The sequence below is a fragment of the Heloderma suspectum genome, chromosome 1 (genome assembly GCF_057233095.1).
Source record: "Heloderma suspectum isolate Gila_16-S chromosome 1, 16-S_ref, whole genome shotgun sequence".
In the NCBI taxonomy this organism is placed as follows: domain Eukaryota; kingdom Metazoa; phylum Chordata; class Lepidosauria; order Squamata; family Helodermatidae; genus Heloderma; species Heloderma suspectum.
The window spans coordinates 130,199,967-130,272,055 of record NC_139458.1 but is presented as its reverse complement, the minus strand read 5'-3'; the positions used below and the strand labels follow the sequence as shown (position 1 = coordinate 130,272,055).

General features: G+C 43.2%; 1 protein-coding gene across 1 annotated transcript; it reads left to right on the top strand.

Annotated features, from left to right (window-relative positions):
* Nucleotides 1-17,923: 17,923 nt before the first annotated feature.
* On the top strand, nucleotides 17,924-52,934 carry CHKA (choline kinase alpha). Its single transcript, XM_084857370.1, has 12 exons — nucleotides 17,924-18,399; nucleotides 26,792-26,903; nucleotides 35,311-35,364; nucleotides 40,124-40,237; nucleotides 40,691-40,824; nucleotides 41,107-41,211; nucleotides 43,046-43,104; nucleotides 44,901-44,988; nucleotides 47,700-47,808; nucleotides 48,526-48,632; nucleotides 49,655-49,736; nucleotides 50,352-52,934. Exons 1-12 carry the CDS (start codon nucleotides 18,053-18,055, stop codon nucleotides 50,409-50,411), a joined length of 1,371 nt encoding a protein of 456 aa, XP_084713496.1. The 5' UTR covers nucleotides 17,924-18,052; the 3' UTR covers nucleotides 50,412-52,934.
* Nucleotides 52,935-72,089: the final 19,155 nt, after the last annotated feature.

Genomic DNA, 72,089 nt, shown 5'->3' with positions numbered 1-72,089 from the left:
GCCGAAGAATTGATGCTTTCCAACTGTGGTGCTGGAGAAGACTCTTAGGAGTCCCCTGGACTGCAAGGAGGTCAAATCAGTCCATCCTAAAGGAAATCAACCCTGAGCGCTCATTGGAAGGACAGATACTGAAGCTGAAGCTGAAATATTTTGGCCACCTAATGCGAAGAGAAAACTCCCTGGAAAAGAACCTGATGCTGGGAAAGACTGAAGGCAAAAGGAGAAGGGGACGGCAGAGGATGAGATGGCTAGATAGCATAACCGATGCAATGAATATGAACTTGAGCACACTCCGGGAGACAGCACAGGACAGGAAGGCCTGGCGTGCTATGGTCCATGGGGTCACGAAGAGTCGGACACGACTGAATGACTGAACAACAACAACAACTTTTAACCCTAGCCTAGTTTTGTTAACAAATAAAAGCAAAATCAAAAACCCAAAAAACTTTGTATACTGATCTTTAGGTCACTCTTTAGAAAGAAAGTTTTCAATTCAAAGTAGCAACACAACTTACAATCCAATCCTATACACGTCTACTCAAAAATATGTCCCATTGCGCTCCCATATAAGTAGGTATAAGACTGCAGATTTAGGACATAATCCTATGCATGTTTAGACAGAAAAATGTCTTACAGGTCCCAGCATGGCTGGCTGGGGCATGCTGGAGTTGTGGGGCATTTTTCTGTCTGTACATGCATAGGATTGTGCCCTTAGTCTTTTAATACCCACTTACAGAGGCTGGCTGAGCCATGCAGCATGGGGGAGACGCTCTGCAGTGCACATTAATGTTGTCCTCTCTCTTTTCCTTCCTCCAACAGGCTGTTGCTCTTTACAGTCTGCTACAGTGGCTTCTACCTTAAAGAGGAAATAGGCTTCAGGTCCAGTCCCTACCTGATGCTTCCCAGGCCCAGCCCATTTGAAGAGGCTGGAGTACAGAAGCCTGGACAAACCCAACATATATAAATCCCCCCAGACATTTTATTTTATGTACTCATTCTGATTGATTCCAGTTCTGGTGGAGCCAGGAGTCCTATTCATGCATTTAGCGTGAACTTGTGAGGGCATAAAGTGTGCAGGGGCCACATGCATTGGCCCTACCTTGATCTTCCTGTGTGCACTGGCTCCACCCCATTCACTTCGGACTGTAATGACCTTGCCTTAGACCTTTTCAGGGCATAGGGGAAGACTATGATAAAGATGAGGACCAGACTGCTCTTCCAGGGGAAGGATACTCAGTTCCATATCTTTTGACGGTGCTGGCCAAAAGATATGGGCTTGCCATCATCCTCTGAGTCACAGCATGAACTCCTAGCAGAACCTCCTTTGCTTGAGCCTCACAGCAGTCTGAGACTACAGTATTGGGTGAGAGCCTCTTAATAGTCCAGCTGTCTCCCCTAGACTGAGTGCAGTTGATCACACTGTAGACTGAGGCAACCTGCATAAAGCTTCAGTTGGCTTTAGCTTGTTGCTGAGACAACATCTTCCAGTAGTCCTAGTAGAGGAGAGGTCTAGCTGCCAAAGCTCACTCTGAGTGATCTATGGTCCAGCTTCAGCTGCCCTTTACACAGAAGGGCTTCTGCTTTTACTTAGTCTGCAGCGCCTGCTGTACTTACCTTGACTAGATTCTACTTGCCTGCCTAGACTTGACTGTTCTACCTAGACTGGACTCCTCTTGCTCAGATCTGGCCCTGTCAGATGCCAGTAGCTTCTCCTGTGCACAAAGGTTTGAAGAGATATTCTAAGTGTGCTTAAAAACCCCTTCAGACATTTGAGCTCAATGTGCAAAGGCTGGGAGTGAAAGGTGTGGCACTGGCCCATATGGGGACATTGGGGGTGGGCCATGTGTGTGTGTGGCCCCACCCCCCTACTCACTTTCTGCCCTCATGCATTTGGGCTGAATATGTGAACAGAGCTAGTGAGTGTATCACATCAGGGGTGTGTTTCCATGCTATCGCTTGCAACTTTGTTGTGGTGTTTTCCCAATCACATCTGGGTTGAACTTCATGCTGAATTTATCACCTGCATCTTGTTTTGAAAGTCTGTTCCTGTTCAGGTTCCTTCCAGTTTTTAGTTCAGGCTCAGGTTTGGTTTGATACCCTGAATAAGGGAGCACTTTCCTTATATTGCCTTCCACATCAGCTTCACTCCTCTTGTCAGGCCCTGCTTTGACTGCCAACTTTACACAAGGTGAGAACTGGATCAGATAAGAAGTTTGTGTGATTTACAGTTGTTTTATAGCCTAATCTATGATCCAATGTACAAGTCAAGGACTGGTTTTGCACATCACAATAAGCCATGGTGGTTTGTAAGCTACTCACAGTAGCTTATAAACCACCATGGCTTATCGTGTCATCTGCGTGCAGTTTTCCCCTGCCATGGTAGCTTATTAAGCCAAAATAAGTGACTCTGATAAGCCATAGTCTGCAGTGAGGTTTACTTAAATCATCATGGCTTATCGTGTCATCTGGCACTCCACAGTGGCTCAAAGATCACTACAGAATCATTTGGCAACAGCAGTCAAAACCACTGCCGCCACTGTCCTCCAGCCAGCAGATCTCCGTTTCTGAGATCTGCCTAGTAGCCATGTACAGATAGCCAAGGACAAAAGCTCTAAACCGCCCGAAACACCAAAACAGTGCTACTGCACTACCCCAACATAGTGCAAAGTAAAAAAATAAAGAGCGGTGTCATATAGCTCCAATCACTCTATATCCCAAGTGTGCAACTACAAAGTCATGAAAGGGTGAAACAGCACTACTGCGAAATAGCGCTGTTGCAACATAGTGCACAGTGGGAAAAGAAGCCTGTGTCAAAAGCATGCTACTGCCAGTAGGGGAAATGAAAGAAAAGCAGTGGGGTGGGGAAAGGGATGCAGATTTTTGATGGTACATTAGGTGCCTCCCTATTAGGGGAAGCTGTGTATGATGTTTATCCCGATCCTGTAAAGTTCCAAGGATTATTGCCACACACCCTGCCTTTTTGCTGCAAATGCGGTTTTTGCTCCTTTCGGTGGCTCGGAGAGAGGAACGTGTCATAGCAGCGGTGCGAGGGCTGGAAGTGGTATCCAGTGTAGAGGAAGTTGGGATACCATCCTGGCCAAGCAGGCAGACTGTAGAGGGAGGATGGGCGAGGGTGGGGAAAATAAGCCATGCACGGAGCTTATTTGTCTGATTGTGTGGGGGATACAGTAGCTTATAAGCTACTGTGAGAGTATCTTATAAACCACCATGGGTTAAAGTGACATGCAAACCTGCCCCAAAAGTAGGGACAGTAAGAGCCCTTGTGCCAGTGCAAGTTGCAGTACAGCACTGAAACATCAAAACACCTGGGATATTTCATTGGTGCAGCAACTCTGAACAGTGAATTCAGGTAAATATAGTTGGGGATGGGTCATGGCAAGGAAAACAAGGGATTGGTTCATTCAGTGCAAGTCCCATCTATACCAACAAGATCTGGGGGCCTCCTTCCATTGGATGCAATGTTGCAACTGCCAAACATGAGTATTTTCTTTCTTTCTTAACATATTTCAAACCCAGCTCATATCAATGAAACTTAGGGCAGAATCCACTCAACAAAACCAAATCAACAACAACCACCACCCAAGAATGGTGGTTATACTGGACACAATCCAGTAATTAAAATCAGCAATGGTAAATCAAAATTGACCAAGCTGTGGTCAATGAGACCCAAAAGGCTGGATAAATAGCCAGATCTTAACTTGGTGTCAAAATGAAGCCAACATCGGTGCCAGTGGGGCCTCCAGAGGGAGGGTATTCCATAATCAGAATGCCACAGCTGAGGAGACCCTCTCTTGCTCTCTACATAATGTACAGCTCCCAATGGCAGGACACGGTGGAAAGCCCCTACGTCGGCAGATCTTAATGCTTAGCAAAAAAAAACATGAGTAACAAATGCCAGGATCATACAGCAATTCCAGTGTCTTTGTGCTAGGCTTATCTATCAACAAGAAGAAGCAAGAGTCTGCCGCTTGCAGCTGCCAAGGAATAAAATACCTGCTGAGCTTGACATTTCTTTCTCATGTTTTGTTCAAGGTTCAAGAGTTCTCACTTTGGCAGAAAATAAAGAAAACACAGTGAACACGTCCTATCAAACCAACCAGACAGACGTTTTATTCACAAAGCATAATACTCCATTAAATTTCAGCTAGAAGTTGGAGAACTGTAATGTTACATTTTCGATGGGGCTGTCCATAAAGTGTATTACACTCTTTAAAACCTTTGAAACTGACCAGCCTTCCCCACTTGTCACAATAGTACTGACCCATCAAATAGTATGTCACAGTTATTACATTCTCACCAGCACACATTTTATACCTGCAGTGGAGGAATATTTTATTTCATCTTTTCTTAGACAAACATAGAAAGTGAGTAATGAGGAACACTTCTACATCTTCTAAACTACTCATAGAATCATAGAATCATAGAATAGTAGGGTTGGAAGGGGCCTACAAGGCCATCGAGTCCAACCCCCTGCTCAATGCAGGAATCCAAGTCAGAGCATCCCTGACAGATGGCTGTCCAGCCTCGTCTTGAAGGCCTCCAGTGTGGGAGAGCCCACCACCTCCCCAGGTAATTGGTTCCACTGTCGTATTGCTCTTACAGTCAGGACGTTTTTCCTGATGTTCAGCCAGAATCTGAATTCCTGTCACTTCAGCCCATTATTCCATGTCCTGCACTCTGGGATGATCAAGAAGAGATCCTGGCTTTCTTCTCTGTGACAACCTTTCAAGTACTTGAAGAGTGCTATCATATCTCCCCTCAGTCTTCTCTTCTCAAGGCTAAACATGTCCAGTTCTTTCAGTCTCTCTTCATAGGGCTTTGTTTCCAGTCCCCTGATCATCTTTGTTGCCCTCCTCTGAACCCCCTCCAGTTTGTCTGCATCCTTCTTAAAGTGTGGTGCCCAGAACTGGACACAGTACTCTAGATGAGGCCTAACCAGTGCTGAGTAGAGGGGAACTAGTACTTCCCGGGATTTGGAAGCGATGCTTCTATTAAGGCAGCCCAAAATAGCATTTGCCTTTTTTGCAGCCACATCACATTGTTGGCTCATATTCAGCTTGTGATCGACAACAATTCCAAGATCCTTCTCGCTTGTCGTGTGGTTGAGCCACGTATCCCCCATCTTGTAACTGTGCATTTGGTTTCTTTTTCCTAGGTGCAGAACTTGGCATTTGTCCCTATTAAATGTCATTCTGTTGCTTTCTGCCCAGCGCTCCAGTCTATCCAGATCACTTTGAATTTTGTTTCTGTCTTCCAAAGTATTAGCTATCCCGCCCAATTTGGTGTCATCTGCAAATTTGATCAGCATTCCCTGCACCTCCTCCTCCAAGTCATTCATAAAAATGTTGAAGAGCACTGGGCCCAGGACTGAGCCCTGCGGTACCCCACTCCTTACCTCTCCCCAGTTTGAGAAGGTCCCATTGATAAGCACTCTTTGAGTCCAATTCTGTAGCCAGCTGTGGATCCACTGGATCGTTGTTTCATCTAGCCCACTTTGAGCTAGTTTGCTCATCAGGATATCATGGGGCACCTTGTCGAACGCTTTGCTGAAGTCGAGGTATATGATGTCTACAGCATTCCCACGGTCTACAAGGGAGGTGACTTGATCAAAAAATGAGATCAGATTTGTCTGGCAGGACTTGTTTTTAACAAATCCATGTTGGCTTCAAGTAATCACGGCATTGTTGTCAAGGTGCTTCCAGATGGATTGCTTTATGATCTGCTCCAGAATTTTCCCAGGGATTGATGTCAGACTGACTAGTCTGTAGTTCCCAGGTTCCTCCTTTTTACTCTTTTTGAAGATAGGGACAACATTAGCCCTCCTCCAGTCATCTGGCACTTCCCCCGTCCTCCATGATTTCTCAAAGAGAATAGACAGCGGTTCTGAGAGTTCTTCTGCCAGTTCCTTTATGACTCTAGGATGCAGTTCATCTGGCCCTGGAGATTTGAACTCATTCAAAGTAATGAGGTGTTCCTTGACCATATGCCTGTCGATCTCAAGCTGCAATCCTGCCCCTTCAGCCTGTACTTCGCCTTTGCCAGGGGGGTCATAGACCCTCTTTTGGGAGAAGACTGAGCCAAAGTAGGAATTGAGCACCTCTGCCTTTTCTTTGTCATCTGTTATCGTTTTGCCATCCTTATTTAATAGCTGAACCACCATTTCTTTCCTCTGCCTTTTACTATGCACATAGCTGAAGAAAGCCTTCTTGTTGTTTTTAACATCCCTTGCTAACCTCAGCTCATTCTCAGCTTTAGCCTTCCTGACGCCATCCCTGCAATTCTGTGCTATCTGCCTGTACTCTTCCTTTGTTACTTGGCCTTCTTTCCACTTCCTATATGTGTCCTTTTTTGTTTTCAGGTCATCCCTAAGCTTTTTGTGAAGCCACATTGGCTTCTTCTGTTGTCTTCCACCTTTTCTTCTTGTTGGAATTGGTTGTGATTGTGCCTTGAGAATTTCCTTTTTTAAAAGCTCCCACCCATCTTGGACTCCTTTTCTCGCTAGCATCGCTTGCCATGGGACCTTACTGATCATTGTTCTGAGTTTATGAAAATCAGCTTTCCTAAAATCCAGGGTACTCGTTTGACTACACTCGACTTTTGCTTCCCTTAGAACCAAGAACTCAAGTACAACATGGTCGCTTTCCCCCAGAGTTCCTGTAACTGCTACTTTATCCACTAAGTCATCTCTGTTGGTTAGGATCAAGTCAAGGATAGCCGATCCTCTAGTTCCTTCCTCTACTTTCTGTAGGAGGAAGTTATCCGCCACACAAGTCAGGAATTTCCTGGAGGGGCCATGTTTTGCAGAATTTGTCTCCCAACAAATATTGGGGAAATGGAAGTCCCCCATTACTACTACATCATGCTTCCTTAAAACATTGGCTATTTGCTTTTCAAAAGTTTCATCCTTGTCTCCTCCTTGATTGGGTGGCCGGTAGTAGACTCTGACCACCAGGTTCCTTTTATTCTTTGCTCCATTTATTTCAACCCAGATGCTCTCGATGGGGCTACCAAGCTCCTCCTCCTGTATTTCTGTGCAGAGATATGTATTTTTCACATACAGTGCAACCCCACCTCCCTTTCTGTTCCTCCTGTTCTTTTTGAACAAGTTATATCCTTCAATTGCTGTATTCCAGTCATGAGAGTCATCCCACCAAGTCTCAGTTATACCTATCAGGTCATAATTTCCCTCTTGTATTAAGAGTTCAAGTTCATTCTGTTTGTTTCCCATACTCTGGGCATTAGTATATAGACATCGAAGACCATGTGCTTCATAGTCTGGCTTTCTTCCTACATGTGTCTGAAGACTATTATTGGGTGCTATCAGAGCTGTTCTCTCCATTGCAGTGCATGTGCCTATGTCCATTGTTACCCCCAACATTACATCTCCCTTCCCCGTAGGATTCAGTTTAAAGCCCTCCTGATGAAGTTCTTCATGCTGTGGCCAAACACATTCTTCCCAGCCTTTGTGAGGTGCAACCCATCCCTAGCCAACAGCCCATCTTCCAGGAAGTATAGCCCGTGGTCCCAGAATCCAAATCTCTCTCGTCGGCACCACCTTCGTAGCCAGTCATTCACCCGGAGTATTTTTCGTTCCCTTTCTATCCCTCTTCTAACTACTGGAAGGATGGATGAGAAAACTATCTGGGCCCCAAAGTTCTTTGAGTTTCCTTCCCAAAGCTTCAAAGTCTGACATGATCTCTTCATAGCTCCGCTTGGCGGTATCATTTGTTCCCACATGGATGAGAAGAAAGGGCTACCTGTCAGTGGGCTTTAAGAGTGCAGGCAACCTTTCAGTCACGTCTCTAATCTGTCCTCCTGGGAGACAACATACCTGGCGAGTCCATGGGTCTTCGCGACATACTTGGGTCTTGATCCCACGCAGCAAGGCGTCTCCCACTACTACCACTCTTCTCTTCTTCTTCTTGTAGGCCTGGGTTTCATCGCCACTGTTTGACTGACCTTTAGCCTCTTGCTCACTCTCATGCAGGTTCCCCTGTGATTCTTCCTCTGCAGGCTGCCCTCCAGTCTCATCCGCAAGTACCTGGAATCGGTTCCACAGCTCCACTGTTTCCACTGGTGCAGAGTGGCGTCTAGTTCTTCTTCTCCTAACTGTGACCCTTTTCCAAGGAGTATCCTCTATTCCATTTTTCTTCACCTCAGCATTTCCCACTGCCTCATCTTGCTGTTGCTCTTCAAGCTTCTGGTCTTCCCTTTGCTGCTGTTGTTCCCCCATTCTGTCCAAGAACTCTTCGTGTTCTCTTATTCCCCGGAGGGTCGACAGTCGCCGCTCCAGTCCACTTACTTTTTCCTCCAGCAGCGTGATCAACTTGCACTTGTTGCAGGTGTAGGCCATGTTGTTCTCAGGCAAGAAAACAAACATTGCACACACCTTGCAGGTCACCACCACTGGGGAGTCTTGTCCTTCCATAGCCTCTTTTCCCTTTTTGTGTCTAGCTTTGTGATTGTTCTAGACTAGCCTGTGCCTGCTCCGCTACTCAGTAGAGGTTAAAAGCAGAGTCCCACTGGTGTGAAAGTGTGTGTTACAAGACAAATAAATGGAAAAAAGTTAGTTAAAATAAAAAATAAAAATAATTAAAAAAAATGTTAATGGCCTCCCCCTTGACCTCCGCTGCCGAACTCCCCTGGCCAACTCCTGTTTGCTCCCCCGTTCACTCGCTCTGTTCGCTCGCTCTCTGGGAGCTTGCCTGCTTCTGTAGTCCCTGGACCAGCTGGAGCAGCTTGCTCTGCTCTGCTCTGCTCAGCTGGGAGGCAGGAAACATACTCCTCCCACAAGTTGTCTTTCTTTCTGTTTTGAGCACTCTCCTCAGGACAGAACTTGATCTTGTGGGTCAGTGGCAGTTATACTTCTCCCATATCTCCTTACGCCTCCCCAAAAATGTCCAATGAGAGAAGATGCATGATGTGACATCATGATTGCTGGCATTTCCCCACCCCCAAACCACTTCACTAACTGCTATTGGAGGGGGTCAGAGGGAACACTGAGCATTAGGACATTGCATCACACATTATCTTTCACAAGGTGTTATGAGGGAAATATGGGGGCAGCCCCATGTCCTCATACTGTCTAGTTTCAGACTCAAAATGGCCATGAAGGTATGTAGAGGTGTTTGTGTACATGCATACAGATCCTCACATTATACAGCTAAAGTAATGTGCTGCAGTAGGTGGCTGAGGGAGGCCTGGGAATTGAGTGAATCGAAGAAGCACAGACAACTACCAGGATTTGAGGGGAGCAGAGAGGGGAAAACGAATAGGTGTTGGGAGGTCGCGCCTGCTGCCTTCTGAGATCCTCAGGTAGCCAGAATCAACACGCAGACAATATGGCTCTTTTCCAAGGCTTTATACCCATTCAACCTAATGACGCTTACAGATGCTAATTGCTTGATCCTACGAGTGAGACTTAAGAGAGCTGCCTACTCGGGGGTTCTAACCTTAGGAATCAGTTGATCTCCATTTGGAGGGGAAGGCGGGAAACCTCTGAACTTATGGGCTAGGAGGAGAGAGTCTACCCCTTTCCCGTGGGGCATCGGGGCACCGCTGTTGCCGTTGCGCCAAGCGGGCTGAGTGCCTCCTCTCAGCACCCACCATCTCCTGCTTGACGCTGCACCGGCACCTAGCATCCAGAAACTGCTGGACCTCTCAGCACCTCCCTCTCCCTGCCAGGGTCACTATCACTCTCAGGAATGTGTAGTGGGAAGGGCTCTCTCCCTGGCTGCCCCTCTGAACAGCACACGGGTTCCTCTCCTGCAGTTTCTATCTCTTCCTCAGAATCAGAACCTCAGAATCGGAATCAGAACTTTGGGGCTCTCTGGGCTCCGATCCAACCCTGACATCAGGACTGTCCAATGGAAAATCATGTGAAATGGAAGGGCATGTAAAAAGAGGGAAAGTCAAGGGAAAGCAAGGGCATGTACTTGTTGGTACTGAAGGCCAAACTAGTCATGATGCAGGAGATCTGCAAACAGGCTTTCCTGTGGTTTAACGTGCTTTTAAAGTCATTGGGGTGTCCAAACTGTACTGTGAACAGAGTCTTGAGGAAGGAGTCTTACCCTCCCCCCTGCCCCCATGCCCATTTTCCCAAATAAAATTCCCCCCAAAGTTGATATTTGCCCCAGGTCAGTGGCAAAACATACAGGTACTCGATAACATTTATATCACCTTGAAAGGGGGATTTTAATTGGGAAAATGGCATGAGGGGAAAGGGTTAAACCCACTTCATGTGCAACCTGCCAAGGGAGAAGCTGTTGAACTGCTCTTGTGGAAGGCATACTGTTCACTGCATGCCTTCCTTATATTATTTATGTCATCTATTACTTATATTATTTATGTCATTTATTATTTATTTCATTTATATCCCACCTTTCTGCCAAAGAATGGTACTCAAAGTGGCTAACTGTGAAATCTGGATCAAAAACAAAATCTTAATTAAAATATTATTATAATATTATATATGATTACATTATAGTTTTATGGTGCATTTGTATTTGAATTGTTGTTGTAAGCTGTCTTGGCAAAAAGTTGTTTTAGGACAAAAGGTAGGACATATTTGTTTATTTATTTATTTATACCCCGCCTTTTTCCCAGTACTGGGACACAAGGCGGCTTACAAACATTAAAACATATGCCATTAAAACATATGAAAATATACAAAAGTTAAAATATAATTAAACAACAATACCATTAAAATTATATTAAAATATTAAAACAGCATTTTAAAACTGCATTTTAGCTGCTTACCCCCAGGTTCCAACTGTGTCCCAAAGGCCTGCTGGAACAAGAATGTTTTAGCCTGCCTCTGGAAACACATCAAGGAGGGAGCCATCCTAGCCTCCCTGGGATGGGTGTTCCACAGCTGTGGGGCAGCCACTGAGAAGGCCCTCTCCTGGGTTCCCACCAAACATGCCTGTGACAATGGTGGGACTGAGAGAAGGGCCTCCCTAGGAGATCTCAGGACAGGGGCAGGTTCATAAGGGAGGATACGGTCTTTCAGATAACCTGAACCGGAGCCATATAGGTCTTTATAGGTCATAGCCAGCACTTTGAATTGTGCCCAAAAACAGACTGGAAGCCAGTGAAGCTGTTTTAACAAGGGAGTTGTATGCTCTCTGTAGCCAGCCCCAGTCAACAGTCTGGCAGCAGCTCTTTGGACCAGCTGCAGTTTCCGAACACTCTTCATAGGCAGCCCCATGTAGAACGCGTTGCAGTAATCCAAATGGGATGTAACTATGGCATGTGTCACTGTGGCCAGATCAGACATCTCCAGGAACGGGCACAGTTGGCGCACTAGTTTTAACTGTGCAAAAGCACTCCTGGCCACCGCTGAAACCTGAGCATCTAGGCTTAGGGCTGAATCCAGGAGCACCCCCAAACTGAGAACCTGAGTCTTCAGAGGGAATGCAACCCCATCCAACACAGGCTGAATCCCTATTCCCTGATCTGCCTTTCGACTGACCAAGAGCACCTCTGTCTTGTCTGGATTAAGTTTCAATTTGTTCTCCCTCATCCAGTCCATTACTGATGCCAAACGCTGGTTAAAGACAGAAACAGCTTCCTTGGAATCTGGTGGAAAGGAGTAGTAGAGCTGGGTGTCATCAGCATATTGGTGGCACCAAATTCCAAAACTCCAGACAACCTCTCCCAGCAGTTTCATGTAGATATTAAATAGCATGGGGGACAGAACAGAACCCTGAGGGACCCCACAAGCTAATGGCCACGGAGTTGAACAGGTATCCCCCAATACCACCTTCTGAGTTCACCCTCCTAGGAACGAATGGAGCCACTGTAAAACATTACCTCCTAGTCCCATCCCAGTGAGGCATCCCAGAAAAATACCATGGTTGATGGTATCGAATGCTGCTGAGAGGTCCAGCAGAACTAACAGGGACACACACACCCTATCCAATTCCCAGCATAGGTCATCCACCAAGGCGACCAAAGCTGTCTCCATCCCACACCAAAGCCTGAAACCAGATTGAAATGGATCAAGATAATCCATTTCATCCAGGAACCCCTGGAGCTGGGAGGCCACCACACGCTCTAATACCTTGCCCCAAAATGGTACGTCAGAGACTGGATGATAGTTATCTAGTATGGTGGGATTCAGGAAAGGCTTCTTCAACAGAGGTCTCACAACTGCCTCTTTTAAGCATAATGGAACAATGCAATACAATACAATAAGTATTTTAAGCTAACAAACAAACACACAAACAAACCCAAATGCTTATCAGTGTAGCCAAATCCTGGAAATGCTGCTGAATATGAGAGGTAGGAAAAATAAAACAAAAACTATTCTACCCATGGAACCTTGCCACCTATCAGGAGCTCCATTGTGGTTTGAACATTTTTTTACTGTTTATCATGAAACGAAACCATGTTAGCAAATGTAGCAGTCACAGGAAGTGAATTTTTCATACTCCAGTTAGATGACAAAGAACATCAGAGGTCTGCAGAACATGTTTCGGCATAAGCCAGGAAAACCAAAAGGGTGACAGGAAGTTATATGCTTTCATGAAAACTGAGCTACTTCTTACATAACCAGAGGTTGAGCCATTGTGTCTCCAGGGAAGGCAGCTTTCTGGGATTCGTGCCATCTAAGCCTTTTATCTCATGACTTGCTGTACCTGGGATAGCTATAGCCCTTTGCTCCTTGCACTATTATCTGAAATCACCATTAAAGAGAGTAGGCATGCTGTATCTCTAGTAGAGAACAACATCATCTTTTCACAAAACCCCATTCTTTCATATATATTTGAACTCAGTGAGGGTATAAGAAGTTGAAGTAAGGCAGGAGATTGCAAGCACTCATTCAGCAAACCGTAGCTATGGGAAATAAAGACTCTTTGGGCCAGTGTTTAGAGTAGCCAGAAATGCCCCATGATCTCAACCTCATAAATGCTTGGAGTTCAACAGGGCTCACTTTTCTGGCTAGAAAGGGTGCCTCCACCCAACCCTCCAGCCTTCCAGTTGAGTGTGCTGCAGTGTTAGCTTCTTTCCTAGTATCAATGCCAGCTAGAGCAGCCTTCATTCCTTCTGGAGCTGAGCCCCAAGAGTGGATGAATGAATAGGACTACAGCTGGACAAGTGATTGGGAGTGAGGAGAAATGGGGGAGGACCTCTGCTAAAAGAATCTAATATCCTTTCGGCTTAGCCCCCTATTCTTGGGGTACTGTTCACATGGCTGTGCTGGTATGTGGTGCAGATATCAGCCAGGGGTCAAAGACACCTTCTGCTCACAGAATGATAGAGAAAAGTGATGAATAATTGACTTCACAGATTTCACAGAACTGTAAAAGGACACAGCTTCCTAGTTTCTTCTTTGCCACAGAGCTGACTAAAGCCTGAATAAGAAACTGAAATTTATATACCTCTGCACTCCAAAATAAACTTTGGGTTATCCCCTACCATACATCACCATGGCCAGGACATGGACCCCTTCAAGTTGCAGCAGCATGCTCTCTGAACATAAGAACAGTCATGCTAGATCAGGCCCAAGGGTCCATCTAGTCCAGCATTCTGTTCACACAGTGGCCAACCAGCAGCCCACAAGAAACCCACAAGCAGGACTTGAGTGCAACAGCACCCTCCCACCCATGTTCCACAGCTACTAGTGTACATAGGCCTATCATCCATGAATTTGACCAATCCCCTTTTAAAACCATTCAAGTTGGCGGCTATCACTACATCTTGTAGAAGTGAATTCCATAGTTTAACTATGGTCAAAAGCTTTGTTTTGTGAAATGTGTCTTAATACATGAGGCCCTCAAGCCACATTTATGAATAGGGAACTATGGATTTTACACTCCAAAAAAACTTTTGGGCCACCACAAACAATACACCCATACAAGCAGGAGATTGTCCCCTTTAAGACATCCTAGTATTGTGTCTGGACCAATGCTTCATTTTCATTCATGTCACTCTTGAGCAATAATTGCATAGAATAAGGAAAAGGTACAGTGGAAAGGGAGTTAAGAAGAATGGAGTGGGAAGCTATCCCAGATATTTCTTATTCTTCTATTTTATGAAAACAGGGTTTATATGTTTTCTCATGGGGTTGGCCTGAATGTATGATGCTACCCCAAATTTCTAGTGAAACTCAAAATCTTCTTCAGTAGTGCTCATATTTTATTTTATTTATTTACAATATTTATATACCACTCTTCATCAGATGATTTCAGAGCGGTGAACAACATGATAAAAGAATAAAACAATGGTTAAAAGAGATAAAAGAGTTTAAAAATTTTTTTTAAAAAGACACGGCTGGTCATGCAAGGGCTCTTGAAAGAACGTCTTCAGGAGGTGCCAGAAGGAACACAATGTTGGCGCCTGCCTGACTTCTAAAGGCAGGGAATTCCACAGGAAAGGGGCCACCACACTGAAGGCTCTTCTCCTGGTGGACTCCAACCGGGCCATAGGCCCATGTGGAACCACCAGGAACATGTCCTCTGATGACCTCAGTGACTGGGCAGGTTGGTAGGGAAGTAGGCGCTCTCTCAGGTATCCTGGTCCCAAGTTGTTTAGGGCTTTGTACACTAGTACTAATACCTTATATTAACCTGGCCTGGTAGCAAACAGGCAGCCAGTGCAGTTCCCTCAGCAAAGGAGTTACATGCTGAAAAGGGGCAGCTCCCGACAACAGCCGAGCTGCTGCATTCTGCACTAGCTCCAGCTTCCGGACCAGCCTTAAGGGCAGCCCCACATAGAGTGCATTGCAGTAATCCAGTCTGGAGGTTACTAATGCCTGTACCACCGTGGTCAAGCTATCCCTGTCCAGGAGAGGCCGTAGCTGACGAACCAGCCGAAGCTGGTAAAAGGCACTCCGAGCCGCCGTGAGCACTTGGGCCTCCAGCGACAATGATGGGTGTAGGAGTACCCCCAGACTATGGACCTGATCTTTCAGAGGGAGTGCAACCCCATCCAGAACAGGCAATGGGCCCATCTCCCGGACACAGGAACCACTCACCCACAGGGCTTCCATCTTGCCAGGATTCAGCTTCAGTTTATTGGCCCTCATCCAGCCCATCACTGAGTCTAGGCACTGATTCAGGACTTGCACAGCCTCTCCTGATTCAAATGTCACAGGGAGATAGAGCTGTGTGTCATCAGCAAACTGATGGCATCTAGCTCCAAATCCCCTAATGACCGCTCCCAGAGGCTTCATATAGATGTTAAACAACATTGGGGACAGGATGGTACCCTGCGGCACCCCATAGCTCAATTGCCAAGGGGCCGAGGAACCCAATGTTACTCTCTGAAATTGGCCCCGTAGGTAGGACCGGAACCACTGTAGCACAGTGCCTCCAATACCCATCCCACGGAGTTGATCCAGGAGGATACCATGGTCAATGATATCAAAAGCCCATGAGAGATCGAGCAGAATTAACAGGGTTGCACTCCTCCTGTCCCTCTCTCGATGAAGGTCATCCATCAGGGCGACCAAGGCTGATTCAGTCCCGTAACCAGAATGAAACCCAGACTGAAATGGGTCTAGATAATCAATATCCTCCAAGAGTGCCTGCAATTGGTTCGCCACAACCCTCTCAAGTACCTTCCCTAGAAAAGGAGTATTTGCGACTGGGCGGTAGTTGTTTAATACCGTTGGGTCCAGGGTGGGCTTCTTCAGGAGTGGCCGCACTACTGCCTCCTTAAGGACAGCAGGGACCACCCCTTCCCTTAAAGAAGCATTTATCACTCTCTGGACCCACCCAGTCATACCCCTTCAGCTAGCTTTTATTAGCCAGGAGGGACAGGGATCAATATGTCAGTCATGCCCCTTCAGTGCTATCAACAGACCTTGGTCCTGCACTAATTGCACAAAATCCATGCATAGATGTCCAGACAAGTAATTTATTATTTAAAACTACTTTTAATATGATTTTCCTAGAATCTAAAGACTTTCAGCATTACTCGCAAAGAACGAGCAGGGAATTTACACTGCATGTGGTCCTTCAGATGTTTTGACCTAAAATTCTCATCAGCCCTATCTAACACAGTTAATGGTGAGGGATGGTGGGAGTTCTGGTCTCTTACTAGCATTTCCCATCTAAAAAAGATATTCTCTGTAAAACAACTGTTTTCAGATTTTATCTCTCTCTCTGATCAAGTCTATTGCATGTGAGAGCAAAGTCTGACTTTTTCTTCTTCCTACACTTCTCTGTAAGAAACATGTCATGTGTGAAATGGCTCCTAAAGAAAGGGGTAGGAGAAATTAAATTGGATAGCCTTATAGCGCAATCCTATACAGGTCTACTTAGCAGTAAGTCCCATTGAGAACTGCAAGGCTATGTCGTAGAAAGCCATTTCATTACATGTGCAAGTAAAAAGAATTGCGAGTTGTAGCATTTTCTGGCTAGTCTCATGTTCATTTTAGGCTATTCCTGGGTGAAATCAAGAAAGCCCTGCCTTAGGCTGAATGCAGAAGCAACATAGATTCAAGATCTGGAGAGACCTTTGGGATCGGTCATTGGCGACTTTGAAAAAGTGGCTTACGCGTTTACGCCTTTATGACAAAAGAAGCGACCATGAAGCAACCCTTGCTCCCTCCCAACCTGCAAAATTGACACACGATTATGATGTAACCACTATAATGCCACCAAATTGCCAGGTCTGGGAGAAACAAGGTTGAAATCACAATCTGAAAGAATTTTATGTTTCTTACGCAGAACGGAGTGAAATTAATTAAACAAGTGGTAAGAAAGAAAGCAAAAGCGGGGCTACATTTTAAATTATCGATTTCTCTCTCTCTCCCCCCCCCCACCCCCTTCTTCTTTACTCCAAGCACCGATGTGACCGTACGTTCAATTCATTACGAGTCCCATGAGTCAGAGCTTGGGCTTTTCAGGGGACTTGAGCTGTAACTTTCCACACATACGTTTTAACTAAAAGTGGGTGGCAGGCGTCTTCCCGCCCACCCGCTCCTTCCTTTTTTTGGTGCATAGCAAAAATGCTCCAGTACCACGTCCTTACACTGCTGACTGCTTGGCATTGCCGTCGCCTTTTTGGCGCCGCTAACCCCATGATACAGAATGCCGCATCAATTCAATATTGAACGCGGCACCATTACGTATTCTGAGCTGCCTCTCGGAGAGGTCGCCATCCGGGCGGACAGCACCGAATGGGGAAGGGCTGGAGGCTATTCTTGCGACCTCCTCGCTCAGCCCGATTTTCTGGCGCCGTTTCGTTTCCGCACAGCACCAGCCCGTTCAAATGTGGTTCATTTTCATTCCCCGGGTCTCCGTTTCTGATTAGCTTGTTCTGCTTTCTCCCCCGCCCCGTCTGAGATTTGGATACTGGACGAAATCAGCCCTGGTCCGCGTGCCAGAAGCCGGGAGGTGAATTGAACGCGCCAAGAAAAGAAAATGGAGTCTACAATACAAACAAGGAGGAAGGAGCGAGCGAGAGGGGAGGGAGGGATACCAAGTTGGCGGCGGGGGAAGGTGTATGCGTGGAGGGCACCTCTGGAAGATGGAGGAACAGCTGGAGGCTACGCTCAAAAATGGGGGCGGGGTACGAAGGCCGAGCCAAGCAGCCTCTCCTCGCCGGGCGTACAGAAGAGGGGAACAATCACCTTACTCGCCGCCCCGCCCCCCTCTGTTCTCTATGAGTGTATCACTGGGATACGCGCCGGCCTAGCCGCACGGATAACTGGAGCAACGGGGAAGGCAGCCAATGGTCTTCCCGCGCCCCTTCTTCCCTTTGGACCAATCAGGGAGCGGCGCGGACGCACGTTGCGCGCGGCTCGGGCCCGCGGCCAATCAGTAGAGGCCAAAAAGACGAAGGGAGGAGGGGGAGGCTGGTCGGAGGGGCTGGTGAGCCTGCGGTGAACGCGTGCACGGAGGTCCGCGTGCAGAGAGGCTATAAGAACCGCGAGGCCGGCGCGCGCCGCAGACATTCTGCGGAGATTCAGGCAGGGGGCGCGCAGCAGCAGCAGCAGCATTTTGTGTGTGTCGCTGCCGTTGTTCATCTGCGTCCCGCGCGCTCGCCCGCTCGCTCGCCTCTCGCTCTTCCGCTCGCCATGAAGACCAAGTTCTGTAACGGCGGCGAGGCCGACCCATCCCCGCTGGGGCTCCTGCTGGGGTGTGCCCAGGGCCCGGTCTTGCCCGCTGTCACCCAGTCGCCCTCGTCTCCGCCGTCGCCGCCCTCCTCTAACGCCGAGGCCGAAGCGAAGGAGCTGGGGCTCCGGGGGCAGCAGCAGCACCAGCCTCTCGCTTTGCCGCCCACCCCGCCGACCCCTCCCTCCCCGCCTGTTGAGGAGCAGCCCGACCCCCGCACCCGCCGCAAGGCGTATCTGTGGTGCAGGGAGTTCCTGCGGGGGGCGTGGCGGGGGCTGCGAGAGGACCAGCTGCGCATCACGCCCATCAGGTCAGCACCTTCCTGGGGCTGGGGGAGACGCGGGCAGCGGAAAGCCCAACCGCAGGGCTCCGCCCTTTAGGGTTGGGAAGTAATGGCTGTGGCGTGTTCCTAAGCATGTGCAGAGTGCGTGCCTTTAGCCACCGACTGCTGGCTCGTCTGGGGTTTCTAGGGAGGCTTGAACCATGACGGTGTGATTTCTTTATTACAAGCTAAAGTGAGGGAAAAGGGGGTGGGGCAGCTAGCTCTGACGTACCTGGCACCTTTTGTCCCTTAATATCTCGCTGATAACGAGATAATGTGGAGGAACCTCTGTAACTCCTCGTATTAGGTCTCCAGTCAGTGGAAATTTACAAAACGACATTTTGCTGATACGGTAGTTTCTTCCACAAAGGATATTTCATTAGCCCCCCCAGGAATGTTGGAAGGACAGGAGAAGACCTGTAGTTTTTGGTGGGGAAAGCGGTTTGAGTGCTGCTGAGTACCTGCTGTCTCTTTGATGTTACAAACATGGTGTTTTGCCTTCTGTTGGAAGAGATTTGAAGAAATTAGAGAAACTAATTACTCATTTCTTGACATCACACTGCACCATTATTTGCACTAGCTGTGGCTGAGGGCCCTAAACATGGTTGGAGCTTTTCAGATACACAGACATACTGTTCTAGGGTTGCTCTCCTACTTTTTGTTTTCATGTTCTCAGACTCCTAATATAGTATAGAATAGTATACTATCCTATTTTATAGAAGCAGTGGCCATTATTATTCAGATATCACACCAAGCCATAGCACAAGTCGTGATTGGCAAACCCTCTTAATAGTTTCTGTTTTAAATTCAGATTTTATACCAAACCATAGTTAAGCTTACTTAGCCATTGTTACTTAATTGAGCCAGTGCACTCTCTTCTAATGCTGGAGGCTGTCATTTTTGGCAGAGTAGAAAGTGATGTAGGAGTGACAGAGTAGAAAATGGTGGAGGGCTATTGACTTTTGTGAGCACACAGGTTTCTTTTATCCCGTTTTAGCAAAACAGATTTTTTAAACACTACAGTAAAACTATTTAGAAAAAAATAGTAAACCTATTTAGAAAAAATAGTGAAACTATTGTTTGTCTTCAACCTGACAGCTGTTTTGCACAATACAGAAGTTGCTTTAATCTATGAAATTGTATGAATCCCACCTGTCACTTATCAGATGTGAAAAATTCACATACGTGGCAAAATGGACATGTAAGTCTTTATCATGTGTGTTGAAGTGTGTGTCACACTTGATGAGCATATGATTGCTATGTAGGAAATCCTGTGTGATCTGCTATGAGCTTACGATGTTTATTTGCATTAGCTCAGTCAGTAGTTTTTGACTTTTGTTAAACTCTTGACATGCACTAGTAAGTGAGTTTGTTTCTTCTCTGGCCATTAAACAGATGTTTCAGGAATATACCATTCAAAATGCTTTAGAGGTGAACACAAAGTTTGAGATAATCTTTTTAAAAGTTTGGCTCAAACTTGACTCATAATGTGGTTTCTGAACAATGAAAACTTGGTGTATCACTTCTGTCCTAAGATTTTTTTTGAATGAGGCTGCCTAACAGTATGAGTCATTTCTTGGCAACAAGTTCTTGTAGTATCAGGTGCCTTGCTTTGACTCATAATGCCAGCAATGAGGAGCTAGCTGGTTTGCATATGGTATGCATAACTAATCTAGAGTGGAAAGTGTTTTGGTATGGTCAACTGCTATTAGATTGTGTACTTCTTTAGACTTGCCACTTAAGTAAAAAGAAAACAAAAATCATATTTACTTTTCTAGACTGTCCAAGCAGTTAATATTCATACCAAATGCATGAGAGGGGAATTTAATGCCTTGCTCTAATTTCTTTTTTGTTTAGATGGCAGCCCAGTTAATTTGTAGTTTTAAAAGTAGTTAAATTGAACTCTAGCAGTGATTCCTTAAAATGACTCAGTCATTCCTCAGAATTCACAAGTAGATAAGATCTAATTGTCAGAACTACTTGTATCTTTTTCAAGGCATTTGTCAGAACTGTATTGATATAAAGTAGAGGTCACATTATTAATTGGACATTTTTGCAGCTTAATTCTAAATGAGAGCCAGTGTGGTGTAGTGGCAAGAGTGCTGGACTGGGAGCCGGGAGATCCGGGTTCTAGTCCCCACTTGGCCATGGAAGCTCACTGGGTGACTTTGGGCCAGTCACACACTCTCAGCCCAACCTACCTCACAGGGTTGTTGTTGTGAGGATAAAATGGAGAGGAGGAGGATAATGTAAGCCGCCTTGGGTTCCTTGCAAGAGGAAAAGAGGTGGGATATAAATGCAATAATAAATAAATAAATAAATGTGTTGGCTTTTAAGTGAATACCGCTGAAATCAGTGGAACTTATTTTTTTGTAAGCGTGCCTCAGACTATGGCTTTAAGGTGCAATACTATTGTGATATTTGGCACCCTCCGAAGTCAGAGGCTACCAAGTAAACCTTGCCTCCGTGCTCTGGCAAACCTCGCCTCTGTGTTCTGGCTGCTCTGCATCTTTGGATAGACGCCTGATTTCAGCTGTCTAGCCGTGGCCACAGGGAGGGAAGGAGGCTGTGCAGCACATAGGAAGCTGTGTAAAGCAGCTTCAGCTGTCTCCTCCCCTCCCCTGGGACCGCCCCCTTCACTCCCTCCATCTCCACACTCCATTTTTTAGTGCAGAGATGTTGCAGGTGAAGAGAGAGCTGTGCTGGCTACAAGGGGAGAGCATGGTTTCTGGGAACCACTTTGGAGCCCTGGCTCTGACCTTGGTTCCCAGAAACCAAAAAATCCTATGGCCCTAGTGGCCATAGGATTGCTCCTTCCATGTTTATATTTAATGTTGGTTTTAAAATGGACATGTTTTTCTTAAACACAATTACTTACCATTTTTCACACACATTGTATCTGTATTCTTGAATCTACCTTTTAAACAACTCCTCTGAATCCATGTTTTGCATAATAAACCAGGAATTCTGAAAGGAATTATTTCAGTGTGTTTTAGGAATAGTCAGAAGAGAGCATAGAAGGTAGGGAAGTTGATGGTAGATGTTGTCTTTATGATAGCAAATTAGAAATGGGCTTCTATGATATCTTATATATGAGCAGCAGTTAACTGTGACCTTGGATAGGATCTGGCAATGAAATGGGGATTACATATTCCATCAGTCTGCGTATTTTAGTCTGTTTGAAGACTGGCAGCTGTCAGTATGCTGTAACATTGATATTGCTATGATGCAAGTAATTGAATACTATCTAATTAAGGGCGCAATCCTATACATGTTTAGACAGAAAAAAAAGTCTTACAATTCCCAGCATGCCCCAGCCAGAATGCCTTGCTAGGGCATGCTGGAAGTTGTAGGACTTTTTTGTGTCTAAACAAGCATAGGATTACACCCTTAGTTATCTTAAGTGGTGGTACTAAAGCAAGGGAGTGGAACCTTTTTCAGCCTAAGGGTTGAATTCCATTTCTGAGAAGCTAGCGGGGACTGCATTCCAGTGGTTGGTGGGGCTGAAGGCAAAGGGGGGTGGAGCCGAAAAACAAAAATGCAAGCATAATTTAGCTTAAAGCTCTTACTGCCAATAACTAAGCCTTAGAGTTACTTCAACCTTTTAGAGTGGGGAAAAACTGCAGAAAAGCCAGGAAACTCAGAGGGGCAGACTGGACCTCTGGAGGACCAGATTTGGGCCCCAGGCTTGAGGTTCTGCACCCCTGTCCTGAAGAGTCACCAGTAATAGATGCCTATTATTTATCCATGATCCTCAGCCCATTGAACCAACACGCATGCTTAGGCTTAAACTGATTTTATTTGCCAGTTACTGGTTTGTGTGGAGTCTCATTCTGTAGTGAAAAATGCTTCTCTTCTGAAGTGCCTGAGAAGTTACAGCCTCCAAAATATTTTAAGATCCAGACATGACTAAATGCATATTTAGGTTTCTTCCATTATGTCTTAAGATTTTAAAAGTGATAAAATACTGTTTTTTTGTTATTGTGAGAATTAATTTGTACTTGAAGGTTGGATGTATGTTTGCGCTTTTCTTCCCCACCACTTTCCCTTGTGAGTTTGGCAGATGTTTGTTAGATACACTCTTCTGGAGCCATGTGGGAAAGGATTTAAGTGGAAAATTGGTGGTAGAAGGATTAAGTACACATACATCCTGGTTCTCCAGGGCAAATCATCCCCTGTCAAAGCTGCTTTTCCCTAATAGAAGCAGAAATCAGATTTGCATGCATCATGTAGTTTAAACCATGGAGTCCTGACAGTAATTAATTAGGCTAGCTGTATTATCAGTTTTGATGTTGTTGTATAGCTTCAGAATACTCACCCTTACTGTCTTGAGGCTCTCAGTGATAGGCCATTGCAAATTATGGACTTTTCTTCACAACTAAACCAATTGTGCCTCTGTACTTTAGAATGTTCATTCCTGTAATTCTCTTAAAAGAGGTAGTTGTGGATCTTATCCTCACATAAGATTGGGGGTGAGGGAATAACTCATCATCTTAGCCTTGGTGTAGCAAAGAGATATGTGCTGTTGCTTGCAGTCTTTTTCTAAAAGTCTGCACTAGTGGGTAAGGATTGACAACTTTCCAAGACTGGAATGAAATGTAAAGTAATACATAATGGCTGGGTGAGGTTGTCATTCAGTGCCATTAGATACTTTATTTTATTTATTCAATTTATAACCCGCCTATATACAAATACTCTAGGCACCATACAAAGTTAAAAACAATTTAACAAAAAATCCAACAATAAAAACAACACAGCTTAAAAACAGTATACAAGAGGCAGCAAAGGAACAGGAGTTCTAAAAAGGGAAGGCCTGCTGGAATAATAGGGTCTTTCAATTCCTGCTTAAAAACCCTCAAAGAGGTCAGGCATATTTCAACCAGCAGGTCATTCCTTTGTGAGGGAAAGCTATATACAGTATATTAAAACTGGGTTCCATGTTTCAGAGAGAGATCCTGGTGGCTGTTCTGCTGTCTTTTTTCTTGGAGTGTGAAAGTAAACCCCAGTTTGAGGTAAAGGTCAAGACTGATCCTGTGGAAGAGTCTCCTTGCCCAGTTACAAAATATTATAGTTTGAATGATAGGGATATGTGATATCTCGACACCAGAAGTGCAACCTGAAGGAAGATAGGTGGATTGTGTAGTACATGAGAAATTGCACACTTCTCCCTCAAAGCATGATGATGCAGGCAGGCTTGAGTGAAGGCTTCTGTGATGGTTCAGAGCACCTGAACCCTTTGGTCATTCAATAGCTGGCTCACTGGTAGAGGCTGATTCTTTGGACTCATTTCTGTTGCAGTATCGTTGTGCAACTTGATGCTCTGGACACATACCAAGTATAGTTCCTTGTTTAATTATTTATTAAACCTGACTTTCTGCCTCTAGTGGAAGGAATTCAAACTAGTCAAAGCTGTCTGTTTCAACTGTTTTATTAAATTAGCTTCATATATGTACTTAAAGTTTCTGAGGGGTGTTCTTGCTTCTCTGCTCTATAAATTGTGTGGATGGGAGAGTACAACAGGGCCTGTTTTCACATGTTCTCTTCATTTACTTCTGGAGCCACACAAGCAACTGTTGGGTTCCTTGGTATTCTGCTCTTGCCTTATCCAAGTTGACCAGGAGGCATACACTCCACAGGCATTTTCTGCAGATGGAAAGTCACCCCTGACAAATTTGAGATGTGCTCAAGTGAGAGCAGCAACCACATGTCCTACTCAGGAAATTAAATGGACAGTGAATTGCATGGGAATACATTTGTTTGTTCTAGTATGTGGGAACTGCAGGCAGAGCTTTCCTCTTTTTGGTTTACTGGAAACAAGGCAGCCTCAGAGGGAGCTGTTCTGTTGAGGATTTCAAGCTAGAGTGCTTTCTCTTTCTTCCTCAAAAAGGGGAAAGCCCCGCCTACCCTCTGCAGCACAGCATAAGCATTGTTGAAGATGTATGAGGACAGTCCTATTAGGTTTGCAATGTGGAAGGAGTACAACACTAATTATGTTTCCCTTTAAATGAGGGATGGTCAAAGCTGCCTGCAAAACTGTCTTCTAACAGTAATTCTCTTTTCAAGAACCTGAAGAGCTAAGAGAATGGCTGCTAGCCTGGGGGCAATGCTTGCCATGGAATTTTGAAGGGGATGTTCCATTAGCCTACCAAAGGAGCTGTGTCTCTAATTACTTTGACCTTTATAGTAAAGTATAGAGCAGATCACATTGACACTTGAAATTAAACTTGTAAAGCATAGGATTGAAGAAGCGTCACTTAATAATGTTGTATATACGGTGCCATTAATGTGCACTTCACAAAGTTTCATATGCAAACGACAGTGTTCTGCTCTGAATCTTTATGAGGAGAAACAGCATAGTCAAGAGAAGAGAATCACAAAGGTAACTGAATGGGAAAGAGTGTGAAGCAAGGGTTGTATGTAGGGAGGCTTTCAGTTGGGAATGAAGACTGAGTTGCTAAACGGAAGACAGTGGTGGGAGTTCTTAAAGCTCCATATTTACTCCACTGTAATGCTCTGTTCTTCACCCATGCCAACTGTGTATACCTTAATCCTCTTCTTAGCCCTTTCTGTTGTCTTCTAGCCTTTCTCAGTCCTGCTTCCTCCACTACTTGTTTTGAGGGTTCTGTTTTTTCATTTTACTGGGCCTTTTTTTTTCATTCATTCATCGTGTTGGTTCCCTGTTCCTTGGCTTCCTTGCCTCCTAGCTGGTACCTCTTTTTCCATTCAGCATGTCAGAAATGAGCTTCTGTTTCTAGGCCTGTGAGGCAGTTCCTTCATCCAATCAGACCTTTTAATAATCTCAGAGAAGCTGTAAACTACACTTAAGTTTCATTTCCTAAGAGTTAGAATGCTAATAACTTTCCAGCATACTGCAGCACCAATCACTTTCATGCAGTTAATATCTGCTTCGTTAAAATAGCTGGATGGATTGAGCTAGTTTCTGGACTTATAATGTAGAATTAGTTTTGCATATTGATACTAAAGGTTGTATCCAGCTGTGTCATTCTGCCAGCAGGAGGGAACTGCTCGTGAAACAGATTTTCCCCTTCAGGCCCCTGCACATCGCCCAATCTGCTCCAAAACTTTGAGGGACCCTCAGGAGCAGATTTGGGGTGCACAGGGGGACCTGCATGGGGAGGAGGGCAAGGAAGTCCCATTGTGAGAGTGCATTTCCTTTTGTGCGAGGGATGGATTCAAGCTTAAATTTCACTGCTGTACTAAGTAATTGCCTGTGAATTTCAAGAGCACAGCAGAGACTTTTCATAGAGGGATGGGTAGAGGGAAACTTTCCCTTTGTGTTTGCAGTACTGCAGTCTGGCTGCTTCCTCCGCCACCTTCCCTTTCACCACCACAGCTCAAGCACAGTTGCTGTGAGGAAGAGAATGTCCTGCCAGTTTGATGAGCAGCATCTCCGAGTACAGACTTCTTCCATCTCTAGATATGCTCAGCCCAGAGCAACATTCTGGGGTGAACAGGGCCCAGCACTACAGTAACTCCTCCACCAGTCCAGCAGCTCTGATGCATTGCCTTCCTTCTGTCCTTTCCAAAACCAGCTGGACACCACACCCAACTCAAGAACTCTCTTTAGAAAGCAAGGGGAAGGTAGAGGCAATGCACCAAGGTTAAATTACCTCAGAGCCAATGTGAATACCAGGTACTGTCATGCCCTATCTTAATATTTAAGGGAGAAATCTAATTACAGACAAAAATACAGAATGCTTAAGTTAATCAAGAGGCTTAATTGCAACTAGCCAATTCATAGCATACATCATAGCATTGCTAGGATAACATCGGATAACTCCATGTGTTAGCATGGAGTTCCATGTGTTATCCATGTGTTCAAGTAAATCCCTGAGTTACTTGAAAAAAGTGCTATATTACATAGATATTAGCAGCAGTCCTTTTTATAGTATCATTTATCCTTGTAGAGAACTGGACAAATTTGATCCCCTGTCTTGTGTATTTGTGTTCATGATTAGGAACCAGTTTCATATCAAAAAGGATGCTTTGACTCTAAGTACTACATCTATTATGGTACTTTCCACTGTCCAGAATTATTTATCAGCTTTTCTGCCATAAAAAGTGGTTTTGGAGGCATTACTAGCACAGCAGCATTAGACTGGTAAAATTTCTTTCTACTTCTCCTAGAATATATATACAGATTTTAGCAATAATTATTGGGTGTTGCACTTACATTCAAGATGTGTATTTATAAAAACATGTATTACAAATGGCGATGCTGTTGGATACACAGAAAAATTAGACTGTGTAGAATAGCTCTCTTGTGCTCAGTTAACCATTTCAGAGCTTTGAAATATGAATAGCTGCATTTCTGTCAGAGCTTTCATATGATGAATAAATGTTATATTTCTCTTCATAGGGGAGGCCTCAGTAACATGTTGTTCCAATGCTCATTACCTGATACCATAGAGACGGTGGCAGATGAACCACGCACTGTGCTTCTTCGTTTATATGGTGCAATTCTACAAATGGTGAGTATTTAGTGTGGGGGGAGTGGGCAGATATTTAAATAACTTGTGTTAAAATGGGCTTGAACATGCTAAAATCAATTCTTATTGTACATGCATACTGTGGGAGAGGTCTTCAATCTAGACCTGTTTGTTTTCTATTGCTTAGAAATTGTACTGTTTTCCGTACAGATCTCAAAAGGAGTTTTTAGATTGATTTTGTCAGTAACACATACAGGAGTCTTAATATTCAAAATTTTTGTCATTTATCATCCTATCTACATTTTGCAGACTGTAGTTGAGATACAGCATTTGTAGTAAATCTGTTAAGTGTCTAGAACTGAATTGGATCATTAGCCTCGAGCATACAGCTGCTTACAAATCTTTTTCCAAAATTCCTCTTCCCGGAAACATGTACCAGGCATTTCCTGCTAATTTAACACAGCATTTGGTATAAAGACCCCAGTTTCCCCTTTTCCATGTTGTAACTTGCCGGCGTATTAATATGGATGAATGAAAATACAAAATGGGGAGCATATTCCATTCACTGTGGGCGCAGTGTCTGCGCAGAGAGGATTCCTGTAAGCCCAATAGAGCTCCTTCACTCCCCCTACATTTATTTATATATTAAGGGTTTTACCGTTAAAGGAAGCCTAGACGTAAATTTAAATAAAATAGGACTTTACATGCCACCCTTGAACTGTGCCTCCAGGATAAATTACACAAAAAACAACAGAATAAAAATACAAACCCGGAGTCATGATAACCTTAGCAGCTGCTAAAATGAATTAGCAGTGCAATCATATACATGCCTACTCAGAAGTAAGCACCTTTGAATTCAGTGCAGCTTACTCCCAGGTAAGTGGGTATAGGATTGCCCACATGAACTTTAAACATCTGAGAGAATTAAAAAAAACATCTTTATGGTGCTGAAAAGATAACTGTGGGTGCTAGGGAACTGCACAAACAGGGTACCACCATCCTGTGTAGAGAGAGTGAAAGCAATCTCTCTAGTTACTGCCCACCTTATCTCAGGTGGTGAGGGGGGCTAGAGGAGAGCCTCACCCTCAGGAGAGCCTCACCCTCAGGTGGTGAGGGGGGCTAGAGGAGAGGTACCTTCTGGTACCTCGGTCACAAGCTGCATAAGGTTTTAAAGCAGGAGTGGGCAACTTGTAGGCCAAAACATTTGGAGGCCCACAACTCCCACCAGCCCCAGCCAGCATAGCCAGCAGTGAGGGGAGTTGTAGGCCAAAACGTCTGGAGGTCCACAAGTTGCCCACCCCTCCTTTAAAGGTAAGCATCAGCACCTGGACTTGGATGTGGAAATGACCTGGATGCCAGTGAACTTCTTTAAGTGCCAGCAAGATGTTCCAGATTATAGGTCCCAATTAATAGCCAAGCAGCTGTATTTTGAATCATGCATTGCATTATAGCAGCCAATCCTGGAGGTTACCTTAGCATGGATAACTGTAGCCAGGGTAGCTACCGCTGTCTTGATGAGGTTAATGAACAGTGCTCCTTGCCACAAAGTCTGCGGGGCCTTAAGTAAGTGACAAAAATGAATCTTGGAGCACCTCCAAATTGCAAACCTGATCTGCCCATGCTCTTGGGCTCTCTATTGATCCTATGGGAATCTTCCACACACAGGCACTTCACCTGCAGTGGACTGAATCATGCCACATTTTATGTAACGTCTGTGCTTAGCCACATAATGTACATGATAAGGCTGTAATACTGTGCTCATTTACTTTACAGTAAATCCCATTGAACACCGTGAGGCTTGTCTCTGAGTTGTAACATTTGCTATAAACAAACAGTGAACAGGAAATGGTCTTCAATCCTAGTGCTTATAGTAACATGAAATTAGGTTTGGATGCTAGCAGGTCTATGTTAAAATTATTTGCTGTCCATGTAGACACTGCCACAATCCTGAATTTCCAGTTCAACTACTAGACAAGCCCAGAAGACTGTCACCATTCCTATGTATTATGAACAATATTTTAGCATTCATTCTAATTGCTTAGCTAGTTTCTAAACATCTGCTGAGTCACATATGTGCAAATTAACCCAACTTCAACAGAATGACAACTATACAGTCCATTACATTTCTGCATTAATACAGTTAATGATGGCAGTGACTATAATGCTCATGATCATGCTGGAGAGTGTTGGACTCAGTTCTGTAAGATACAGGTAATCTGTCACAGGTAGAAAGGGGTCTTTTCTCCTTGCACTGCTATCATTCCAAGGATGAGAGCATGAGTTCCGCCCTAACACTGAACAGCAGGTATATGGAGGATGAGAGATAGGGGAAATGTATTCAAATATCCAACTGCTAATAGAAGTGGAGAAGAGTCCCCCTCCCATGGAGATCCTTCATTGTAAACATTTGATTTAGCCCCCAAGGATCTCTGACTGCTTGAACTCAATTTTCTATAACTAGTGTATTCTCCATTTCCGTCTGTTGAAATACAATGTACAACATGCCTTCATATAACTATTTGAGAATACAGTGAGAGTTACTGGGGTGCAAGATTGTGGTTGTATGTATGAATCTTGGATTCTGTGTTGCATTATATAAAATACTTGGATTTGGAAATCTTCAAGGAAGTTACTGTGAAAATATAGCTTTCTCTTGTTCATCTTAACATATTACAGTGAAACAGTGGCCAGAAACATTAGTGGTAGGGCTACCAGCTAAACTTAGTCACAGTAACACTGTGTGGTTTACTTTAACAAATTATCTAAGCCACACCATTGGTTTTATTAAATCTTTAATATATGATCTGATCACATATTAAAAATAAGTTTTAAAGTGCCTATAAAGTAGATGGTAGAAATTAGCGCATTGCAGTTACTTGCTAACTTTCATTTGGAACAATAGGGTAGTGTTTTCTGGATCTCAGTTCTAATTCTTATGGAATTCCCAGCACATCTGTTGTAATCGTAGTATTCTGAACATTGAAGCTTGGAAAATCATAAATTGGAAGATGGGCACATTTTGTTTTCCTTCAGTAGCCATCTTTTTAACATACCTTCTGTGTCCTTTCATAAAGAAAATAACACAGGAGCTCTGTGGGGTTTTTTTTATTCAAAGCCTAGTTGGCCAATCATCTGAGTGTTAACATCCTAACCTTTTTTTTCTCTTGGTATTTAAGATCTTTTGAGATATCTAACTTCCTTTATTTCCATAGTGGCAGTGAAATGACTGCTCTTGTTGGTGCAGTTCACTAAGGGTTAAGTAAGCAGAGGCAGTCCCAAGGTAAAACTTTCAGATTATATTGAGGGTCTCAGTATAAACATTTGTCTCTTCCAGATCAGTCTTTAATGCATAAGCAAACTGATTTTGATGTAGTTTCAAATCTTTTGAGATTTCACTTTCTCATTTGTGTTGTTGGGAATACAAAGGAATAACTTTGAAGTAAATATATTTTGGTACTGTTGATAGTTTTAAAAGTCCCAGGGCTGCTGGTTTTAATTACAGATGCACACAACCCACTTTTTTCTTATGGTATGATTGATCTGTAATTGTAATTTGTATGGTTTAAGAGTGCTGAAGCAGAAGGTGGCACCTTCCAGTTGGTTTAAACAGCTGATTTTTCAGTTAGAAATTAAATTCTCCTTTGTTACAGCTGCATACTGCTGTCATCGTGAAATTTAAGTACACACTCAGGAACAAAGTTCCATCTTATCTCCTTTGTTCAAAATTTTAAAATGTTAGTTTTACCCTGTCCTGCACATTTCAGCTAAACCATCTTTCTCACACACACGCGCGCGCACACACACACACACACACACACCAACCATTATTCAGGCTAAACATGAGTTCAGTTTGCTTGTCATAAATTCTGGAAGACACAAATGTCAGTACGATACTGTTGAATATAAATTGTTTAAGTTGGCTAAAGCTTCCATACAGAAAGGGCATGGGGCTTTGCTCAGTCATAATAGCTTTTAAGCCACTGTTTGTGCATGTATGATATGAGGGCAGGAAGTGAGCTTGACTTGGGTTGATCTCTGTAAAAATTGTCAGTCTGGCTGATATTAATATAAAGAACCTCTGATCACGTAGTTGAGCTATTTAAGAAGGTGTAATCTGTGCTTTTGAAGAATTGAGGTTCTAATTAGATGAATTGTGCTTGAAAGACAAATGTTATATTTCAGTTTCCTCTCCTTCACTCCAAAAACTGAAAGGACCTGTCTTCATAAAACCAGTTCAATCCTATTGTGCATAGAAAATCACTAAAGTTGGTGCTGACCCTGGTGCTTAGTTTTAAAGGAATTGTTTTTTAGAAATTATTTCCTTGCAATGAAGAAACAAATGTTGGTTGGTCTCTAAATTCCAAAGACAATTATCCATCATAGCAATTTGAATTTGAGGTTGAAATAAATCTAACTTCTTGCTACTTTACACTTATACAAACTAAAATCTGCAGGATAGTTGTATTAAAGTAATGCTTAATTGTAGCAGAAGTCCCATGTTGCCTAAATAAAGGGAGATCTGGGGATAACAGCTCATGCCCTGTCTCCAGGTACTAAACAGCCAAATCAAAATATTGCATATAATAGGAAGCATTTAAGACTACTTAATGTTCCTATAGTCTCATGTAATTTCAATCATACAGCAAACAAGGGTAGCAGTTTTGACCGCAATTCTGTGGTATTGCACACCTGCTTTGCTTTTTTACTGCTTGTAAGTAAACAAATACATAGAATCCTGTAATTGTAATACTCCATTACTGATGTGATTCTTGCTCTTAATGTCTTTTAGCAAGGAATAACCACAAATGATAGCTGAACTCCTGTTAAGGGGGTATTTGTTTTGTCGGGTGGCATTAAGGGTCTTCTGAGGGTAATGTACCATTTTAGTTGTATGTGCATGTGTTCTCTGCTGCAGGCTTATCCATGCGATCGTGCCTAGAGCACTCTGGTTTCCAGGTGACAGACACGATTCACGGTATAGTATGAGATCTCTGAAGTTGGAGCATTCTCTACGGGTTTCATTTCTTTATGGCTCAGAATGTGAAGTTACGATAAATACTTGCCTTATAAACGTTTTTATAATATCCAAACCGTTAAAGGGGAGCTATGAATGCCAAAATAGTACTTTAAACACTCCTTCTGCTCCCCTTAAAGAATGGTAACTTGATCAGAAGTAAAAAGGATTAGGGATGTTCTTGGTTTTTGTAGGACCTGTATTAATAACACCTTTTATTTTTGCCTTTCTGATGTGGTGTTCATAATGTACAGCCTCAAATAGGATGGAGTATTGACTTTTTCATGAAAAATAGTTGACACCACCTGCTTCATGTTTCTCAGTCTTGAGGAGCCCCTCGTGTATAGGCAAGTCACAACATTACAACTTTTGTACCTGCATTTTAAGACTAGAATACAGAATTGGGTACAAAACAGCCTGAAGCAAGGCTTAAACCTTTAATAAAGGTTTTGCAAGTCTACCTATGTTCTGTGGAGCTCCGTCAGGAGCTGTACAATATAAATATGCCAAATTCTCATTCACTTTTCTGATAAGCATTGCTTCTCTGCCAGTTTGTTACTAAAGTATGTACTTGGGTCTTAATATACTGGTATATAGGAATTATAATATTGGAGACCTAGGTTTTCAGTCTGCATTTCAATTTAAACTTGTTGAAATGATTGAACTGGATTGTTGCTATATGAAAACCCAGTACCAGCTTCAACCAGCTTCATAACCAGCTTCATATTTTGGATATCCTGTCTACTAATTTGATTCATATGGTCATTTAATTACATTCTTGCCTCATGTCTGCTCTTTCAATAGAAAAGCAAAACATAATTGCTTAGTCTAAAGTGTGGTAACATGTGGCAATGAATATTACTAGTTCATTTTGGCTGTTGAATTACCCTTGCAATGAATTTTCATTTAAAAAACAGTCATATTGCACTACTGAAGACTTTGTCCTGGAACAGCAAAAATGGTATCTCCTGCATCTCAATTTTACATGGAAGATTTTCTGCATATTAGCTGTTTGTATTATTATTTAAAACCATAAAATGCACAGACACTCTATACGTGGTTCCTTTGTCTCTTACTTCACCAGATGGCTGTGGCCTATTGTGAGAAATGAGAGACACACGTGGTAGCAACTTCACATACCTAGAGACCAACAATTTACATGGAATTTGTTCAGGAGTTCTTTCCAGCAAGCAGGGAGAAGTCTTGACAGTGTGGGTTAAATCCAATGTAAGTCCTACTTAGAATAGACCCACTGGAATTAATGGGTCCATTCATTTCAGTGGGTTTACTCTAAGTAGGACTTACGTTGGAGTTTACCTTGTGATTCTCCAAAGGTCCTGATGTATTCAATACATGCCTGCTCATCTCTGCCCTATGCTCCAGGGTGTCAAAATCATTAGAACAGCATTTTCCTGCAATATAATGTGCTGTTAGCTTTGTTCTTCATAGGAGCTATACAGCATCTTTTCTGTAATCTCCTTGGAAATTGGCCATTGTCTACACAATAAGAGCCCTGTAGTGGGTAGCTACCTAAGTAGGAATCTGGAATGTGGCTGTATTGGTCTGGTGGCTTTTATTCCAGACATTTTTGAAGCAAATCTTCAACAAAATACTTGATTAGCATAAATTCTTCCAGGCTATCAGAGCAGTCTGATGTATTGCCTGCCATTATTTGGTAAAAAAATTGTCTGCTCTACTCACTGCTTTTCAGTGTAAAGTCACCCGCTCAAGTAAACGAAAGAGCATGTTGCCACATTTCAGTCCTAAATGCAGCTATTTAGAAGTGAGTCCCATTGACTTAAAATCCCTGTCTTTTGCTAGCTGTTAACCGGTATTAAGAGAGCAGAAGGAACCCAGTAGAATTCTCCTCTTTTGATAATCTTTAAATATTATATACCTCCCTTTTTTTTCTTTTTCTTCAAACTCAAGTCCAATTGGGGCAATTAAGTTTCTTAGGCACTTATTTGAAGATTACTAGTACTAAAATATTGGCCAGTCTTCTAGTACTTGTATGATTCAAGTAAGTTAAAGTTGTTACCTATAATGGTCCTAGGGGGAAAAACCCTCTCTAATCCAGTTTGCTTCTGGTGGATTGTACCATCATGGGGGAGCATCAAGCAGAAAAAATGGCTGGGTGATCTGCAACTTTGACTGCTATTCAAGGAGTAGTCAGTGAGAGGAAATAGTGCCAGTGACATAACATTGTAATATTGCTATTTAATATGCAGTTGTAAGTTTGCCCTTGTGAATATGCAAGATAATATATGCTTTCATTGAAAGAAATTTAGTTTTACCTTAGCATTCACATGTTCTAATCTATAGTATTTTAATGGAAATAATTACTCTACTGTTGAAAATGGTTTATTTCAAGTTGAAGCAAGTAAGCTGTGAGAAATTCTGTAGCTTGGGTGATACTTTAAAAAAAACTAGTGTTGGTTATTTGTTCAGTTGGTACTTGGTAAAGGAATGCTAGAGCTGAAAAAAATGCTCTGTTCCATTATCTTGATTAATATTAATAATTTTAGTCAAAGGCTTCCTTTAGGGGCCTCTGAATGTAGTTTGATTTTAAGTAGAGGTGTTGCAGAATTGCAGCATTAGTAGCTACAGTAAACTGCTAAGAATGGAACTGGGAAATAGAACAGGCTTATTTGTTTCATAGCTCTGAAATCTTTAATGGACTTCAAAGCTTGCATTCCTACTGCATTTTAAAGGTGCAGTTATAGTAAAAGCATGTGCCATTGAGTCCAGATGTTAAAGCACAACTTAGAACCTTAGAAAATGTTTTGATAAATATTAACAAGCATACTGCAGTTCACTATGTCTGGAACTGATTAATGCTTTGCTTTGCTTATATTGCTTTGAGAAGTGACATAAGATTATCTCTAAAATGTCTTAAAATATTGTTGTTACTTTACAGTAGAAAAGAGATCTGTCAACAAGTTGTTACTGGGATAAGTGAGTGCCTCCTTTACCTGTAAGACTAGATAAAGTATTATGTTTAAATTAGTTTTAGTATATCGTTTCAACTGTGCTGCTGCCTTGCTAGCCTTACATCTCTGTAGCAAAACTGGTTTATAGTAACTTCATTTCCATCTCCCAAACCTGGATGTTTCTGTGTACTAGGAATGTTTGGTTCCCAGCTGCTATAGTCATACAGATGACCACCTCTCATACTAGTGGTCTTGTCTGTTCTGTCACTGTAGGCAAGCTGATATATTGGAATTCAATGGCACATCCTTTTTGAAGCATCTGGAGTGATGTCTCTTGGAATGAGAGAGTTGTGTTAAGATGTATGATACTTTGTCAGTTCAATATCAAATAAATAGTTCAAAGTATAGCTGGCTTTCCTAACTCTCCTTATTGTGGTGGCTGCAAGTTACTACTTATGCTGATCCTCGATAACTCATTGTAAATGTTGACTTTTCTCATTCATAGAGGTCCTGTAATAAAGGAGGATCTGGACAGGCTCAAAAGGAAAATGATTTGCAAGTAAGTATTATCTTTTCTTAGTTTTCCTATTTGGTTAATATAAAACACGCAATGTGCTCTCAGACTACGTGCCCATTTGCACCATCTTGCTCAAATACACTCCCTCCTCTCCCCCCTCCCCACCAACATATTGGAAGATGAGCTGGTGAAGGAGCCTGAAGTTGTGACTGATGTTAGGTCTATAATGGTGTTACCAGAGTTTGTATGGGGCCAGAGTTGAATCTGGGTTTGTTGCAGGGTCTGGTCCTTGTGTTTGTGTCATGTGGAATATTGATGAGTAGCTGTTTTAGATTAGGGGACAGTAAGCAAGGACAGACCTAACACCTAGGGTGAGTGAGAGGGAAGGAAGTATCATTGTCCAGGATGGATGATAAAGCATTGGGTTTGTTCCAGATTTATTTATACTTCAGGTAGGTCCATTGAAATCAGTAGGACTTAAGTTAATCATGACTGACTTAATTCACATTTATTTCAATGGGTCTACTCTATAACTAAATCTGGAACCAGCCCATTGGTGATGGAGTAGTTTTAGGTTACAATGAGGGGTGATACGTTGCTTTCTTTTCTGTGTAAATTCTTCTGTGTTATAACCATACTACGGACTGTGTTTGCATTTCATTATGTAGCACCATGATTCACACAGCAGGCTGCAGCAGTTCTCTGTAACCAAATCCATTTGAGATTAAAGGCTGTAGCTTGCTTCCTTATCCAGGAGATCTACTTGCAGAGAAGAACCTCAGCCTACAGTATTACTACCTGTCCAGAAAGTCACTCATAAGGAGGAGAGCTCTAAGGAATAAGATTTCATTTAAAGAACTACTTAAATTTGGAATCCTATATCTGAATCTTTGAGTTTACATTGCTTATAGATGCCCAGTTAAAACTGAAGGAATAACCTTGAAAATCTCAATCTGAATTGGGCCAATAACTTTGACGTTAAATATTAATACAGTTTATCTTAGATTGCCTAAAGCTTGTTTTCAAATTCCTTTCAAGGGGCCTTTGAGTAAATCATTAGTAATTATAAAAGCCTTGATTTTTAAAGGTGCAATGAATCATTCCTAAGATAAAGACAAATCTGAATTAAAACTAGTTTATTTTATCTACTGAAGTATTTCTGAATTAATCACTCTTAGATTTTGTATCCAAAGTACAGGCCAAGAGTTTCTATTATGCTGCTTTAAACTAGCAAAAATTATGCAGGCTACATCTATCAATGTTCCCATTTCTAGCATTACTGTGTGGTTGGAGAAAATTACACCAGTATTCTACTTAAAAGATGGGTAGTAGAACAGTTTGTTGGTATTTAGTATAGTTTGAATGTATTTGCTTCTAGGCCTATTTCGTATAAAATTGCCATTAATGGACTTAATCTGGAATTATGGAATCCCACATCTAAGATAATCGCCGTAGATTCAGGATTGCCAGGTTATGGAGGAATTAGGAATACATATTAACCACTTTTATATCTGAAACTTTTGTATTTCAGTTTTATTCAGGACTGAAAATAGAATGCTCAGAATTTCAAGTTTCTGTCTACAATAGGAATACCAATGTAATACGTCTCTATCAAAATCTTAAAGAAGTTTATGAAACTAGTACAGTTAGAAATTAGGGTTGTATCCAGTGATGTCCATTGATCAACAGAATGGCATTCATCAATACAACATATTCCCCTTCCACCCTGAATTCCCCCATGCCCCAAAAAATCTTCTCTGGAGGGTTGTGGGCACCCTCTGGAGTGGATTTGGAGTAAGTGGGGCGGGGGGGGGGGGGTAAAAGAAGGAAAGGTCTATTTGCAAGCAGAAGCCCACTCACACAACATTGGAAATCACCCTAGGATATTTTCAGCTAATAGAGCAGTCCTCAACATAGCTGGCCTGACTAAAAAGAGTAAGATCCTTAAGCTTGTGCTTTTTAGGTCCTGTTGTAGATGCCAGAAAACCTTGCTGTTGAAGACATCTACATGCTTCCCAATTTCTGGTAGCAGTGGGTTCTTGATCACTTTTCTTAGTGAAAATGGCAAAAAAAATCTTCAAATAACTAAGTTCAGAACACTGGCACAATTTAAACACAGTTTAAAGGCACATGTTTGTCTGGTCCTTGACCATTCTTCAATCTGTATACTCTCTGACATGTCCCATCTACTATGCTTCTGCAATTGTGCAATTTGTATGAACTTCAGTTTTTGTATTCAACTGGGCCAGCTTAATTTACCCTACACTAAAAGCAAATAGGAGGGTTTACTGCCTTCATCTGTCTAGCTTTTGAGGATTGGTTTGCCTTGATAGAACAGTACTTTCCAGCATGTGAAATGATGACCTGGTTTGCACGTAATGCTAACCCATGGGTTGTTGAATTCTGAGTTGTCATGATGTGTGGCCCCAGCCGCACTAACAAATCATGGTTTGTTAACCACAAACAACTCGGAAAGAGAACCCAAGGTTCATTGTTGGGCTGTGAACTCTGGGTTATTTAAACCATCGGTTGACGTTACGTGTGAAGCTAGAACCTTGGGTTGTTTTGCCAGGCAGGCAAGAGGTTAAAAAACCAGTCACTGCATGCCAGTACTACAGCACTGCAAAGGCATTTGGGATACAGGGAAGGAGCAGGTGAAGTAGGTAGGAAACCAGTTAGTTTGATTATCTGCCAGAAAAATCCTGGGTAGGGCAACAAACTATGTGCTGGTTCACACATAATGCAAAGCCACCATGGGTTCATTAACCCAGGGGGCTTTGTGGTGTGTGCTGGCCACCATTTTGAATATGCGGCGTGCAAACCCGGGTGGCATAGGTTTTATTTATTTCGTGTCCAGATCAAACTTTGCTCTGCCAAAATGTAGCCACCGCCACAGCTTTGTCATTAGCTTGCTTGTAGATCGTCAACAGTACAAGACTCCGGCAGTAATCGACACACCATCAGATGCGCTGGGTCTTGGGTTTCTCCACATTCACAGAATGTATTGTTGTCAACCAGCAACCCCCACTTAAATTCGTCTTACACTTTGGTACCCCCACCCTCATCCTATTCATTGTCCTCCAAACTATATAAGAGAGAGTATTTCCAGCGGCCATTTCTTCCTTCGTTAAAATACTCAAGTTGGTATGCTCATTCCTCCATTTATTTATCTGATTCTGTTCTTTGGTCCCCTCTAGGATGTTAGTGCTTGACATAAAGCTCTTTCTAGATCTAAGTTGACGAATTGGGGGAATATAACCGCTCAAAGGGTGACGAGAGTCAGTCTCTTGCTTAGTTCTTTCGGCATCTGCTTCTACTTCCCTTCTAATCTTGGGTGGAGCAATGCCAACAAGAGGATATAGTTCATTAACGGGCGTCGGTTTGAGGCATCCTGTCACCATGCGCATTGCCTCATTCACAGCAATATCTACTTGCTTCGCATGTGCTGATGCGTTCCATACTGGTGCCGCATATTCAGCAGTAGAGACACTCAAAGCCATAGCTGATGCTCGTAACGTAGCTGGCTGGGCTCCCCATGTATAGTTTGTCAATCGTCGGATAATGTTATTCCTAGCACATACTTTAGCCTTCGTATTCAGGCAATGTTGCTTAAAAGAAAGCATTCTATCCAACATAACAACCAAGTATTTAGGTGTTGGGAAAAGTTGTAATCTATTCCCTCTCCACATAATACCCAGTTCAACTCCTGCATCTCCTAAAACAACCCATCTTTACTTTTGCTGTAAGTGTCTATTGGTACCAACACCTTGAATTGAACCAGTAGCTCACTGGCAGCCATTGCAGAGATTTCGAAACTGGTGTGATGTGCTCACATCTCACTGCCCTGTCAGGACACAAGTAGCAGCATTCTGTACCAGCTGCAGTTTCCAGACTGTGTCTTCAAAAGACGCTGCACATAGAAAGTATTGCAATAGACCAATTGGGGAGTTATGGGGGCATGGACTACTGTTGCCAGGCTATCCTGGTGGAGGAACAGCTGTCGCTGACAACCCAGTCATAGCTGGCCATACGTACTCATGGCCACTGAGGCCACCTTGGGCTTCTAGTGACAGCTCTGAATTGAGCAGTATTCCCAGGCTACATACCTGCTCTGTCAGGAAGTGCTGTCCCATCCAGGACAGGCAGTCTAATTCCCAGACCTGGGAACCACCTACTCACAATGCAGTTACCTTTTCAATGGTAATGATTACCTTTATTTAAGTAACTTTACCCCACCCTTCAGCCAAAAAGGCTTCCAGAGGTAAATAACAAAGATCAATAATAAGGTAGTCCCCACCTTCAGGCTTACAGTTTAACAGACACAAAAAGAAAGGAATTGGGAGGGAGGAGGAAAAAAGTACTCAAGCACTATTTCTTAGTTACAAAATTCTCACAATGGCCAGCTTTCTGGTCTGGTTTTTTACTTTTGAGGGGGACGTGTGCAAATGCGCATCCCATCAGTGAGTAGACAACGGAACAAAAGATGCCTGACAATCCATGAAACAAATGGAATGGATTTAACCAAGTCTGTACATCCCCACTTATATCCCATTGAATACAAATAGACCTGAACAGCCTTATCTATCCTTAAATTGCACCTTTGGTAAGAGGTTGAGCAAAACTTTGAGGGCACTGTGCAGTACAATATGCTGGCAGTTTAGTGACATAAGATACTGTAGGTGAATCCAATTGATTGGTTGTACATAAATTCAACTTATATTTATTCCAAAATGTATACTTTTTTTTGTGACTCGTGTCAGAGGCTATATATCTACCAGCTTCAGTTCTCTTGTTCTTTTAGGGTGCCGAAGCTGTGGTTCTGGAGAGTGTTATGTTTGCTATTCTTGCTGAGAGAGCTCTTGGGCCAAAGCTCTATGGAATCTTTCCACAAGGCCGGCTGGAGGAATTCATTCCTGTGAGTGCCAATTATTAGTCAGTATGGTAGTAGTTGTAATGAACATGACTGCGCTATCTCCAGATTGCTAACAAAGTCAGGTGTGGGAATAAAGCATTTGCCAGTGTGTGGCAATAGTTTTTTTTGTAATTTGATGTTATAATATTGATTTGGCAATACGTTTATGGAGAGTGGAAGCTATTGTCTCAGGTTTTCTGGATCTAACTTTTTACAGCACCCATATTAATGCAATAAACTATGGTGTAATCTACCCAGTAGCAAAGTTGCTGGCCTTTAAGATGGTAAACTATAGCACTGAATCAAAAATCAGGAATGTGCTCCACTCACTCACTAGATTCCCAATATTTATTTATCATTACGGGGTAGTTGTTTCAGCAATACATTTGATGGCTTGCAATTTCCAAGAAATGTATTCCTCATCATTAATTTCAACTGTTATTATATATGTTTCAGAGCAGGAAGTTGGACACCGAAGAACTAGGTCTGCCTGATATATCAGCAGAAATAGCTGAGAAAATGGCTAGATTTCATGGAATGAAAATGCCATTTAATAAAGAACCTAAATGGCTCTTTGGAACTATGGAAAAGTAAGCAACTGTAATTTTACCTAATTGTTTAATATGACAGCTTAGACTGTTTAGGTAGAATGGCTCCTACTTAAGTTCAGAGGAAGGGTTTTATAGGAAGCTTGTTTCCTTTTATTATGGTGAGGAAGACATCCTTCCCTAGACTAATTTGCAGTGATAAGAAAGCCCTTTAAAGTATTTCTCCAGCTGTATTTTTATTTTAAGAATATGCTGATGTTTGTGGGGAGAAGTGTGCGGACACTCTTGCTTAGGAATACTAACTACAACAAAATCCTTGTGCAGGTACCTAAACCAAGTGATGAGAATCAAGTTTACCAGGGAGTCGCGTGTTAGAAAATTGAACAAGATCCTCAGTTACAACCTGCCTCAAGAAATGAAAAGTCTACGGTAGTATTTTAGCTCTTAACAGTTTATACTTGTTCTACAACTCTTATGTGATTGGTTGTAAATGTTTTCAAACATAACTCTAGCTGAATAAGCACTAAACACTTCCTTGACCTGCATTTGGATATTGAGACTCTTACCAGCTCTCTGTTTAGATATAAATATCTCTAGACATCTAAGGATGTAATTGCATTGGAGCTGATTCAGACAACTGTTTCTCATTGCTTAGTTTGGAAGTTATTTAGGTTCCAGGGGAGCCCCCGTCACTTGATCACGGCTAGCATTCAGTGAGCTTGGTCAAGCTAGGTCACTTGTGCAAAGTGTTTTACATGTAGAGTCCATTGCATATTGGATCCATAGGTACAGCCAAGCTTAACTTGGGTTTGATACTGCAGCAGCTGCAAAATTTTCAACCCAGTTTTCTACTGAGAAAGACAAATACTTGGATACATTAGAATTGAAAGTTTCCTCTTCCTCAGGGACTTTTAACAGATTATCTGTATTTTAATTCCAACTTTGCCATCAGTGTGTGGACAGTCAAGGTAGTCTCCGTGGCAGGCTGTAGGCTTTCTGAAAATAATTCAAGAGGCAAGAAGTGCTTCCCGCCCACCCCAGCCCCAAGCATCCATAAATTGTATGTACAAGAAACTGGCCAAAGTAGAGAGGCAGGGCCTTCAGGTGGACCATCAATGCTCTACAGTTACTGTTCCTAGAGTTGGAACCAGCAAGTGCTTAAGGGAAGTACTTATCTCTGTGCTTTGGCTTTTCCTTGGAGTGGAGGTTGGCACAAGAAAGGGCACATGCAGCACACCAACAATCTGAGGAGCTTTTAGATGAGATGATTTGTTGCAATTACTGATTTTTGGTTCTTCTGTGAGTTAATTCAGTGGAGGCAACTCACAGACTTACCTGCCTGGAGGAGTGAAAATATGAAAAATCTTCCTATTTGCCTTGCCCTTCCAACACACTCTTTTATTGCTGGTCTCCTCTTGCCTAAACAAACAGTTGATGATAAAAGTGCTATTTAATTCAACTCTTACCTAAGAACGTAAGAAGAGCCATGCTGGATCAGACCAAGGGTCCATCTAGTCCAGCATTCTGTTCACACAGTGGCCAACCAGCTGTCAACCAGGAACCTACAAGCCGGACACAAGTGCAACAGCATTTTCCCACCCATGTTCCCCAGCAAGTGGTGTACATAGGCATTCTGCCTCTGATACTGGAGGTAGCACATAGCCATCAGGACTAATAGGCATTGATAGCCTTCTACTCCAGGAATTTATCTAACCCTCTTTTAAAGCCACCCAGATTGGTGGCCATCACTGCATCTTGTGGTTGCGAATTCCATAGTTTAGGCACTGTGTGAAGAAGTACTTCCTTTTATCTGTCTTGAATCTCCCACCAATTAGCTTCATGGGATGACCCTGGGTTATAGTATTCTGAGAGAGAGAAATGTCTACCTATCCACACTGTCCGCACCATGCATAATTTTGTACGCCTCTATCATGTCTCCCCTTACCCTCCTTTTTTCCAAGCTAAACAATTCCAGCTGTTATAACCTTCTCTTATAGGAGAGATGCTCCAGCCTCTTGATCATTTTAGTTGCCTTTTTCTGCACTTTTTTCAGGTCTACAATATCCTTTTTAGGTGTGGTGACCAGAACTGTACACAGTATCCTAAGGCTGGTCGCACCGTACGTATATTATACACCGTATAAAGGCAGTATGATATAGGCATTTTTATTCTCAGTTCCTTTTGTAATTATGCGTAACATGGAATTTACCTTTTTTTATAGTGGCCGTACACTGGGTTGACATTTTCTTCTTTTCTTTTCCAGATCCTTACTTGAAGCGACTTCGTCTCCAGTTGTGTTTTGCCATAATGACTGCCAAGAAGGTATCATATAACATTGTGTCTTGCATTTTGCAACTATAATGTTCTGTTCTAAAATCTTGTAAGAAAAGAATGAAATCTAGTCTGTTACAAAGTAAAATCACTGGTAAAAATACCATCTCACTGCTGAGGCACTACTCAATTAAAAGTCTAGGCCATGGTTCTTAGTATGTGGTGGACCTCCTGGTAGAAGGGGAATTGGGTATTACTGGGGAAGATCCTAAGGCTGCAGTGTTAAGGGATTATGGACAAGTGTTAAGGGATTATGGACCAGTAAACTATACTATTCATGTTGTGTAACAGAATGAGGAGGAGAATAATTTGGGCTATGTCAAAACCACCATTTTTTTTTTTTGTCCCATCTACTTGGTAAAGCTTTACTCATGTTACACAATGAAATCAAATAATATGGCATGGGCAAACTACAGTGCTTCTTTATAGTGCCACTTTCCAACATTCCTTCACCCTTTATATATAAACAACCTAGGATATAAAGAAGGAAGGGTAGGTTATGAAGATAAAATTAATCTTGTTGGTTGGAGTCATTAAGGGCAGAGAGCATGTTTTGCCCCACCTTGGTAACGCCCCGAATGCCCACCTTTTACTTCCATTTAAGTGACACAGTTGCCATTTACTCTTATGGACAAAATGCACTGGGTGGCCAGCACTCACTGAAGGGGATCCCATAGTTGGTTGCATCCTGCAGGGGTACTTGCCATAGGTACGTCCTCTATGGATACACCCCACCCATTGTCATGGGTGGACATTTTGCAGCTAATGGAATATTTTGCAGCTTTTATTCATTACATTTCTATACTGCCCAATAACCAAAGCTCTCTGGGCAGTTCACAACAATTAAAACCATAAAATACAACATGATAAAAATAGAATATAAAAGTATAGAATTACAGTATAGAATAAAAACAAAAATACCTAGCAGCAGTACAAAAATGTAAAATACAGTAACAGATTTAAAACAACAGAAACTGAAAGACTAAAATGCCTTGGAAAATAAGGTCTTCACCTAGCGCCAAAAAGAGTGCAACGTAGATGCCAGGCAAGCCTCTCTGGGAAGCTCATTCCACAGATGAAAAAGTCCCTCTTCTTAGTAGCCACCACCTCACTTCCTTTGGTAGGGGCTCCTGGAGATGGACTGCTGAAGATGAGCAGGTCTATATAGGAGAAGATGATCTCTCAGGTAACCTGGCCTGAAGCCATTTAGGGCTTTGAAAGTTAATACCAGCACTTTGAATAGGGCCTGTTAATGGACTGGCAGCCAGTGCAGATGGAAAAGTACTGGCATAATATGATCATGTTGGCCAGTCCCAGTTAACAGTCTCGCTGCCCTATTTTGGACCAGCTAAAATTTCCAGACCATTTTTAAAGGCAACCAGCACCACGTGTAATGCATTGCAGTAATCCAGATGAGAGGTTACCAGGCCATGGATAAATGTAGCTAGGCTATCTCTGTCCAGATAAGGATGTAATTGGTATATCAGACTAAGCTGATAAAAGATGTACTGTGCCCCTGAATCCACCTACGCCTCTAGTGACAAAGCTGGATCCAAGAGCACCCCCAAACAACAAACTTGATTCTTTAGAGGGAGTGCAACCCCCTCCAGAGCAGGTTGAACAGCACTTAGCCAGGTAGTCAAATTTGCTCATATTCAGGAGTCAAGATATTTGAGCATTGATCTCACATGCATAGGCTACAGAATTGTTTCCAGTGAAGTCATTTCAGAGTCCCTCAGAGTACTTACTACTTTGTACCTCTTTCTCTCTCTCTCCCCCACCCCCAGGAAATGTTTTGCTTCTTGAAGGCAGAGAAGATTCTGAGAAGCAAAAGCTGATGCTTATTGACTTTGAATACAGCAGCTACAATTATAGGTAAATGCCGGACCTTTCTTCTGGCTTTCAATAAAAGAAAAGCAAGCTTAGCAAATGCTTAATTAGTTTTCCTGAACAGCATTCCACCTCAATAGGTTTATTTTATCTTCTCTTGATTCATCAAGATTGCCATTGTTTGCCCAAGTTGAATAAACTAGAGGGCCAGTTCTTTATATCTGCATCTAGTGTTTGAAGACTACATTATTTAGCCTACTTTGCTAAATATTGAAAAAAATAATAAAGTTTGAAGATGTGATCTATTCATTTGCATTTGGCATAAATGTATGCTAGGAAGTAGCATCAAAAACTACCTGCACAAACTGGCCTTCTCTTCAGCCTCCATTGGTAAAATACGTAGGTTTTCTTCTCTCAGCAGTACCTGGCTGATAATTGGTGTTTGTACAATGGAAATAACTTGCACAGAAACCTGTCAATTGGCAAATAAATATATTCACGCTGCTTGGAGCATCTAATCAGGTTCTTCCTGGATGTACAGAAAATTAAGCTAAGCCAAGTGATGGTTGTGCTTCTTTTTGTTTTTTCCTTGACAATTTGATCCTGTGAACTGCTTTGTTCATCTCAGGATTGGGGTCTACAGCAGGGGTCCTCAACCTTTTTGGACCCATGGACACATTTTGGAATTTGAGAAACTGCTGAAAGTGCCACTACAAAATGACTCCCATAGAAGATGTGGCTAGTCACATAATAGCTGCCATGAAGGCCTGGCTAGTCAGTAGAGGCTGGGGAAAGAAATAGCGAGGCTAGAGGTTGGGAGGGAGGGGGAAATAGCAGAGCAAAGAGATAAGAGGGGAAACAAAGAGGTGGCTAGAGGCTAGAAGGGGGAGAAACAGTGAGGTAAAGAGGTAGAGGTAGGTGTGTGTGTGTGTGTGTGTGTGTGTGTGTTGGCGGGGGGAAGTAGCAAAGCTAGAAGCTGAGGGTGGAGAGAAGCAGCAAGATAAAGGGGCAAGTGGGAGAGAAAGAGCAAGGCTAGGGGCTAGGAAGTGATAGGAAGAAGACTAGGGAAGGGAGAGAAATAGCAGGGGCAGGAATTGGGTAGAGAGAAGTAGCAAGGCTAGAGGCTGGGAGTGGAGAGAGAGAGAGCAAAGGCGAAAGGTCTGTGTGGATGGAAGAAAATTGGGTGGGGCCAAGAAGCCACTCTTTCCTTCTCTTCCTGCCCACTGAAGTTGGAAGATCAGTGGTAAGTTCAGGAACAGGAAGGAGAATCTGGTGCCATAACATTTTTCAAGGTTTTTAAAATTAAAAATTTTTGAAGGGACAGGAAGTGGAGAGCTTTGTGGATGCTGAGTTGGAGATCCCTGGCCTATAGTCATGATGCTGTCCTTGTGTGGCAGCTGTACTGTAATAACAGGCAGTCCTGCTGTGTCAACAGTTAACTCAGTGAAACAGCATAAGAGTGCTGCACAAGGGTGCAGGTGGTGCTGGATAGCTTCTTACACGTCAGTCTTACCAGTTGAAACATTTCCACATACAGGAAAATTGGCAGAAGTCCATATGGGTTTCCTTGGTAGTAAGGGAATCTATGAGTGGCTTTTCTGGTTAGAAATGGAGCCCAGCACTCTATTATGCTTGGCAGGCATTTGCCTTAGCTATAGTGGAGCGAACCAAGCCACCTGTGGAATGCCACAAGTAAAACAGATATATAGGATAGATACCAGTCTTTGAGATTGTGCCCCTATGTTAGAGCAAATACCAGTGGGCCTGTATAAAAAACACTGAGGAAAGGGGGAAGTATTTAAAATTAGATCGGTCCAGGGTGCTGAATAAGCCAGGGCTAGATTTTTAGATTGTACAAATTGTGTTGAAGCCAGATGACAGCTAACCCTTGCCAATTATTTGCAACAAAGTACAATTTCAAGGCCTAGTCCCATTTTTGCAACCTCGTAGAAGCAAAAAAAAATATTTCACTGTAACTAAACAAAATGTCTGATGAAATGTCATATCTGGAGTTTTGATGAATATATGTCGTAGAGTTTGTGTTTTATACGTGTAAGGTACCAAGTTCAGTTCTTTATATCTTCAATTAAAGGATGTTGCGACCAATTTAAAAATGACACTGGATTTGTTTGTTTTAAAAATAATCTGTGCTGGGTTTCACTTGGCCCATACATTTAAGTCAGGTTATCTGTTCCTACACTTGCAGCAATACATACTGTCCTAGCTGGTATGCTATCCAGGCAACAGATTCCTGGCATGACAATACTACACATGTAAGGGGTCTCTGACCAGATTTAAGTATTGCACTGACTGTGGAAATGTTCATAGGGGAATTTATTTTTGCACACCAGTCACTTTTAAATCTGGTCTTGTATAACTATGCTGAGAGAGAGACCTCTGCCTAAGAGAATATGGAGAGTCAGAGTAGATGGTATTGGGTTAGACTGTTAGTTTGATTTAGTATAAGGCAACTAATTAAGTTGAGTTATAACTCAGTGATAGAGCACATGCTTTATCCCAGGGTCAGTACCTTCACCTCTGCTGAAGAGGTCACTCAAGAGCTGCTGCTTGTTGGACAGACGGTAGTGGGTGGACCAATAGTAAACTAAGTATAAACTTCTTATACCTATATTTTCAACCCAGATCTCTATGGTTGTGAGTCAATAAGCGGTCATGAAATGTCAGTCTGAGAACAAAAAATAGATTTTTTTTGCTAAATTTAAACATTCCTTACATATTGAATATTCTCACTCTAGAGGGTTTGACATTGGAAATCACTTCTGTGAATGGATGTATGACTATGTGTATGAAAAATATCCATTCTTCAAAGCAAACTTTCTGAACTATCCCTCAAAGAAGCAACAGGTAAGAAATAAATTAGAATTGGCTTTAGATTTAAGGTCCTTTAATTTCAAATTCATTTTCATTTCTAAATGTTACTGCAAGTGACAGATTCTTCATTCCAAAGATGGGGGAAAGCTGTGGCCCTCCAGATGTTGGACTACAACTCCTATCAGCCTCAGCCATCATGCCCAATGGTCAGGCAGGATGGGGCTTGTAGTTTCCATAAGTTTCCTACCCCTGCTTTAGTTCATAGCTTCAGCTTTAACTTTACAACTTTTCAAATTTGATTTCTTAGCATTAAGTGTCTTGTAACTACATTTTATGACCCCAGTTGCGCTGTTCTCATCTTACTCCAGAGTAGCCCCAAAATTTGGAGATATGTTTTCTAAATTTCAGTGTATGCTTCTCCAGAGTTTATTGGAGGACATCTTTATTACATTGTAAGGGTACCTTGTATTAACTTCCTGTCCAGTTTATGCATCGATAGCAATTATTTGTGCACCAAAACACTAAATCAAATTATTTAGCTCAGGGACGGAACAACTTTGCTGGCCTCATAGTTTTGTTCAAAGCAAAGCTGGCATACAAACCTCTATTAGGACCAATGTTAAGCTTAAAATGAATATTGTGATGCAGGTATTGAAACTGGTTTGGAACTGTACTGATGCTTTAATAAATGAAACTGCTTACTTGGTGCATTAGCACCAAAAGACTAAGCTGCTGTTCTGTGCTTTTCAGCTCCATTTCATCTCCAGTTATCTGGCTGCATCTCAAAGTGGGTTTGAAAATCTGAGCAATGAAGATAAGTCCAAAATAGAAGAAGAAATGTTGGTTGAAGTAAATAGGTAACTTCTGTCTTCATTTTGAATATGTTGTATGTATTCCTCTTGCTGAATCTTGGCTTTCAGATAAGATGTGGGTTGTACATGCCTTTGTAAAGTAGATCTAACTAGTATTTAATCTAGTGTCCACTCTAAAGTAATTTGTTTTCAGCACCGAATGTCAGGAAGTTTCCCTATACCCCTAAGAAATCGGGATGTGTAGAAACCTCATGAAGTATTTAGCCATAATAAATAATTTGTCCTGACTGGTTGACTTCATTATCTGATGTGGGGTAACTGTTCTGGTCTCCTAGCACAGAAGAATTCCAGCGAGGGCAGCCAATGGTTAAGAGTACATCTAGCATTTACTTAGCAGCACTTCCAGTACTAAACAGAAACTCAGTGTGTTGCTGACTACCTTTTAAAGTCATAAATAGCTTGGATCCAGGATACAGGAGGGACCATCTTCTCCTGTAGCAGTCTGCTCATCTGCCATTGGAGAGGCCCTTCTCTATCTCCCATCCATGGCTGAGGCAAGATTGTTTGGAATAAGACAATAGACTATTCTTGGTGACTGTTTCCAGACTACGGAGCGCGTTATCGTGCGAGATCTGTTTGGCCTCCTCTTACTGGTTTTTATCGACTGGCTAAAGCTGGACAGATAATTTATTTGGTAGACCCTCAATTTTAGAATTCATTTATATGCTGAGCCTGTTTCTGTTCACGTGTTTGCTTTATTTTATGATTGTATTGTGTATAATTGTTAACTGCCCTGAGTGATGCAAATGCATCAGAAAGCTGGGATGTTAGGTTTTCTTAAAAGAGTTCCAGAAGCAGAGTGAACACATCCTGAGTTACCCTTCTTGAGGAAGTTTTAGTTGGATTTCCCATGTATCCTGAATGTGTTATAGAATGAAAGTTGAAACATGCTGTTCTGAAGTTCAGAACATGAACAGGCTGTTATATAATCTTAGACCTTTCTTGTAAAGGAATTTTAAACTAGAACCTGAAACATCTAGAAAACATATTGTGTTTGTTCTTGACAGGTTTGCCCTTGCATCACATTTCTTCTGGGGTCTGTGGTCCATTATACAGGCAAAGATATCATCTATTGAGTTTGGATACATGGTATGTCTTTTGAAAAGGCTGTCTTCAAACTTCAGATGTTTGCATACTCAGTGTCATTACTATATTCGCATAAGATATATTCCTCTCAGTCTGATTTACATCCCCTCCAGAGCCTGACTTCTTCAACATTCAGTTTAGCTACCACTCAGCCAGTACTGATTTTGTAGCAAGCATAACTGGTTACAGTATTTCACCAAGCCTTTAATGGATGCTGATCTTAACAACAAAAAGAGCTGTCCATTGCTTCAGTCAATTTGAGTTCTTCCATCATCTTACTGCCTTTTGACTTATTTCCAAAAACAAGCCTATAACAATAATGGCAAAACTTTGAGTAGGAATGTAAATTTAATCATCCCTCACATCCATGCTGCAGCAATTTCTACTAGGTAGGATTTAACAGATGTAACACAACTGCATTCAAGGCAGGCTTCTGGCTTATTGTTACTTTTGTTCTTTGGTAAAACAGATCAAATAGATCATGAGAAAACTACAGTTAAGGCTTGGTAGACTTTCCTAACACTTTCTGTGTTATGGTATAGCTTTCATGCACTGATATAGGGGCAGCATACAAAATGGCCCCATACCTTCAACTGAAGTATTTTTTTTATCACTTAGGACTATGCACTCTCAAGATTTGATGCCTACTTTGACCAGAAGTGGAAACTCAAAGTCTGAAGGTTGAAGCCTGGACAATCGGTTTCTGTACTGTATAAGGAAGGCAGCTGGGCAGAAATTCCACTGTGCTTAGGCTACTGTAGTTGTAATGAAGGTTTTGCAAATTCCAACTACTCGGATGCAATGCTGAAGACTGCACAAAATGACTAAGTTTACTTTTTTACAGTTTCATAAGTCTTTGGAATGAGAGTTGACAGCTAAGTATGATGTAACAGTGCAATATCAAGCTTTTTAATCTAGAAGGTATTATGAGGGAACCTTTGAGTTTTAATGTGAACCATCCCATACTTCAAGAGCAAACAGTGTTAACTGTGGGTGTCTGTTTTCTTTTTTTAACAAAGGTATTTTATTGACTTCTCTCAATGCATCATACATGCCATCGGTTAATGGGGGAACCAGAGTTCTTTTTAGGGAAAACGTTATACTGTGAATCTTTGCTAAAGCCTGTTTGAGTGGTGATTGTTCGCATGGGGCATGACAAGCCATTCTTATCCAGAAAACTACTGGTAAACTAACACTAATAGACAACAGCTAAAAAACAAAGGAGCTCATGCAGTCTGGCTTCTGTTTCCATGCAGACTAAAGTAGCTTTCACATTCTTGTATCTCAGTAGAACAAGGCAATGCAGATGCATCTCAAACTGGAACATCCAAGAGCTGCTGTCCCTTGTTAGCTCATTCCACATCTTTGGCCAAGGATGTGCATTGACTGCCAGTAACAGTCCTGCAGCTTTGCACTGTTCTTGTCCAGGAAGTTCCCTGGACTGGCAGCACTGGGATGAGTGCCTTGAATTCCTCTAGCTGCCCCTCTCTGGCTTGAAGGAGGGAAGGGGGGCAGATGAGACGGGGAGCAAGTGAGGAATGTTTGACCAATTGTGGCATGTGGGTGCCTTGTAAGGGGCACACTGCTCCTTGTTTAAAACCCTGTTGCTTTTTCCACCAGATGTGGATGTTTCTTGTGCAGAAAATACATTGAAATATGTATATGTGAACTCTCCAATAAGTGTATGTTATCTTGAGAGCTTCTAGAAAACATCTCTCTTTAACCATACTGATTTGACTTGTGCTTTTTGCTTAACATGTATTGTACAAATAAATTTTTTTAAGTCTTTACCCTTTTACTATATTTGTCATTATGTGGTGCAAGTTATCATTTTAAATTTTCCTAAATTATCTGAATGAAAGGTACCATAAACATGCATATTGCAGCATTTCACGAACAAAAGTAAAGGTGAAGCTTAAGAATTCTATTTATCCTAGAGAACTCTAGCAGCAGTAATTCCCTCATCAAATTTACCACATTTACACAGTTTATCAGCTCCTTTAGAAAACAATTCCAGATCTTGGTGTCACTTTCACATAGAATATAACATCAAAGATTCAAAAACTGCGATATAGAAAATATAGATGGTTTTCGTAGTACTCTTAAAGACAGTTTTGTTTCTGTCAAATGATTCTTTAAATCCTTCATGGAATGAACTATTAAATATAAGTATTCATGTGATTTACTGGCCTTACTACCATTTTCCACCTACCTCTTATAATCCCATTCAGTTGGATGCACAATCTAGCATTAGGTTGGACTTCTAATGGAAGAGCAGTAACTTGTAAAATATAACATGCAAGAAAAATACTGGAGATTAAGTCTTACAACATTTGGATTGTATGTTACACTCTTGTTCCTCATTGAATTTCACATTTCAACACTGTTTCACACAGCTAAGTGCTATGCACACGCTGTAAATACATTGTGCCCAGCAGATTTTCCCATCATTCTTCAATCCTGTAGCCAATCCCATAATTCCATCGTTCCTATTTGAATTGTGTAGACACACACACACACACACACACACAGTACTTTGTCCGTGGTGGTTCTGTTCCTCCTCTCCTTTGTCTACCCGCTCACCTGACAGTTTAGCAGTAGAAATTTGGCCCATAATCCTTAATTCATTGTCAGGCAACACTTCTATTAGGACCAACCAAATATGCAGAAAATTGTGAGCAAGCTTTTGAAATATCCAGGCCTCTTATCAGGCAAGATATTACAGAAAGCAAGGGAGAGTGGAAGGAAAAGAGAAGAAAAGCTGACTTGATGTTGAGGTCATGGAGTTAGGACTCTACTGGGCCTGTTGTGTACATGGTACTATTTGGTTTTAATTGTTACTTTTTATCTTCTCTTTTTATCATTGTTTTATTACATTGTGTAGTTAAGTTCTTTAATACACTGCCTTAGGTTTCACCCCAAATGGTCACTTAGAAATCTTTTCATATTTAAATTGGCATAAATGTCAAAGATTTTTAAAACTAAATTTTAGTGGAAGGTTAATTGATTTAACTGCAATGCTAATTGCACTGTTTAGATAGCACTACTCTTGTTAGCCTGCTGCTGGAAGACTTTATTGTAAGACAAGTTTGCACTGTCTCCTTAGTCAAATGCCTACGCAATCCTATGCAAACTTACTAGGGAATACGTTTCGTTTGGAATTTTCAGGACTGACATGTGAGTAAACATGCAAAGAATTGTACTATAAGTGTGTAAAGTGTGTGTTTGTAATTTTTTGGCACAACCAGGCTCTTTCCGTTGTCCTCCCCTGAACAAGATGGCCCATTAGTCCACAATGAAAGGGACAGTTATGTGCCCCAATGTGTGGTATGTCTGAAAAATAGTGGCTTCTCAGATGAATAATTCAAAGGAAACATTGCCATCTTCACAATTGTCTTAACACAGGCAGCATTAATTGGTACTTCACATTACATATGATTTAAGCTGATCACGCCACCAGGCAGAACTTACTACTCCACGTAGTGCAAGTGTCTTTTGAGTCTGATGCAATCCAAGTACAAATATTTGATGTGCTCCATGATCCTGTATTTTGGGGTGTCAGGGTAGCCTCATTAATTTTCTTTCCAGCCTATCAGAGAATCGCAGCTCCCACTGGGCTATGACTAGGCTGTCCACCTACATATCAGTACTCTAACAGTACTTTCCTGAGGGATGAGTCAAGGCTGCTGTATGTTATTAAAAATGTTCCTGTCCTAAACTATGAGTCTGAATAGTGCAAAGTGCAGTATCCAACACTGCCCACACACTAGTGGAACCCACCACTAGTATAACAGGAAGCTAGTGGATCTTGCAGTGATCAAAAATGAGCGAAACACTAATTTTCAGAACAGGGCAGGTCAGTTGGAGCTTTCAGAAGGGAGCTTCACTGACTTGTCCCATTCTGGAAATGACAGTTTTGGAAGGGTTAGTTCCTGTTGTGCAAGTGGATGGGCCCTGCTAGTGCAACAGAAACAGGAGCATAGCAGCAGTATCAGATACTGCTCCATTATTTTTTTTTTAGGTGATTATGCCAGCTTGCAGGTCATCTTATGACACACAATCTTCCACTTGTATGCAGAAAGGAGGAAGAAAGCCCTCAACAGCAAATAATTTCCCAGCTGTTAGCAAGGTCAGTTTCAACTGTTTGCTTTTAGCCAAGCTGAGACCTGATAGTGAAACCACATGATCGCAATCCCTACAATGCAGATTGGTACCACAGTGGTTAACAAAAGAACACACCACCTGAATGTCACTCTAGATACATGATTACAATCCACATTTTAAAAATGGGACTTGGGAAGATGCAAGTTCCAATCTAATTTGAGAAGTTGGGTGGGGAGATTATTATTTCCCCTAATACTGTGGGGCTAATAGGTTCAGTAGCATGACTGGGGAAATGGCACAGGCATGCTGGTACTCTGATCAAATTTGGAGTACCCCTTGGCTGCCTTTAGTTAACAATGGCAAAAGTGGGAGAACCTATCATTAGTTAAGACATGTAACCAATATTAAAGCAATGGGACTTAAGTTGCAATGAAATAGCCAAATCTGAGGATACTTCCCAAAACATTCTCTGCTCACCACCCAGAGGGATGATTTAAATCAGGGTGGGGAACCTCTGGCACACACAGCTTTCCCATCCAGCCTGTGGCTTCACCGCTGTCCCTCTGCACAGCAATTAGATTTTACAAAGCCTCTGTTGGTAAGGAAAATACATTGCTTGTTTTCTTCTTGTAAACACAATGGGGTTCTTATAAAGCAACACAGAACCAGGTGCTATATTTTGAGTGCTATATTCAAAAGGGATTGTCACTCCAGGCCAAATGCACACACAGCCAGCAAAAATGAAGAATTACATGGGAGATGGATGAAAGCAGCTGAAAGGGTTTCGAGCTGAAATTAAATCCAGAAATGCACATGCTGCCATATGCTGTACTAAGTAGACAAGTTGGGATTCCCACGTATGAAAGCTGTTGCTTAGCCAGCTGGTTCCTTGTTTGTCTTTATATGAAAAATAATTTTATATGGCACAACTCATAGTTTTATTCATTAGAGGTATAGCCTGCTCCATTATACATGCTTAAAGCAGCCTTTAGTATTCTTTGCAAACATATTTTTGTATCTAAGTAATTTCTAAGTAAGTAAGTAATCTTGCTTACCTCAATCTAAGTAAGTAAGTGAGCTCAGGGAACAAAATGGCTGAAGAAAATAAATTAGATTTTAAAAGAAATAGTAAACGTGATTTAAGAAGCTGATGTACAATTTCTCTATCTTTGTCAAAATATGTCCCCGCTCTTTGCTACATAATTTTGCACAGCCCCTTTTTGGCCAGTTTTCAAAAATTCAATGCCTCTTCTACTCAAAAACAAAGTAGAGGTTTAAGAAATAAATAAAAACTGCAAACAGTTCTCTAGGGACTCTGCAGCAGGTGTCAAATCCTCCCCCTTACAGCTGATAACTTGCAGCCATCTATTTTCTCCAGTCTCTACTGTCTGTGTGTAATTGTGCAGCAATTAAAAAAAACAGATGCCCCCTCCTCCAGAACCACTCCCAAAGCAGCCATCAAAATAGCAATGGTTTCTATAGGCCACCATCTCAAACTGAGGTGTTGCAAAGCTGCAGAATGAAATGGGTTGAGTGGCTTTATATAGTGTTGAGTGTGATCTTATACAGCGCAGAGAAGCAAGATTTCTCATGCTGGGCTATGCTTATCTAAAATCCTGGGTAGCATCAACTCCAAAGCCCCACATAACTCTGATTCACAATACACATGTTTTTGTCAGAAGTGGCAATAGGATTCACAGGGCCTGGAGCAAGAGAGAAAATCAACTTTCTGAAATCCTAATGCCTGTGCACCTATTACATTGCGGGGGAAGGAGGCAAAATACTTGGGGTCCCATATCGAATTGGCAGTTGGACTAGAGACACTGCTTGCTGCATTAGAAAGGCAGAGGAGCTGGGAAAATGCAGGGCTTCCCTTTGATCAGCAGCTATGCAACTGAATTCACTGGGTGAAACTTGGAAATTGCCTTATACCAGGTCAGATTATTTGTCAATCTGTGCCACTATTACCTACTCTGGAAGCAGATCTCCAGGGTCTCAAGCAGAGGTTTTTACAATATTTTTTCTGTACATTCTGGAAATGTTGGGGATGGAATCTGGCGCCTTCTATCTTCAAAGTATGTGCTCCACCACTGAACTACTATCCTCCCTATAAGTTATAGCCCTCTGGTCTCCTGCAACAGGGCCAAATAGGTAACCAGATCTGCAAGCAATGGTTGTGCCCGGTCACCCACCTTGCGGGTGCCTGACTGGAACAGAAGCTACTGGTAGAGTGCATAAGCTCTTTCAGCACAGTAAGAAGAGTAACAGCTGGTGATCATCTCTGCCTTGGCTAAACATTTACTGGAGTAGCTTTTAGCCAGATAAAATTTCCAGAGGGTAACTGGGTTAGTCTAGTGCAGCAAAAACAATGAAGAGTCTTGAGGCACCTTAAAGACTAACATGTTTATTCTGGTATAAGCTTTTGTGGACCATAGTCCACTTCATCAGAAGAGTGGAGCATTATGGAGAGCTTCAGGTTTATATACAGTATGCGTGGTGGGGGAAGGGAAAGAATTGTAAACAGTGGGATCAGAACAAAATTAAACGCAGAAGTACAGAAAGTGACAATCACATTATTAACTGGTCATTCACAGGGTAGTTGTTGCTGATAACACAAAACATCCTGGCACTAGGTAAACAATACGTCTGTTCGCATGACAGTTCACCAAGTGTGAGGTGGGCCTTCCTAGGGAGGAACTGACATTTGCTAGAGAAGGTGTAAGTGCACCCTTCAATGTGTTTCATTTTGAGGCCAGGTAGTAGAGTCTCAAACCACACCAACCTTATCCTAATTGGTGTAACATAAGAAACTCCATGATGCATTTGGGAGTGAGGGAGCAATAGGACAACCTGTTTTGCATCTCTATGCCCCTCTGGCTAGAGCCTTACTTAAAGCACATGTTGTCCCTTTCAGTTGGTAACCTTTCTTTGATCTGCTAATCCTTGTGCCAAGGACAAAAATTAGCACTCCCCCCTTGTCTTAGCACTTTGTCTCATGTGGGCAGAAACACAGCTAGGCCATCTGACATCTGTGTCAGAGTGAATAACATGAAACCCGCTATGAGATTCTTATAAATGATGACAAAGTTCTTAGCTTCTTGGAAGGTAGCCTTATACCCGTGATATGTATACTCCACATATGGGTCATTTCCCACATTCCCACTGCTGCTACCTCAGTCTTTCTCCCAGACTCCTCTAAGGACCTGTCTTCAAAATCCTGACCTTTTCTAAAAAAAGGTATCTGACCAACCACCCTCTCTCAATGAAGGAGAGGAAATGGAGGGCAACCATGAATTTCCTGTGTGTAAATCACTTGCTCTCCGCCCAAGGTCAAAGAGGAAGGGGGTTCTACAAACTCCCACCACGGGTGGGCAGTACATATCTAATTCAACATTGCCAAAAGAAGGCAGGGAAAAAGCTGCCAAACCTGTTCTACAAGTTAAAGCCGCTCAGCTACAAGTTATTACACAAGTTAATGAATACTGTGAGGTTAACCTACACCCATTGCAATACTGCATGGAGATTTCAATGAAAAAAGCCTGGAAAGAGGTCTGAATAATAACAGGATATAAGGGTAGACAGCATGAGGACAATGGTTGGCAAGCATGTGCTGCGTCATACAAGTGAGATGCATGTTGCAGTAATGGGAGGAAACCCTAGTGTAAAGTATACCTTCTAGAACACTCACTCTCCTGTTGGTCTAGGTTTGTTCCACTTGCCCAGGTCCTCTGCTGATATTGCATGTGGCCCTTGGGGCCAAAAAGCTTGCACATTCCTGATACAGAAGAAGACAATTGCTTAAAGCAAGGGCAAAAACCTGTGCCTTCCCTGGGGTTTAATGTTAGGATGAATGCCATTTAAACAAAGAGCAAAGTATAAAGGGTGAGAACTAAACAAATGCCTCTTAATAAGAGGCATGGAGAAAGACAAGAGAAGTAGGGGGCCACTTAGGCTCTCCTCACACCTTGTTTTTTTTAGCAGTTTAGCAGTTCTTTAATCACTGGTTTTCACCGGAGCTTAAGATAATGCCGCTGCTCTCCTGCTGCTATCGCACAACTTCCCCTCCTTCTTCCCGTGTTATCTGAGAATGGGAAAACCCAGCATTTTCTGTACTTGTGACTGAAATTGTCACACCCCCCATGTATTTCCCCTTTAGCACTTTGTCCCGCTTTGTGTGGGTGTGTGCCAGGGGTGTTGCTGGGAAGTTTTGAATAATATTGTAATGGCAACAAATTGGGGGGGGGGTCCTGCCTCTCTCCCATTCCACTACAGGGAGGGGGCTTGAACTGTAAAGTGGATAACCATCTCAAATGCTTCTCCGAGATCCCCCTGAGCACATTAATGCTTACTTCTGAGTAAACTCATTGGCTGTAAGGCTTTCCTTTCCTTGGAGTAAGTGCCATTGAAATGTGAGTGGCTTGCTTCTGAGTAGGCATGCATGAGTAGGCATGCATAGGAGTGCACTGTAAGTCTACTTAGAGCAGCAGTCTTAAGGTCTCCCATCCCTCCGTTCTCAGCCACGCAGGAGGAAGCCTTGACAGTTAGGATTTCAATGGGTATTAAAAAGTGCCTTTTCTCCTCCCCTGAATAAATTCATCATGCAGAGCTTGGAATGGTCATTTTAATGGTTTCTTTTGTGTGTGTGGAGTTGTTTTAGATAAGGCAGTAATGCTGAGGTGGTTTTCCATAGTACTCCTTCCCACCTAGCCAGCTGCTATCTCTTCTCCTAGCCCACCTTGCAGGGTTGTTGGGTATTCAGAATAAGGCGGGGGGGGGGGAAGCAACAACAGTGCATGGGGGTGGGAAACAAGCCAGTTAATGGGAAAGCAGAATAAAGGGGGAGGGCAGCCACCACTGACAACAGATAAGGAAGGAGGGGATGCAGGAAGGTGGGAGGAATGGGCGGAGCATCAATCATGTTATAGGAACCAACGATGGGGGGGCAAGGGGCCAGCAGCCACTTTCTGCTCCAACTTTTCCATGCAGCTCCACCCAGCCATAAAAAGGAATACGGTGGAGGGAAGTGCTATAAGAGATGCCTGTATACAGGGCCAGTTTAAATTCCAGAAAGGATCAGGAATCAAAAGGAACAATTTGTAGTGGAATAAAATGCCAGGTGTGAAGAGCGTCTTAGGCATCACGGAAAAGAAGGATACCAATTTGCATAATTTTTGCATGTGCAGATTTATATGTATAGGTGCAAATGTAGAAACAGCTATAATTTAAATAGAAATACCATACATCTCACAATAGTGGGTGATGACTGACCAGGTGACCTGTGTGCCTGTTGCTCAGTCTGCTGTCCAGGTGATAACTGTTGATGGGCAACTTCAAGTCCCCTCCTGGCTCTCTTGCCTGATGATTCTTTGATGTTAAACAGGGCTTGGGACTAGACACTTCTTCAAACAGAGGACTGTCCTCTGCCAGTTTTCCAAAATAGAGGACTGTTCTCTGTGAAGTTGGACACCTGGCTAGCCTAAGAGTAGTGGAGTTGCTGAGGAGAAAGATAATGGAAAGCAGAGGAGTGGTGAGGGCAAAGAAAAAGAGGCAGACAGACCAGTTCTCAGACAGTGGGAAATGACAAAATTCAGCAGCCAAGGCCTGCAGCACACCAATAACTGTCAGTGTCCTATCAACTGTAACGCTATGTAATTAACTTTCGTTTAGGATTAGAGTGTTTTGTATTTTGTCTGAATAGCTATATTTTGGGGGCTAGTATTACTACTCATTGAAGATCTTAAAGCTCTGTAAATATTTGTACGTATGTTTATTTGACTCCTAAGTGATGGCCAATCCGGCCCTCCTCATTCTGAAAAGAGAAGTCAGGGGTATTACACCTCCTCCCTCGTTCAGCCAGCAGAAAAGCTCAGCTGGGCCAAAAGCCTCGTGCTGACAGAACGAGCGCTTCTGTCTGCGGGAGGCTTTTGCTGGATCCAACCCAATGGCTGGCTTTCGATCAAGGGGTGTTGACGTTAGCCACGTTCTGGATCAGCTCCTTACAGACATCACCAGGCAGTTCCCCTGGCCTTGGGGTGCTGTGGGCGCAGCTGCTCTGCATGAGCTGCAAGGTGAGTCAGGAGTCAGCAGGCAGTCTAGCCACCGACACCCCCACCCACCCCCTTGAAGCAAGCACCTGTAGGTATAAGGAGACTGCTGTGGGAACAGAACACTATATTTCTAAAGACAAGTGGCTGTACTCATTAGCAAGCCCAGCAAGGAAGAGGAAAGACTAATAATAGTCTTCCTCCTGAATTAAAAAGAACACGACGTGATTTGCTTTCAAGTCTGATGGTCGAGGACGCTCACTGTATTAGTCACACACCGACGTGGGTTTTGGTCAAAAGCATAAGGGCACTTGGGGGGTGATCGACTGGCCATCTTGGCTTCACCTAGGGTTGGTTGAATCAACGCTTCTACATGAGTGGGGCTATCATCACTGCTTAGCTTAGGGAGACCGGAGGTGGGCAGCAGGGAGGGATTGAAGCCATCTTCAAAGCTATTCTCCCTTGGGCTCTTCCCATGTTGAGAGAGGAAACAGCGTGCTGCTTCTTGAAGCCAAAGTGTTTCAGACACTTGGATAGGAGCTGGGTGTAGTGGATTAATGTGGGAAGGGGCCACAGGAAATAACAACTGTTAGAGCAGATCTATTCTGAGATGACAAGCTGCAGATGGAGCAGCAGAACAAAGATACAAATATGGAAGTAATTAAATGCACCAGTGTAGTCCCACTGAATTCAGGGTTTTTTCCCCAGTTGTTAGCAGAGAGTAAATTGCCTCCCTCAGGCACTTAACGTAATTTACCTTGAGCTGAAATCAGACAGGCTAAGGGTGCAACTGGATGAAATGTGGGAGGTCTGTAATCAGGATCTCCCTATTTTATTCTATTTTATTTAAGATTAAAGCAGCTGAGAGAGGTGGAAACTGGATAAGAGTTGTGGTACTGGAGGAGCTGGGGTTTAACTCTTCTTCCTGCTACCATTTTCCTGGTTTAAACCTCTCACCTAAACCACTACTTTTTCCTACAGGGGGAAACATACAGGCACCATATGGGTACCTATATGTTTTCCCCAAAGGGCAAATAGTGACGTGAGGGAAGGCAATTTAAATGAAAACATGGCCCAAGAAAGAAGAGGTGAAAAACCTTAGCACCATGCAGTCCCGGAGTCAGCCGAGGGCCCACGGGCTCAGAAGGGCCCATCTTCCCCTAAGCCTGTCGCAACTGCCACCATCCTCCACCTCACCCTTCTGACTAGCCCTGCTGGCAAAAGGGGTCCTCACAGCTAAGCCTGCAGGACCCATAGCACCCCCCCTTTTTTAAAGTGACTTACATTTTGAGTAGCGAAAATCTGAACCAATGAGATGTTGCCTGGGGGGGGGGCATGACCAATGAGGGCATAGGGCAATCTTTATGACCCCCTGTGCCCTCATTGGCCAAGCCCCACCCCACCCCCAAAGGCAACTGATTCACATCACTGCTACTCAAAACATAAGTAAAAAAACACACAACGTTAAAAATCTCATGCAGGGGCTGTGCTTGGCTAGCCTGGTGCTGTGGCTCTTTGCCAGTAGGGCTGGGAAGGCCAGAGGCGCAGTAGCCACTGCTGCTGCTGTCCTCGCTGCCATCACCAGGTAAAAAACACAAAGTGAAAAGTGGGTGAGCAAGCCGCTTGGGTCAGGCAGGCAGAGGGCTTCAGCGGGAGGACAGGTGGTATGGGCAGGCAGGCAGGGTACAGGCAGGTGGCTTCAGTAAACAGGCACGCAGGTGAGGGGCTTCCGTAGCAGGGACATAGCAGTGGCGGGGGCCCATTGGCACCACTGTGCCAATAGCCTACTAGGGTCTGGCGCCAGCCCTGGGACCATGCCCTCTGTGTGAGTCATTTTAACTTCTGCATCATGTCTAATTTGACTCTAAGATCCCCTTTACATGTACCCCTAGCAGGATAGCTGCCACTGCCTCTATGGGCTTCATCACACAAGACTAAAAATCCTGCAATTTACCAGGGCCTCTGCGTCCGGAATCTTTGTGGGATTAGATCGGGTCCTTTCCACGTGGCTTTAAAAAATAACTAAACTTCTTTGTGTTTCGTTACAAAGCCACTAGGTGGTGCTGTTGTTTTATTTGCAATAAAAGCTACTTTAAACAGTATACCCTCATTTATATCGACCCCATGGTGGGAGGAGGGAAAATGCCAGACTTTTGTCATGATGGAAAACAACGCAATAGAGCATCATGGAAAACAATGCAATAAAGCAATCTCCACAGGAGGATAAAAGCCCCATGTGAAGGAGCCCTGTGTCTGCTCCCGCACCTCTAATGGAACATCTAAAGCTGCCTTCTACACCCTGGTGCCCTCCAGATGTCTTGGGCTACCATCAGCCCCAGACAGCATGGCCAAGGGTCAGGGATAGTAGGAGTTGTAATCCAATACACCTGGAGGGTATGTGCGTGTGTGTGTGTGTGTGTGTGTGTATATATATATATATACATACATACACATATATACCCCCTTCATGGATCACTGCCTTGTTGTGGCGAAGGGGCTTGCGTAACTCAGTGAAGCCATAAGCTATGCCGTGCAGGGCCACCCAAGATGGACAGGTCATGGCGGAGAGTTCTGACAAAATGTGGTCCACTGGAGAAGGAAATGGCAACCCACTCCAGTATTCTTGCCAAGAAAACCCCATGGAACGTATCACAAGGCTAAAAGATATGACGCCGGAAGATGAGCCCCTCAGGTCGGAAGGTGTCCAATATACTACTGGGGAAGAGCAGAGGGTATTTCCAAGTAGCGCCAGAAAGAGTGAAGCGGCTGGGCCAAACCCGAAAGGACACTCAGCTGTGGATGTGTCTGGTGGTGAAAAGAAAATCCGATGCTGCAAAGAACAATATTGTTTAGGAACCTGGAATGTCAGATCAATGAATCAAGGTAAGCTGGAGGTGGTCAAACATGAGATGGCAAGATTGAACATCGACATCTTGGGAATCAGCGAACTAAAATGGACAGGCATGGGCGAATTTAATTCAGGTGACCATCATATCTACTATTGTGGGCAAGAATCCCTTAGAAGAAATGGAGTAGCACTCATAGTCAACAAAAGGGTGGGAAAAGCAGTACTGGGGTACAATCTTAAAAATGATAGAATGATCTCAGTACGAATCCAAGGCAAACCATTCAACATCACAGTAATTCAAGTCTATGCCCCAACCACTGAGGCTGAAGAAGCTGAGGTTGATCGGTTCTATGAAGACCTACAACACCTTCTAGAACTAACACCAAAAAAAGATGTCCTCTTCATCATAGGGGATTGGAATGCTAAAGTAGGAAGTCAAGAAATCACCGGGATAACAGGCAAGCATGGCCTTGGTGTACAAAATGAAGCAGGACAAAAGCTAATAGAGTTTTGCCAAGAGAACATGCTGATCATAGCAAACACTCTTTTCCAACAGCACAAGAGGCAACTCTACACATGGTCATCACCAGATGGTCAATATCGACATCAGATTGATTATGTCCTTTGCAGCCAAAGATGGAGAAGCTCCATACAGTCAGTCAAAACAAGACCTGGAGCTGACTGTGGCTCAGATCATGAGCTGCTTCTTGCAAAATTTCGGCTGAAATTGAAGAACGTCGGAAAACCACTAAACCGTTCAGGTATGACCTAAATCATATCCCTGATGAATATACAGTGGAGGTGAGGAATAGATTTCAGGGATTAGACCTGATAGACAGAGTGCCTGAGGAACTATGGACGGAGGTCCGTAACATTGTTCAGGAGGCAGCAACTCAATCCATCCCAAAGAAAAAGAAATGCAAGAAAGCCAAGTGGCTGTCTGATGAGGCTTTACAAGTAGCTGAAGAAAGAAGGCAAGCGAAAAGCAAGGGAGAAAGGGGAAGATATACCCAACTGAATGCAGAGTTCCAGAGAATAGCAAGGAGAGACAAGAAGGCCTTCTTAAATGAACAATGCAAAGAAATCGAGGAAAACAACAGAATGGGAAAGACGAGAGATCTCTTCAAGAAAATTGGAGATCTCAAGGGAACGTTTTGTGCAAAGACGGGCATGATAAAGGACAAAGAAGGCAGGGACCTAACAGAAGCAGATGAGATTAAGAAGAGGTGGCAAGAATACACAGAAGAACTATACAGGAAAGATCTGAATGTCCCTGATAGCCATGATAGTGCGGTCACTGAACTTGAGCCGGACATCCTAGAGAGTGAAGTCAAGTGGGCCTTAGGAAGCATTAGTAACAACAAAGCTAGCGGAGATGACAGTATGACAGTAAAGTGCTGCATTCAATATGCCAACAAATCTGGAACACTCAACAGTGGCCACAAGACTGGAAAAGGTCAGTTTACATTCCAATTCCAAAGAAGGGCAACGCCAAAGAGTGTTCAAACTACCGCACAATTGCGCTCATTTCACATGCCAGCAAGGTGATGCTCAAAATCCTACAAGCTAGGCTTCAGCAGTATGCGAACCGAGAACTACCGGAAGTACAAGCTGGGTTTAGAAGAGGCAGAGGAACTAGAGACCAAATCGCCAACATTCGCTGCATCATGGAGAAAGCAAGAGAATTCCAGAAAAACGTCTATTTCTGCTTCATTGACTACGCTAAAGCCTTTGATTGTGTGGAACACAACAAACTGTGGCAAATTCTTAAAGTGATGGGAGTACCAGACCACCTTACCTGTCTCCTGAGAAACCTGTACGAGGGTCAAGAAGCAACAGTAAGAACCAGACATGGAACAACCGATTGGTTCAAAATTGGGAAAGGAGTACGACAAGGCTGCATATTGTCACCCTGCTTATTTAACTTATATGCAGAGTACATCATGAGAAATGCCGGGTTGGATGAATCAGAGGTCGGAATTAAGATTGCTGGGAGAATTATCAACAACCTCCGATATGCAGACGATACCACCCTAATGGCAGAAAGCGAAGAGGATCTCAAGAGCCTCTTGTTGAGGGTGAAAGAGGAGAGTGCAAAAGCTGGTTTGAAACACAACATTAAAAAAACGAAGATCATGGCATCTGGCCCCATCACTTCCTGGCATATAGAAGGGGAAGAAATGGAAGCAGTGACAGATTTTACTTTCTTGGGCTCCAAGATCACTGCAGACGGTGACTGTAGCCATGAAATTAAAAGACGCTTGCTCCTTGGGAGGAAAGCTATGGCCAACCTAGACAGCATAGTAAGAAGCAGAGACACCACCTTGCCAACAAAGGTCCGTCTAATCAAAGCTATGGTTTTCCCAGTAGTAATGTATGGCTGTGAGAGCTGGACTATAAGGAAGGCTGAGCGCCGAAGAATTGATGCTTTCGAACTGTGGTGCTGGAGAAGACTCTTACGAGTCCCCTGGACTGCAAGGAGGTCAAATCAGTCCATCCTAAAGGAAATCAACCCTGAGTGCTCATTGGAAGGACAGATAATGAAGCTGAAGCTCCAATATTTTGGCCACCTAATGCAAAGAGAAAACTCCCTGGAAAAGACCCTGATGCTGGGAAAGACTGAAGGCAAAAGGAGAAGGGGACGGCAGAGGATGAGATGGCTAGATAGCATCACGGATGCAATGAATATGAACTTGAGCACGCTCTGGGAGAGAGCGCAGGACAGGAAGGCCTGGCGTGCTATGGTCCATGGGGTCACGAAGAGTCGGACACGACTGAACGACTGAACAACAACACACATATATACATGCATATATATATACATATATACATGCATGTGTGTGTATATATATATATATATAGTGTGTGTGTTTGTGTGTGTACGTATGCATGCATCTCCTGCACCAGTGTGCGAGTGCAATGTGTGTTTCGGGGGGGGTGCACATATATATGTATGCATCATATGCACATGTATATGCAGCCCCTAAAGCCAAAAAGGCTGGGCACCCCTGATATGAGTGATACCAGCCCCCTGTTCAGTAGATCCCGTCTTAATTATTCACCTAGCTAACCTCCACTTGTGTAGCTAATTGTTCCCATCTTCTCTACCCAGGCAATGGATTTAATTCAACTTTCCCACAAGCAGATAGTTTTAATGGACTTATTCAGAAACACACATACCCTCCTTCTGCTAACATCAGCTAGAGTTCATTCTTTCACCAGTTTGGCTTAGCTCTCACAGGATGGAACCATGTCAGTAGACTGAATCAGTTCAACCTTCAACTGCAAAGGGAAAAGACTGCTATTCAGTTCTTATTTGAGCTTTGTGGGGCACATCAAACAATCCTAATTGGCCTCACAAGCAGCTTTGGGGCTTCAGATCCAAGCTCTGAGACAACCAGATTAGTTGTGTTTATTCAGAGCAGCAAGCATGGCCATGTCTTCTAATACAGCCCAAACTAGCAGCTTTAAGTACCCGCTTTCTTCCCCAGCAGTTTCCCTTTTTTCCTTCGAACCTACTAGTCTCCATTTTATCAGTTTACTCCCTGGGACATCACAGTCCAAATTTCAAGCACATACAACACCTTTGGATAACCATCAACTTGCTGCTTTCTCTTGCTTGGAGCAGAGCGTCACGTGGGTATTGCATTTCACTGATGGCAGGAATTCACAGCCTTCACTCTTACTGTAATCCACAAGGCACCTGTTATCTGAACTCCGGAATTCACAGCCTTCACTCTTACTGTAAGCCACAAGGCACCTGTTATCTGAACTCCGTGAACTTGATTCACAGCCAAGAAGTGGGTCTAGAAAGTGTTGAATGGCAAACAGGAGCTTCATGGGACGGGGGGCGGGGAGGCGGGTGAGCTCTGAGCTGGAATAAAGGCTCTCCTGGGGCCCATCTACACCCAGCTTTTACTCTGGGTTGGGTTAGTCACGGTCCCTCATAATAGATGACACAGTCACAACTTCACAGCCATCCGTGGTTTTTGCCTGGAAAATGCGAAGTTCCAAGGAGTTGTTTTGCTGCAATGTTTTTCATTTGCTGTGGGTATCCCTGCACTTATGGGCCATCTGTCCCTTCCCCAAACGGACTTCGCATTTTGCAGTGGGTGTGTTGTAAGAGTGCGTAGTGCCTGAGTCACTCTGTGATGCCCCTTTACTTCCCCCATCCCTTCTCAGCTGTGCAGTTACAGAGGCACAGAGGGGCGTTTTCATCTATTTAATCACACTTTTGCACATTTTTGCAGCTTTGTATCTTCGCAATGGTTGCTTTTGGACTCTGTACCCAAGGACTGGGGAGGGGCGGTCTGGAGGGAGGACCGACATCATTCTGGCCACCATTTTGGAGCAATGGCTAGGCATGTAGCACTCATGCTTGTGAGTGCAAACCATCGCAAGAGTCTCAGGCTGGGGAACTGACAAACTGATGGTGCAGAAGCGAAGGAGCACAAAACACCCACTTTTTACCTAAAAAGGGACGGAAAGACACAGCACAGCCCCTCAAATAAAAAACAGCTATTGGAGTGTCACATCCCCACACTCATGGGACTGCACAGCTGCACATTTCAGTATAATAGCAAAAAAAAAGGGCACAACGAGTCTGTTAGGGAAGCACACAGTACATCATGAGTGTATCTCAGGGCATGCTGATTCAAAGCTGCATTGCTGCACAGTTGCGACAGGGTGGGTGGGTCAAAGTGGTTCCATATAGATGGGGCCCTGGTATCAATCACAGAGCAGACCATACCTAATAAGTATTAGATTCATTACCATTTGGAATGAAACCTGAACTTAAATGCCCTCGAAAGGGTATGGCTGTGACTTGCTCCTAAGTGTTAAATACACATGTTTATCACCAGGGCGCACGCATGTATCATCTTTCAGATCACATGAAAACGATTGAACCAAGCAGGTCAAAGCATAATAAGAAGCCCCACTTTCTCTTTATGGTGGAAGGGAGAAATCCAAGAGCATATCAACACTGGCGATTACTTCCCATAATTCATGGGTCCATCCCCCCTGGCCCATAGAACCATCAAGTGGAAGGGCTCCCTCGCCCCACATCCCTTCCAAATGGAAGGACTGTTATCAAGAGAAGCCACCATCAGAAATTCTTAAATTATTTGAACAAGACTTGTACTAACAGCCGTTTATTATGCTGTAAATGTGGATTGATTTTTTAAAATCCATCTGAGTCAGATATGAGTAGCTAGCGTCATCGCCTCCAGCAACCATGGCTGCCATTTTAAAGCAGAGAAAAAGGCTGGCAGCAGGGGTGTTGCTAGGCACTTAAAAGACACCCAGGCCCATAGGGCACAAACCTGCATACAATCTGAATATGCTTATATATATATATATATATATATATATATATATATACACACACACACACACACACACACAAATTTAGAAATAATTACGATGATTTTAAAAGATTTCACAGGAGGAAAAGCCAGCTAATTAATTTCACATCCAAATCATTTCAAATAAATTAAATTCTTTAGTTAATTTGCACCCTGCCCCAGAACATTCCAAACCAATGGAGAACACTTTTTTCCTTCTTCTTAACTACCATACAGGGAAATACTATTTGGAGGTGGTGGTAGTGGGTGGGGTGTGTGTGTGTGGCAGCATGTGGCGCTTATCTCCTCAGCTGTAACCTCACCCTGTATGGCAATTAGGCTGAGGAAAACATCCTTTTGTTGGCACCAATGAGCACTTAAGGCCCTATGAAACAGATTCATGGTCACAGCTCCACAGGCCAGGCCTGGCAATGCCAGCAGCTTCCCCATCTCTCCCCAACTCTAATATGTCTGATGTGACTGAGCTTCCATGCATATCCCCTCAGTTCTTAACGGAGGGATTATTTCCTTGTCTGGGGAAATTCTACCTAAGTGTGTGCTCTCCGTGAGTCAGCAGTTCCAAGTCCATGTATAAGAGAGAAAGGGAGGGATACAATTCTTTTGGGTAGCCCCTGGCAAGCTCTGCCAGGCCCCCCGTTCTTCCTTTTGTACACACAACACCAGCTGCTTTGTCAACAGGCCCAGCAACAGCAGCACTGCCTGGCTCTGAGTTTGCAGCACGCTAGCGCTGCTGCTATTCAAAATGCAGTCCATTCTCATCAAAGCAAACTCAGTATTGGGTTGGGAATAGTGCCAGGAACATGGGAGGGACTGGGAAAGGAGGGTTGAATCAGGATGCATCACTCACACACTTGCTGTCCCTACCTTTTGTCCCCTGCTGCTGCTTTCAGCTGGGGAACACTGATCCGGAACTTACAGTGCATATTTGATTGCTGTGTGTGATAGGAAAGGCCTAGAAGAATGCAATCCTATGCATGTTTAGACAGAGGAATGGGCCTACAATTCCCAGCATTCCCATGGCTGGCTGGGGACTGCTGGGAGTTGTAGGCCCTTTTTTCTGTCTAAACATGCATAGGATTACGCCCTAAGGATATTTGCCCTGGACCAACTCATCCTTGGACATAGCAAGTTGGGAATCAATGCAGGCAAACCCTGATCAGCAGGTATAGGAAACCAGAATCCGTACTAAAGGCAAGTGGGTGGTGAAAGTTGACAGGCAGCATCTCTCCTGATTATTGCCTCCCTGCATTCACATTACCTTCTTCCATCTAATGTTGGGTGGATCTTGGCTTCTTGCTCATTTCCTGCAATCTTACTCCATTAAGTAAGCATTGCTGGCTTGGGCATGGTGGGAGTTTTTCTCTGTCTAAACATGCATGGGATTTCACCCAAGCCAGATTTTAACTATAGCACCTTATGAATCCTGCACTCTTCTACATGAGTGTAGCCTTTGTAGCAATGGCTTAGGAGTCAGCTTTTTTCAGAGACTTCTCTGCACTGGATCCAGCACTCTCAGAACTGGGACCTGGGTGATCTTGAATAGAAACTGATCAGACGGGAAAGGCCCATCGTCAGTGTTTTGTATTTAGAAATTATGTGTCTGGTAGATTAGGCCAAGACAGGGGTGGGGACCCTGTAGCCCTCCAGATGTTGTTGGACTACATGGACTACAGTGGCCATGCAATGCCCATGATGTGTACCACACAGCCTGGCCTGAGCCCCCTAAGCTAGACTGCCGCCCTCAGGTGCAGTGGAGGATGCTGTCCTGTTACCAGTGTCAAAGTGAGATTCAGTAGGTCAGCTTTTGTACATCAAACAGAGGGAGAAGCCATCTTGCCTTTCACCTCAGGCAACAAAATGTCTTGAGCCAGTCCCGGTCCTTTTTACCCATTGATCATCCCTTCCCATGCACCTGATCCAATTTCCCCACCTGCTACTTAAATTTAATTTTAAAAAAAGAAACACATTAATTGCAAGAATTAACATTATGTCTAGTCTGGCCCTAACGTTTCATCTCAGGTATATCCCTTGGACTATTGAACTCATTGATTGGCTCCAGGATCTCCTCAAAAGTTTCTTTCAGTCACAGGGCTGAAGAAGCCATTCAAGTACTCATTCTCAAATTGGGGGACTAGAAGTGGGTCTGGGATGCCTGCACGCTATTTTGTCTGTCTTATTGACAGTCTCAGGCCTATGAACAATTATGGCAAAGAGTTTCCTACAGTGTGGGTTGCAATCCTGCCAGGGTACCTGCAAGAGAGAAGGTGTGTGTGTTTGTATGTGTGAGCCCTTGAGTTGCACCCATAATGGTTTTGCTCTCTCTGCCAGCCATGCAAGGAGAAGCACTGGGTTCAGGTTGGCTTGCAGCATAATGAAAAGCAGTATGGGACGTGCAGGGCAGCATCCATTCCACACTGTGTCCCAGCTCCAGAATAGCACACACCACGAGGGTAAGAAATAAACATAGGTTTCAGGCCTTAATATTAATGTCGAAATCTGGAAGGGCATGAGCCCAGTGGCTGGTTTGGCTGTACAGTTTACATTCTCTCAGAAGCTGAAGAGATAATCTCCAGTGTGACAATGCTGGCCGATGTAGCCTGTAAATACTGTCTCCGAGTAAACTTCACATGCCTTGCCAGGCACTTCCAAGAGTGATTAAGCAAAGCTCTTACCGTGTGGTCTCTATGTGAGACAGCAACTCTGCAATATTGAAAGCAGAGAGAGATCACACTGATGTCAGAAGTTTATACAGCTTGAAGTTCATTGGCACAAAAGCTCAAAAATTCCTTGAAATCAACTCCCAAAGAAAACGGGACTGGGCAGAAACGTGAATGGCTAGGGTACAAGAGTGTGTGTGTTTTTACGTTCTTCAGGCAGCTACTTTGTTTATCTCTAATGTACGTCACACCATGTTCTTACCAACCTCCCCTGTGTAAAATAACTAATGCAATGAAGGGATGAAGCCTGCCCTGGGTGTAGAAGTGCACACGGTTCTACAAAAATAATTCTCAGAAACTACACAAGGTTAGCAAGCAGAGATGATCAGCCCACCCTTGCTGCACAAGGTTATTAAAAACATTCAATGCGCACCTTATTTTCTGACAGGTTTGCAATAACATGGTTAAATTCCCTCCTACTGTGTTGGGAAACTATATGATGTAAGAAAGACAGCCACGGTTTCTGTAAGCTCTTTTAGCATGTTTTCAGAATTTTGATACAGGGCCAGCATGGTTGGGCACCTGATGAGGACTCACACCCCTGCAGGGGGGCCCTGACAACAGCCCCCTGGAGTTGCTCCTCCTTGTCGCCACTGCAACTTGCTTGTTCACCTGCCTCTGACTCTGGCCGAGACAGTGATGGTGGTGGTGGTAGTGGTAAGGAGCAGCAGCAGATGCCACAGCCTGTTTGCTCACTGGCTCTCTGCTTGCCAAGCAAGTGATAGCAATAATGAGAAAGAGGATGAGGAGCAATAGCAACTGATGACAATGGAGGTGAAAAGGCAGGCACCACTGAAGACATCCCCCTCCTTTCCCCTACAGTACCCAAGGCTAGTGGAAAGGGGTCTGTTCAAGGACCAGTAATGGTGTGGATTGGAACACAGAGTTTTGGAAACAGTGGGTGGAAGCAAGCTAGCTATTCCTTTCAATAAATGGAACTTGCACAACTTGAATGTCTGATAAATGGCACTGTAAACTTTTAACACAATGGTACATAAAGTCCTGCTGCTGACCTTGGTATGTAAACTTGTTCTTGGCAAGTCCGTGCCATGCCCTCCCTTTGCAAAACTGGATGTGGCTTTTTGCCTTTAACACTGCACCTGCCACTTTTAGGTTCATGAGTATGATGTGAGCCAGATACTCTTTAATATATCATCCTATTGAATGGGGGGTGGGTGCAGATTATCCCTGCCCCCATGCCTCCACAACATGTTTGTGTACAGTAATGATTCTAATCTATGATTGGTGATTTGCAGGCACTGATCACAGATCAGAGA

What these genes read in the sequence shown, in the direction of transcription:
- CHKA (XM_084857370.1), top strand. Translation starts at nt 18,053, where the DNA reads ATGAAGACCAAGTTCTGTAACGGCGGCGAGGCCGACCCATCCCCGCTG. An exon ending in CTGCGCATCACGCCCATCAG is followed by an intron (nt 18,400 to 26,791) that starts GTCAGCACCTTC and finishes TTCTCTTCATAG; the next exon opens with GGGAGGCCTCAGTAACATGT. An exon ending in CTATTGAGTTTGGATACATG is followed by an intron (nt 49,737 to 50,351) that starts GTATGTCTTTTG and finishes TTTATCACTTAG; the next exon opens with GACTATGCACTCTCAAGATT.